General features: G+C 43.2%; 1 protein-coding gene across 1 annotated transcript; it reads left to right on the forward strand.

The window, feature by feature from the left end:
* The first annotated feature begins 2,567 nt into the window (after positions 1-2,567).
* On the forward strand, positions 2,568-59,052 carry LOC125427808. Its single transcript, XM_048487362.1, has 16 exons — positions 2,568-2,667; positions 3,658-4,005; positions 5,021-5,053; positions 8,315-8,388; positions 8,854-8,989; positions 11,583-11,622; positions 15,266-15,349; positions 18,745-18,794; positions 44,831-45,169; positions 47,599-47,931; positions 49,256-49,324; positions 50,312-50,491; positions 52,675-52,706; positions 53,396-53,468; positions 55,540-55,579; positions 58,892-59,052. Exons 1-16 carry the CDS (start codon positions 2,619-2,621, stop codon positions 59,031-59,033), a joined length of 2,022 nt encoding a protein of 673 aa, XP_048343319.1. The 5' UTR covers positions 2,568-2,618; the 3' UTR covers positions 59,034-59,052.
* Positions 59,053-72,089: the final 13,037 nt, after the last annotated feature.

The raw sequence follows: 72,089 nt of genomic DNA on the forward strand, positions 1-72,089 counted from the left end.
GTGGTGGCAAACCTTTGGCACTTCAGATGTTATGGTCTACAATTCCCATCAGCTGATGGGAATTGTAGTCCTTAACATCTGGAGTGCCAAAGGTTCGCCACCACGGTCCTATATCCTGCTCACTGTGTTACTAAAGGATTGCTTATTTTTATAAAACCCTTTCCTTTAAAAAAATAAAATTCTTAAAATCCAGCTTTGTGCCTCAGTAATGGTTCAGTGAGCCTGGTGGCTTGGCATAGGTAAGGCAGGGGTCTGGGTCAGGTTCTCCATAGGGAGGGTCCACAAATTTTGGCTGAGCTTGAGGACCAGCAATTTTTTCTAAATGTTTAGTGAGATTTTGTTTTCTCATCATAGACATGGGAATCAGGGCTAATCTACAGGTCATGTGATTTTTATGCATGACACAGGGTGTGGATCCCAAACTCTATCAGTGATTCCGCACAGTACAAGGCTCAACTTGTGTTCGGCCTGGGTAGTCCGCACAGCCGCAGATTTCGACACAAGTCCAACTCTCCTTTGACCTGCCTGAGCCGGATCTTCTCGATCCCTGCTCGGAGGGAGTACTTTTTGGTGAACTCGTGTCGAGCTCATGCTTGTGCGGACAGTCTGTTGTACTCGACTCGCTCCTCCAGCCAATTGTGTCGTTCCTGTCTCTGCTCAATCAGGGCTTAGTTTCCCTTTAACCAATCACGGCGTGTTTTTGGCCAGCCAATCATAATTGACCATTCAGAGCATGCGTGGCAGCCAATAGAATGTGAAGCAGGAAGAGGCGTGCACAGCTCATCCCGCCCTCTGAGCTCGGCTAAGGAAGAACGAGCTCAGCTGCTGTGTGGAATGACAGTGAGTCGACTTCATGAAGAAAAATTCCGGTGGACGCAAGTCAAGCCCTACAGAATGCACTGTGGGGAATCACCCTATGTGTGGTATTCTTGCCAAACACTGAAGTGAATGCTAAGTTCTAGTTTACACATTTCATGTGGATAGGGAGTTCTCTTAAAGACTGCTAAAATCACATATAAGATACAATTACTCCACTTGAAGATGTGGTGTTCTCAGTTCTGATATAACCATTTAAGGCTATCACAGCTGTCATTCTCCACTTCAGCCTTGTCCAAGTATGCCAAAAATATCTGACACATTGTGTGAGAAATAGGTCAACCTTGCTTACTTAAATGCAATCTGGCTGGATGAATCCAATGTGGCTACTCTGAGACAGCTCACACTGGCTGAGTATAAAATCCTGCTCCAACCTCAAAATGGCATGGGGGTGACTTCATTCTGATGAACATTTATTCATCACTAGGTGATAGTGCATATAGAGGCCATATGTCCCTGTGAGCCAACTACACTCATCAGCAAAAGCGTATTGAGGGGAAATGTGGCCCAGGGGCAACACCTCCTCCAGGTGCCCCCATGCTCAGGGTGGGACTTGGAACTAAGACACCCCCCTGCCTCTCTGCAGGTCAGCTTCTGCCATCCCCAGGGCCTGGGGAAGGCAAAAGCCAGCCTGCACAAAAGCTGGTAGTAGGGCTTGGTGCCGGTGGGTGGTCCAGGCAGGTGCCATTGGCGCCCACTGCTGAGTCCCACCCCTGCCTCCCTTGAGGGGGGCGAGGCTCTGTGGCAGATGGCTGGGGCACACATCGTTTTGTAATGGGTGGGGGCGCCTAATGCCCCCACAGGATAAAGGTGTGCGCCCAGTGACATGGGTGACCCCATGTCCCTATAGGCCATACACCTCTGGTCATCAGGCAACCATCTGTTGAGTATATCACCATTTAGGGTGCCCTGTCTGGCACTGACTAGAATCCACACCTTTTCCATTGCATGCTGGCTGTGTGGAATGGGCTCCCTGAGGAGTCAGAAGATATATTCAGGAAGCAAAATAAAGATCTGCCTGTTAGCCAGGGGCTTTGAACAGCTGGTATCCTCTAAGGAGGGAGGAGAGAGGGCTTGTTATTTTATATTTGGTTTTAGCTGGGGATGTTTTAATTATTATTGAAAGTTCCCTTAAACCTAGATAAAAAGTGGGATATACATGTTTCACTAAACAAGCAAATGAATAAATGCCTTATAAAAACCAAGATGCTGGTATGCCTAGGCAGGCAAGGCAAGGAGGAGCTTGGTTGATTCTAAGTGGAACTGCTTCACTTTCATTGGCTAAAAATGTTCTGAAGGGGCATCTGTTTGGTTTGACTTGATGAGCTGTTTTACAGAGTATAATTGGCAAAAAACCTGTATTGATTTGATTACCTTCATCCTAATTCCTTTTCTATAAATCTTCAGAGATATAGATTAGGAGAATAGGACAGAAAACCCAATCTCTCAAGTGATGTAGAACCTTTTGTCTTTGCTCTGAAACTTTGCTAAACTTCAATATAGATACCAACACATTGCTCATCTGGCACAAATACTGGCTAGTTCAGAGAATGCTGAGTTAACCACAGGAAAGGCAAGCCTCAGTACAGTCTCGGCCACAGTGTGCTATGCATGACTCAATGTGTGATGCAGCACAGAAATTAGAGAAGTCACAAATCAGTTTTGGAAGTGGTCATTTTCCCTTTAAATACTCATTACTAGCAGTATCAAGGTACTTCTTTGCTGCCATCTCAGCCTTCGCCATGTTTCTTTGTTCGTTTCTGGAGGTGATCCTAGTTGTGCTGTTTGAAGGTAACTATATTAATTAAATTATCAGTGACTGTAGATGACACTTCTCTGAAGTCAATACTTCTGAGATATTTAGTGTAATTGTACAGTGTGTAAAGGGCTAGATGTTCGATGTTCAGGTTCAAACATTGGTAAGTGATTGTGATTTCGTAATAAACCCCAAATTTATAAGGAAGCAACTGTGCTCCTGAACTTAGAGTTACTAAAATAAACTTAGAGCTCTACTTAGCGTCTCATTGTAAATCACAGATTCCATTACCCTGTATCATAAGCTATTACTTCTTTCACCTTTTTATGTACCACACAGCTGTGACACAGCAAGAGTTGTGAAGATAAAGAGTAACACTCATTTGTAAATAAAACATATTTGCTAGTGATGATTAAGGATGACTGTGTAATCAGATCATAATTCTTAACAACTAAAGGTCCTTCTAAATGCTTTGGTTTTATGCTATTTTGTTTCTGATAGATAATTTAAAAAAACCTGAGAGAACAGGAAGATTTAGCACATTTGTTTTATCATGAAACGATGTAAATGTGCCAAGGGCATAATTACAAAAGAAAGCCATGTATCATAAAAGTGATACCACATGAAGCCACTTTTTAAATACTTTGCTCATTTCAGAACAGCTTTAGTCAAAGCATGTGGCATTAATAAAGGAAACTTAAGTTTCATGAAGATTAAGAAAAGGTTACACAGCCACAAATTACTAAGTGTTTTGTACGGACACTCACCTTTCTGTTCATTTTTGGATATTTTGCTTGTGGGCATTATACCTTCAGCTCCTAGGTTTGTCTAGGAGGAACACTGTGCTTCAGGAAGTAGGAATATATGCGCTGGCAAAATATTATCATAGGACAAATGGACCTTGCACCAGTGTTGACCGTAACTTATGAAATGGATTTTTTTGTATCGATAGAGATCTCTATTATTTGCTTTAATTCTACTCTTTTAAAAATTCTTTTTAATCACAATAGTATCTTCCCCTACAGGTTTCTTGGCATCAGGTGCTAAGACTCTAGTGGAAGGAACTGTGGGTCAGAACATCACTTTACCCTGTCATTACTCTACTGACAAATATGGGATTTTATCCACATGTTGGGGGCGAGGGACTTGTCCCACTTTTGCATGTACTGATACAGTTGTCAAGACTGATGGACAACAAGTAACATACAGACAATCCAATATGTACCAACTAATGGGAAATATTAGTCAAGGAGATGTGGAACTGACCATTGTGAATGTAACTGAAACAGCTACAGGGATGTATTGCTGCCGTGCGGAAATCAAAGGCTGGTTCAATGATCAGAAAGTAAATGTGGAAGTTGTCATTGAGAAAGGTGAGAGAACCCTTCCATGAGACCATAAAAAGACCCTTTCTGGATCAGATCAGTGGTCTATCTCATCCGGCATCCTATCTCACACAGTAGCCAACCACTTCCTCTGGAGGTTCAGCAACAGGGCATAAAGGCCAAAGCCTTTCCACATGTTGTCTTCTGGCACTGGGATTCAGAGGTTGACTGCTTCTGAATAGGGAGGTTCTCTTTTCAAACTTTTCCCAGAAAACAAATGTACAACTTGTAGTTCAACTTCCCAAGTGATCCCCTCTAATCCAATTTAAAATTAAGTGGTTTTTTAAAAAATGATTCATACACACTTGAAAAGAATGGGTTTATTGCTAGCTATTAAATGTTAGCTAAATGGAACCCTGGTGTTATAGTTAGCTGGGGATAAATGCCTCTGGATGCAAAATGGTAGGCTTCATGGAACTTTTGGATGATTTGAGCAAGACAGATCTTGTATCTTTAGGTCTTTGATTCCTTTATAAAAAGACAGATAACCACCTTTCCTTAACCTCTCTATCTATTCTTGCATATTCTCATAACCAAATAGCCCAAATAACAAAAATGGGAAGAGAAGAGTGGAGTGAAGCACCTCTTGTTTTATTGTTATATTCTCTCCTTCAAATAATGGCAGTCTTCCATAAGTACCTTTGAGTACTTATTTTTGAGTACGTGTCTTGCTATGGAAAACAGAGTCATATAACTAATAGTTCATTAAGTTGTTAGAAAGCAGTTTATTTTCAGGGCAGTGAGCAGAAACTCTATTTAAAACATATATACTTGCTCAGCTCCTGGCAAAAATAGGACCCTACTTTGCAAATCCAAAGCATATGAATTAATGTAGTGTCTTGACATGAAGCCACTAAGTTTGATCAGTCTGGCAAAAAATTTTCATGTCCAGTGGTTCTTCACTACGATTTTTTTTGCTATTTGTGTTTAAAAAGCACAAATGCACTTTAATACATGTTGCCAGCATAATTTAACTGGTTTCTATGTTATATTTCTTTCTCAGGGAACTCAGATCCCATTTCAGATGGAGTGCCAGGTATGTGCACAAAGGAGCTCCAGATTTGGTGATCTCTATTATCTCATACACAATGCTTATATGATAACATCCTGGGATTTGCAATCCTCCCTCTCTGCCATTTCCAATCCCGGGAAAGTTTACTGCATGACTAATTGCTGCACCAAATGGTCTCAGTGGGAAGAAAGAAGGGGTTAAATTGCTCCTTTGTTTCTCTTCCATGAGCACTCTATTTCCCTTCCATGCCATTTACACTAGAGCAGTGTTTTCCAACCTTTTCGATGTCATGGTACCCTTGACCTCACTTTTCATATCTCACAGTACCCCTGCCATCCTCCCCCCACCTTCCCCTCCCAGTTCCCCTGCTTGCCACCCCCCCACCTTCCACTCCCAGGGTGAAGGGAAGCACGGGGGATGGGGGGTGAGGGGGAAGTGACTGCTGACCTTGCAGCAGACCCTGCCCCCTGGGCCAGCTCCATATGCTTGCTGGTGCTGGTGGGAGACACCACAAAAATAAGGGGGGCCGGTAGCATTGCCGCGGTACCCCTGGGACATGCTCATGGCACCCCAGGGTACCACAGAACCCTGGTTGGGAATCGCTGCACTAGAGGCATAAAGGGTGATCTCATCACCTTTTCCCTCCCCATTACAGCCAGATTGACTAGGTCTGGGTCAGCTATTATTTCATGTGAGTTTCTTGACATCAGGAATAAACTTTCCCAAAATTGGAAATAGCTTTGTGGGGAGGGGAGAATGGGGAAGAACCCAAAATATCAATTCTTTCTTTTGGAGGCTTGTGGGATCCAAGCTAAAGTATGCTAAGGAGATGCTTGAGCTGGCCTGTCTCTATTGGTGGACTTCCTTTAAACATGTGGATTTCTGATACATGAGCTTTTGATGAGGCTTTTACTTAACAATTCCTACCTGAACGTCTAAAGTTTCCTGCCCTACTGTTTGGACACCACAAATGGTATGTACCCTACTGTTTTCAAGGTAATGTCTCCTCTGCCAAAAGATTTCTGAGTGGAGGAGGTATAGTTGTCTGTATAGTGACGTCAATCAATGTGAAAGCTTAGTTCAATTACCAACTGTTACTTGAAACAACCACATTTTTGGCATCAGCTATGCAGCTTTGGTTATTTTTGAATTCCCAGTCCCTGTTATTCACATGTTCTCGGGTTTGCACCACTTTTTATTCATCTAAGTAATATCAAAATATTCTTGGAATCAAGTTAGAACTTCACAGTTTTACAAGTTCATTTCTCTTTGGAGAGTGTGATTTATCAATAGCAAAGCATTAACAAAATCTAATGGGGGGTATTTGGTATAGGGGGATAATCTGAAGAATATTTGATCTGCTGATCTTAACAAAATATACTAACGTAATAACTATTATCAGTTCAACTGTCTGATTAAATTTATCCGCCTGGTCACAGAAGTGTTTTTACTCTACTGTGGTTACAGTTCCTCTCCAATAAAGAAGCAAAACCTCTTGCAAGTTTCTGTTATAAGTAACAGATTACCCATTGGATGTATCAGTAATAGAGGAAGTCAAGCATAATTTCCTGTTCCTCTACAGCTCACAAGCTGCAACACAGAAGGGAATTTTATGTGCCCCAATTTTAGCATTAGTGTAACTGGATTTTAAATTACACTTAAAACAAAAAGGGTTTTGATGGCAGAAAACTTTAGACAAACAACAATCCCTCAAAATTTCTTATTTGACTCATGTTGGTTTTAGTGGCTATAGTAGAATGCTACGTATTTTTATTTGCAAGAACACTTAGGATGGAATTTACTACCCATAAATGTGCATAGTTTACAGCCTAAATTGAGAGCCAGGGTGGCATAATGTTTAACAGCAGCGAACTCTAATCTGGAGAGCTGGGTTTGTTAACCCACTCCTCCACATGCAGCCTGCTGAGTGACCTTGAGCCCATCACAGTTCTCTCAGAACTCTTTCAGCCCCACCTACCTGACAAGGTGTTGGTTATGGGAAAGGGAAGGTAATTGTAAGCTGCTTTGAGACTCAAAGGTAGAGAAAAGCAAGGTGCAAACACCAACTCTTCTCTTCCTCCTTTTTTCTCCTACTTCCTCCTTTTTTCTTTTTTCTTCTTGCCATCGTTACTCAAATTAGCAGTTCGCAACCAATTAAATTATTGTGGGGCTGTTTAATTTTTGCAAGATGTGAAATCTCTCCACCACTGTATACTAGAACTCTTCCATAGGAGTTTAGCCTTTGAATAATGAGAACTATTTTCACAATAGAGATGTTTTTATTGAGTCTCTGAAAAATAATAAATATCATTACAATCATCTTAGAGTGATACATTTGTACAGAATCTAAGAAAATAAAGTGTAGAATGAGGTCTGTAAAAGATGCAGGGCAGTTCAGAAGCAAAAGTGTTATGCATGACAAGCAGTGGTATAGCACTAATGGGGCGGGGGGAGTGATGCTGTGGGCGGAGCCATGGCAGAGGCATGGCCCGGCCACACAGGGGCATTCCAGGGCAGGGGGCAGTGCTGCAGCAGGGGGCAGGGGGCATGTGTGGCTTTGGCACAGTTTCCCCTCCGCCCCTGATGACCAGTGCTCATAAGCTTGAAGGGGAGAGGCAAAGATGGGGTGAGAGCAGCAGTAGAACCAGTAGGAGCCAGCTCCCATACAGATATTGGATTCCTACTTTATAGAAAAAATGTATCTAATTGATGCTGTATGATGCTTAGTTTTCATAACAATCATAGCTGAGTGGAAACAATGTGTTCTGTCTCAGAAAATGCTGGCCAGTGTCCTTAGCTTTGATAAAATACACATTTAGGCAGCTGAGTGAGATTCTTTCTTGGGAAATATTTTTTAAGTGTGAAAAGAAAAGCTGCTGCTCATCTTATATTAAACAGCAGGTATTTATTAGGTGGTGTTCATTCTATTTATGGGAAAATATCTCATGGGAAAGACCTGTCATCAATATTGTTGAGACTGTTATAGTGTAATAGGAGACTCATATAAGATATAGCAATGTACAGCATTAATATGGCGAGTGGGGGTGATAGAGTTCTGTCATGAGCTTCTACCATGAGCTCAGGTCGTGAACGGAGCTTTGATTGCAGTACTGCAGCTGACCACTATGCGCCACAGCGCTCTTATAAGATTTATATTTCTTCAAATGACCTGATACTCTGGCATCCTGAGGCATCCATTTGAATGCATAAGACAAAAGATACAAACATTAAAAACCACTCTGGATTGTATTAATAAATATGTTGTTGCATGTCTGCTTTGCCAAGCTGCCACATGTTTCACTGAATTGTTCATTCCTGAAGAATCATCAAGGCCATCCAGTACAGATCCACCACCTGATGTAAGTATCTTTGCTACCTCTTCACAGATTGATATGGGGTGTTTAGAACTGTAGGTACAGAAGAGGCCTGAAGGTCATTTCACTATAACTCCATGTAAGTCTTGGGCATTTATACTACTAGCTATCTGGCAGTTTTAGGGTATAACTCCTGGATTGCTCCTTCCTCCATCTCCCTCTATGACTTCAATGGACTTAGAAAGGCAACACTGCTTAAGCCAGTGCTGCTAAACTCCTACCAGGTGATCAGGAAATGGTAAAAACAGTCAATTGGGTAAATGGTGGTAGGGAAACTAAACTGTTATCAGCGAACTGCTCTGTGGTGCTCCATGTGAGGCAGGTAGTGACTTGCTTTTTAGAATTCCTGTCTTTGGCCCCTAGTAAATCTAGTACTGAACCCACTGCTACAACAGCTATACTTCTGCTCCTACTGACTACTGTCATTTCTGCATTCTTTTGCTTTTACAGAATATTTCTATATATTTTCCCACACTGTTAAAAGAGCAAAGGAAGCTAGAAACCTGGTCAGGCCTATGGATTGGCATTGGAACAGCTGCCATATTCCTATTCATCATTCCAGGTGTGATTCTGTTGCTACTAAAGTGTAAGTAATTTCCAGTGAAACTATTCCTCCAGCTGTTTGTAGAGTAGGGGGCAGTGTAACAAGCACTTTTAAGGGGAGGTGCACCCAACCGACATATTCCTTTGGTTTACATGAGGCCTCGAGCAGGCCACTTCTCCTGCGCTTCTCCTTTCCAACCCCTTCTCTTGTATCTTCCCTTTTACAAAGATGGAACTTAAACAAACAGTAGATTAGCTTCAATTCTTCTTCATGTACTTGGACCTAAGAGCAAAGTTTCTCAGGATAACTGTTATACATTTTCTATCTTATATGTATGCAGCACTGGTTAATTGAAACCCTTTTTGTATATATAACTCTAGCCTGGAAACCTCTTCAACCATAAACCTTGTTTGGCTGGCAGCAGGCAATGCATGATTTCAACTTTTTAAAACTAGAAATACATTCCACATGCATTGTTGCCACCTGTGATTCATTATACTAATATAGTAGAGAACAAAACATTAGTCTCCTGTTGACACTTGAACTTTGTGTTAGTGTTTTCTAAATACATTTTTGAACAAAGTTCCTGCCTTGACTTGAAAAAATAGGAAAATAACTCATTTTTCTAGGTCTGATACTGAATGTTCAACCCTGACACACTCTTGACGATTAGTCTGAAGAGGCCAACCTCCAGGAGGGGCCTGGAGATCTCCTGGAATTACAGCTAATCTCCAGACAACAGAGATCAGTTCCCCTGGAGCAAATGGTGAATGGTGGAGGCTGTGGCATTACACCCTTCTCTACCCCTCTCCCCTCGCCCTCAGTGTTACTGCTGTTGCTCGGGTAACATTAAGCAATTCTAGTTCAGGCAATGTAGTGAGGTGCAGGAAGCCGGTGTTCTTGAAAAACAGAATATCTTTATTCGAAAGTGATTGCTACAGCTCAAGCAGGGGACTGCATGGCCGTAGCCAAGCGCAGGACATTTTATACACGAAGATCAAAAGAGGGCAAAAGGCAGGGAAGAGGGCAGGCCTCTTACCTCGTAACAATAAAGAAACATCAACACATAAAAGAAAGGTACAGTTAGACCTTTGTGAATGGAACTCCGGGATCTCGTTGTCAGGCGTCTTCCCACGAGACTTTACGATAGTGCAGAAACAGGGAATGAAGAGTGTCCATTCATAAAACTGGGTGAGGCTGTTAACGCACCCAGGTATTGTTACCACTGCTGCTCGGGTAACATTAAGTGATTTCAGCTCAGGCAACATAGTGAGGCGCAGGAAGCCGGTGTTCTTCAAAGCAAAGTATTTTATTTGGAAGTAGTTGCTAGAGCTCGGGCAGGGGAATCGCGCTCCATGTAGCCAAGTGCTAGAACTTTTATACACATACATCAAAAGGGGCAAGGGGGCCGGTAAGGGGGCAGGTCCCTTACTGTACAACAATACAGAAACATCAACACATAAAAGAAAAGATACAATTACAACTTTGTGAATGGGACCATGAAATCTCGCTGTCAGGTGTCTTCCCGCGAGACTTTACGCTAGTGCTGAAATGGATAGCGGAGAGAGTCCATTCATAAAACTGGGTGAGCCTGTTTAACGCACCCAGGAATCTGGTTATTAGATGGGCTGCTTCCTTGAGTTATGACCTGAGGCTCCCGTGCCTCAGTCCCACAACAAAAGAAAATTCAAATGGTCCAATGGTGATCTTTGTGCGTTCTTCAACGGTTGGGGTATCTAGGGTGCCGTTATCAGATTCAATTTGTAAATCTAAAGGGGTTTTTGTTTCCGCAAAAGAGATCTACCGGGTGTTGGCCCAAACTGAATTCCAAGGCTAGCTTCCTTGACTCTTAATATCAGCTGTTACAAGCTATTGCTTTTACCCATAGATACAAATATTTAAAATAACATTTCTAAACTTAAACATTAGAGAAAACCTTAAATACCCTACGATACAGTACAAGCACATATACCTGTAAGCAAGGCTCTCCTAAATTAATAGTAACAAAACCTTAAATTAACTAAAATATAATCCTAAACGTTGGGCAGCTAATAAATTCAACATTGAGGGGGCTTACATTAAACCTTAAAGAGGACAAAGGCAAGAAGGAAACCATGTGAAATATCATCTTCAGGAATTTGCCAACCTGGAGCTGGCAAGTCTATGTGGGTCTGAATCTCTCCTCATACCCCATTATGACCTCTGACCCTGACTTATCATTATCATTATCTCTTCCCAGTCACTTGAAGACACTGAGGGCAGCACAGAAATCTCTCTGAGGACTTCCCTCTCTCACACTTCTACGCTACAGCAGCATCCTAGGTGACATGGATCCTGGGGAAGCTTGAGCACATATTAAATGCACTAATGAAGTTACGTTTACCTAAAGTCCTTAACATCTGTGACATCATAATCGCAATATGTAATGCATCAGAGAGGAAGGCTCAGTGACCAACTAGACAGGACAGCTTCCTTGCGTCTACCCCCATGATTTGAATGAGACTTAAAAATGCTGCAAGGGCTTGATTCTGATCAGGCCTGCTGCACAGCAAGTTGTAGCACACATCCCTTGCTGTGCCTTCTAAAATGCCAAAATCACAGAACCAACTAGTTTTTATTTTCTTCAATTTTACAGGGTATCTACCCAAGAATCAGAAGATTTTTATTTTTACAAGGTAATTACTTTTTATTGTCTTTCAACCTTACTGGTAGGCAGACTAGATGCAATAGCCATTCAACAACATTCAATAGCTCCAGTATAATGAATTATTATACTTGACTGGTTGTGGTGGGTTTTCTGGGCTGTGTGGCTGTGGTCTGGTGGATCTTGTTCCTAATGTTTTGCCTGCATCTGTGGCTGGCATCTTCAGAGATGTGTCACAGAGGGAAGTCTGTTGCCAGAGAGAAGGGAATGTTGGGGTATATATTGTCCATGTCCCAGGGTGGGGAACCAATCAGTAAGTGTTTGTGTGGAACTTGTTATACAAAGATGTGGTTGATAGTATTTTATTGCGGGTGGGGCTTATCAATCCAGGGAGTGATTCACATTTTCATGTCCTGAAATAGCAGCAGCAACAGCAGTATTGGTGAATGCAAATCCTGTGTTTGGGTGGAGTCCATTGTTCATGAATTTAGCATGCCCTTGGGGTTTGCTTTTGGTGTTTTTAAGTGCTGGTAGCCAAGTTTTGTTAATTCTCAGAGTCTCGTCTTTCCTGTTGAAGTTGTCTTGGTGTTTGTGAATTTCAATGGCCTCCCTGTGCAGTCTGACAGAGTAACCTTCTGAATTGTCCAGAATTTTCAAATAAAATGTTATGTCCAGTTTTGTTTAAGACATGTTCTGCAACTGCAGATTTTTTAGATGGTTAAGCCGACAGGGTCTTTCGTGCTCCTTAATACGAGTCCCTTTTCTCTTCTCTCTGGACACAGTGTGTAACAGACTTCCTTCTGTGATACACCTCTGAAGATGCCAGCCACAGATGCAGGTGAAACATTAGGAACAAGATCCACCAGACCACGGCCACACAGCCCGGAAAAACCACCACAACCGGTTGAATCCGGCTGTGAAAGCCTTCAACAATATTATACTTGAGTTGGAAAGGGCCCCTCTTCAAGGCTGTTTTATATGGTAGCTGTGTTGGTGTGCAATAGAACAGTGTCCAGTAGCACCTTAGAGACCAACACATTTTTCAGGGTATGAGGTTTCATGATAAGGTTTGGAATTAAGATCTCTGAGTTATTATGATTCCATTCAGTTCTGATGATTCCATTCAGAAGGTGGGAGGGATGTTGCAAAGAAGGATCTCAGGATGCAGAGGGACAATGTGCTTGTAATCAGATTGATTAGAGCAGAGGGGGAAACCCTGGGGGCAGAAAATTAGCATCTGTAAGAATCTTACATCCTTATTCAGCTCAAGGGCTGTTCTGAACTTGTGAAGGAACTCAAGTTCAGCAGTCTCTTTAAGGGGGGCACATATTCATAAGGGGGTCTCAGATCCAAGGAACTATGCAACTAGTTCATATTGTCAGTGGTGCTTTGGGTTTTAATTAGCAGACATATTCCTGCCCATACTTTTGGCAATATCATTTTGACTCAGTGGATAGTGGACTCTGTGGGTTGATTCAATAGTGTTTTCATAAGTGGAAAGATTTCTGCTTGCAGAATGCAGATTTCTCACCTTTTTGCTTCTGTTACTGCAGCACTAACAGCCACTCCCCCAAATATGGTTGAAAGCTTTCACAGCCAGAATCAACTGACAGTTGTGGGTTTTCTGGGCTGTATGGCTGTGATTTGGTAATTTTTGCTCCTAGTGTTTCACCTGTATCTGTATCTGTACCTGTATCTGTATCTGTACAGCAATAGATACAGATGAAACATTAGTAGCACAGACAATTCAAAATAATACTGCCCAAAGCTCCCCAAGTGCTTTTCCAGCCCCAGAAGCAGAAGGTGAACTGTAGGCTTCAGTGGGAGGGAGGAAATAAGAAGTCTGTACTCTGCAGGCAAAAATCTTTCTGCTCATGGAAACACTCCTTGGATACACATCTGTAACTTGCAAAGTAAAAAGGATGGCAACCTGCCAGGTCTGCAAAACTCCGGATCTTACGAAACCAAATGCAGAGTATTAGGCATGCGTTATTATCTGGTATGTGTTTGATAACTTTCCTCCCCCCCGCCCAGGTTTTCTAGTCCCCAGTGTGCAGAAAAATGTGTTTGTATATGTCTGTGTATTTCTAATTAGTGTTGTGTACACACACACACACACACACACACACACACACACACACACACACACACACACACACACACACACACACACACACACACACACACTAGCAGGGCCATGCGTTGCTGTGGCAAATTTCCTCCTCATCACAGTCTGCAACCCACACAGATGTCCATGCAGGTCCAATGATCCCCAGCATATCCTTTTGGGCTGGTCAAATAGAACCCCTCTTTCCCTTTTCAACAACAGATTGGATTCACAATGTTGTATTATGGTTTGTAGTTTGTTTAGTAGAATTCAGGGATGGCCCAACACAGACTGGCACTGACAGTTCAGACCTAATTTGCCTTGGAGTACACAATGGCAGAACCTGGTGGCAGCAGCTGTTATTTAACTACTCCTCAAAGGTCAGGGCAAACCCAACGTTACTTCAGAGATCTCAGGTTAGAAATACCTGCCCAGCTATATTTCGGAGTTGGCACTCCAGCAGAGGGTCAACCATACCCCTACCTTACTCCAGAGTAAGCCTCGCTATGAGTGGATGGTGTTGCAGGCTAGAGGCAGCCATGCTTCCAAAACGTGCCGAGCTTCTTGGCAGAAGAGCTCCCAGCTTGCAACGGGCCCCAAGGCTGAGTTAAGGCTTGCCCTACCCCACCTAGCCTTGGGCCGAGGGAAGGGGGGCTCACCTAATATAGGGGCTGGTGTTGGCATGCACAGGGATCTTGGCCTTCCTCGCAGAAGGAGGTGAGCACCCGCAGGAGCTGAGCCGGATGCTGCAGGTCCGACACGGCGCTGCCTGGCGCGTCTGCAGCAGAGGTGGCATCCAACCAGTTCTCACCACTTCTCTAGAAGTGGTTACTAATTTGTTCTGAGTGCCGAGAAGGGGTTACTAAAGCAACCTCCCTGCCCAATAGGGACTGGAGGTGCGTGTGTGCGGCGCCGCCACTGTTTGAATCCCACCACCATCCCATGGAACCTGTTATTAAAATTTTTGGATCCCACCACTGGTCTGCAGACATCCCTCCCGCTCGCTGGGCTCTCTCTCTCTCAGCCGCCTTCCCTCCTTTTCCCTCAGAAGGCCTCAGGCGGCCTTTCCTGCTGTCTCCCCGGGCTCCTGATGCGTGCAGGCCAGAGTGCTTCAGCCGGTAGCATATGGTACTGTTGCTACCAGATTAATCTGGCACTGCTTGGAAGCAATTCCAGTGTGCAGCCCACCAAAGGACCATCCCTAGTTTAAGCATACAGCTCTTTTGACAATGTTATTTTTGAAGTGGCAACTTCATCTGTGGGGGTTCGAAGACCAAATGGTCCAAGACGCATCACAGCGTGGGTCGCGTTGCGGTAGCATCAGCAGCGTGCATTGCGTTAATGACCACAGTGCGCATTGCGTCACCGTCCAGCAGGTGGCGCTGGTGTTTTTGGAAAAAACTTGTGTGAAATTTCAGGTATGTGAACATCTAAAAACACGCTCGGATGCGAGTCCTACGTTGTCTGAAAATTTCAAAGCATTCTGTCCAGTAGTTTAACGTTCCATTAAATTAGCGTATTTCAATTCATACAAGTTTCCTTTTGTTTTATTTGTGCTTCTTTATAGGCAGGCAGGATTCCCAGAGACTGGAGGGATTCAACAGATTCTGGAATCTGGGATCCATGGGCAGGAAAATATATATGAGTTGATGTGAAGAATAATATGTAGCCATCAGTTTATCTTGGATGACAACTAAAAAAGAACTCCTACTCTCAGGGCATAGGATAATTCTCACAAAGAGAACTGAAAAAACAACAAACTGCAGCAGAATCTGGTCCTGTAGTGGCCAACCTCATTGACAAGCATATATATGCATCTTGTTATACCTTGACATGTTTTATTCGCTAAGATATGATATAAGGCCCTTCTGTTTCTGAACAGAAATGCCAAAATCTCCATTTCATGCACTGTAGAATATGGGCTGCAAAATTTCCTTGGATACTTTTTGGTCTACAGCAATGCATATGTAAATTAAATTGTATGTGCAACTTAAAGAAAAATTAGGGCACAACATAAAATAGAAGAGAGCTATTTTCTCCAGATATCTTCAGATTTCACATACAGTTGATGAACCAAAGAGAGCTCCTATTGCTAGCCATCACCAAGTCAATAGTTTGGCTAGCATCCTCCTTTTCTAGCATTCTGATTTGACTAGGAAATGATTTTCCCCACACCTCACGCACACCGTCAAGGCCTTCATAAAACTGCTACTATTGCTTGAGATGCTTGTAGAATATTGCTTGTAGAATATTATTTGGTCTGCTTTATGCAGAAGGGTGTTAAATGTATAAATATTTGAGATTCCCTAGAAGTAATTCCATTTCCTTTTGCTTTGCAAAATAAGAACTATCAACATAAAAGAGTAACAACCTAATTCAGAAGGCTCTGGCAGCCGGGTATGGCACCAGTCCTGCACTGCTCCAGATGGCACAGGGAGGCTACAAAAAATGGGAAAGCCACAGCCACCTGAAAGCCCTCCTTTGGGCAAAATGGATTTATACCACTCTTTCAGGTAGTGTGAGTCCATAGCTTGCGCCAGGGGTGTTCCTGGCTTGAAAGCCCTATAGAAGCTGACTAAAGTTGGCTCCACCCCATGAACACCTCAGGCCTGCCCCCACTTGTGCCAGGTTTAGTGTCACACTGGCAGGGTGCGCAAACATGCCAGCATGACCCCACGCTGGTTCCAACAGCTGATTTGTCCCCCATCAGGATTGGGCTGGCCATGTCATCCAGGGGCTGTTCATATGCTCAGAACTAGAGGTGTTCTGATTTCCACCTCCATAAGTCTCCCACCATCCTTTTCTTATCACTAGTCACCAGTGTTTGTCCCCTTCCTTTCACCCCTGCTCCATCTGCAATTATGTAATGTAAGAATATGTTGTAAATAAAGTCTAAGTACAAATTGTTTGTTAACTGTAAGCTGTTAATTTACTTTTTACATGTTGGTCTGGGGGTTAATTAATTATAGCTGTATACTGCTACTGAAATAGGCGAGAAAGGAGAAAAGCAGAAATGAGCTGAATCCCCTTTAATGATGTAAATAGGAAACTGTACCTGCTCAATTAGAAGCTTGGATTCTCCAGGCTCTCCCTGTTTGAAGGTTCCTACATCTATCATTGGGGCTACAAATAGTGTGCTACTTGAGCACCAGTAAAATAACAGGCACCTTCCTGGGCACATTACTTTCCTGTTGCTTTCTATAATTACCCAGTTTTAATGAGCTTGCACATCAGCGAAGTCTATTGAATACCAATCAGGTTACTGGATTACAAAAAGTCTAAAAAGTGGAAAATTATGCAAGGTGCAGAGAAAGTGGATAGAAAGAACATTTCAGCCCCCAATGTGCGTGGCTATTATCCATGTAGGTCCCCACTCCCAGAAATCAACTTTCCTAGAGTCAAAATGGCTGCTGGCAGGGACAATTAAGCACATATCTGAATCCAATTTAAAGACACACATTATTCATGTGGTATGAGAATGGGATGACAGTGTGCATGTTAATGAATGGAACAGAGTGAAGAGCTGGCACAAGTGCTTGGCTTCTGTTCTAACATAGCAGACAGCCATGCTTCCTCCCCTCACAATTTTATTGTATTTGTCATAAACTTTTAATATTGGAACTGAGCTATGGTGAAGGTTCTTGAGCTTTAACATTAGACGACACTCTGATGGTCATCATTGGTAAAGTGCTTGTGTTCCCTCCTAATGGAACAAAACCAATGGTCTGATCCCCTTTCCCTTAGGTTTTTCTTCACCGCCATGAGAGAAGGCATTTTGTTGACTGTTTCTCTCCACTCCATTGGTGGCAGTGGTTGGCAGAGCAGTCACTGAGAGTGAGGCAAAAATGACCCACATGGATGAACATGCCCTCTGTTTGCTGTTCCTTGGAAAAGGCTGGAATGTCTCAGCCTGTAAAATCTGAGAGAGGTTTACAGCTCAAGTGAGAGTGGGTTGGGCTTCTAAACTGAAAGTGGTCCTGTATGAGAAGTTGCTGTTGGTGGTATAAGAGACGAGAGTGTGAGCCAGAGCAGAAGCTGCTAAGTCCAACTCAGCAGAAAAGAAAGCACATTGGTTCCAACTGGGTCATGGTCAGATCTGGAGACTTCTCATTGGAGAAAGAGGAATGCTTCAGTTCCAAGGAGTAGCTCAGAACTACCTTCGAAGAACAAAGACTAAACATCTGGAAAAGGCTAAGGTGAGTCTGCTAAGGGAACTGGAGAGTTCCATGAGTGGGAAATAATGTATTCTGAGAAAGATTTTCTAATAGTGGGATCAACCTCAGGTAGACCTTTTTGCCTCCGAGGGCAAAGGCACCATACTTTTGTTTGATAGCAGGATAAGACCTCAATTCATTGGAGGATTCCAGATAACATGGACATGTGGTCTATATTATACATTCCCCCCCTCCCTTTAATGGGAAGGGTGTTAGCCAAGGCAGGTTAGGAAGAGACAGATTTAATTCTGATAGCTCCTTTTTGGCCAAGGCAGATATGGTTCCTTCAGTTACTGCAAATGGTGCAGCGAACATGGGTAAGGTTGCCTCGGACCCTCTGGAAATGTTACAGTGGCAGCGGTTACCACCCAACCTGCAACATTTGCCCTTAAAAGCTTGGAGGATTTATCCAATCAGCAACACTGGTCTAAGGCTATAGAAGACATTCTGGTTCAGTCTAGGAAGCCATTAGCCAACAAGTCATATGCTGGAAAATGGCTTTTGTGAATGGTTGAGAACACAGGGATTGCAGGTGAATGATCTGACTTTGTTCAAGGTGCTAGACTATTGGTTGAAATTAAGAAATAAAAGCTTATCTTATTCTTATGTGAAAGTTTACTTGGCCACAATTTTGGCATATCACAAAGGTTTTCATAGCAGGACTATATTTTCCTATGACATTACCAGATGATTCTTAAAGGGATTGTGCAATGCATACCCACCAGTGCCTATAGTGATCCCACAATGGTCCTTATTGCTGGTGTTGCCACTGCTAATGGGGAAACCATTTGAATCACTAACAACAACCTCATTGACTCTTTTGTCAATGAAGGTTTGTTTTCTGGGAGCTGTTACCCCTGCCTTTTCTGAAGGTGTTTGAAGGTAAGGTAGTATTATGGCCATCCTTGGAATTTCTACCAAAAGTAGCATTGAGGTTTCACATGATTCAAGAAATGTAGAGCCCCTGTAATTGCATCAGTTACAGGTAAGTGCAATCATATCTTCCTTTTTTATTATAGTGTGTTATGGTTTGTGAAATATTTTCACACCATTTTCACTTGGTATACTTCCATATGGAAATACTTTTTGGCAAGCACTTTGAGTGAGCTATAAAGTTTAAATCGATCCTAAGATACTCCATCAAAGCCACTGTAGTTTTTGGCTTTCCCTCTCTTTGGCTCTTACATACTAATATATCCAAAAGAACAGGTAACGTGTGAGAAGCACTTTGTAATGGTGTGGAGGTTGGAAGGACAATAAAAATTAGGTCAGTGTAAAATATTCTGTCTAAAAAAATGCAGCTCAATTATTTCTGAATATCAGAGATGAGAAGCAATGCTCACACTTGCTCACTAGAGGGTGCCAGACATCCATCTTTAATTTATCAGTTTGGTCAATTTATTAGTCTCTTCATTTCCTAAAGAGAAAAAGGTTTCAAACTTTGCTGTAACAAATATCCCTAATCCAGGGCACTCCTCCAAACCTCACTGAAGAGCCTTCTGGAATTTACCTAAATGCTAAACTACATATGACACTAGGATTCAGTGACTGGAACTTCAGGCGTGTACTTGGCCACAAAAAATAACCACTGGGACCACCATGTGGCAAGAGGTCAAAATGATATACATCCAGGGCTGATCTGGCCCACTTTTCCGCATCTTGCCTATCTAAGACTCGAAGGGCTTTTATAACAGAGGCAGCATGATCTTGCATGCCAGGCTGCTCAGCCCAACATCCTGTGTGTGTGTGTGTGCGGGGGCAGATCTTACAATCCAGGCTGTTCAGCTTGGCGTTCAAGATCTTTCACTCTCTCTCTCTTTCCCCCCCCCCCACCTCCCCCCCCCCCGTACCAGGCCAGAAGGGTTGTGACAGGAGGAGAGGACAATATTTCATGTAGGATTGCTCAGTCTGGGATTCAAGTAGTGCACATTCTCCTTTGCCTCTAAAGGGCGAGTCATATTGTAAAATAATTTACAGTAAAATATAATTTACTGAATCACCAAGCGTAAAGGCCACCAGTTGTACTCAGGATCATTGCCCATTCTGGCTGTTAGACTCATGTAAGGACCATATCAGCAAATCCTTAGTACCTATTATAAACCCATCACTAACTCAGGATACCTTCCATTGGTTACTCAAAGATGTGGATTTTCTGGACACTATTTTAAAAAAATCTCCATAGAAAAATGATGGGGTCAATTAATAGCCCAGTTTCTAATCTGCCCTTCCTTGAAAAAGTGACAAAGTGATTGAGAAAACAGCAATTGCCCAAACCATGTGACGTCTTCCTCTTCAAGACAGCAGTAGAAGGTTAGAGCAGGCAGGTAACCTTGGCAGTCATACCAAGAATGAAGAGGGGGGGAAATCACTCAATAGCCAAAGCCAGCCAAGCTTTGGTGTGCATATAAACATCTGTGGACCAGAATGGGGTGCCAGCCCAGCAATTGCCTTTGACCAAGCACAGAACATTTTTTAAAGTATTCCAGTGACTGGCCAAAAAGTGGTGTTGCCCCTGTTCTGAGACCCAATTGGTGTTGCCCCTGTTGCCCCTGTTCTGAGACCCAATTGGCCATTCTCTGTAATGGTAATTCTTGCTCTAGAGCAGGGGTCTGCAACCTGCGGCTCTCCAGATGTTCATGGACTACAATTCCCATCAGCCCCTGCCACCATGGTACCATGAGCAGTATCTGGGAGAGGCTGGTAGGTTGCAGACCCCTGCTCTAGAGCAAGAATTACCAAATCTGGGCTGCAGCAGTCTAAACCCAGGCTACCTGCAAAACACTTGGCAACCATTGGCCAAATTGAACAGCTCCACTGAGTTCTCTAATTTGTCATTCTAGAATGCCTCCCTATTGCCCTGAAAATCACAGGGCAGGGCATGAAGAGGGTAGCAGCTGCTGCCATCTTCTTCAGGCTTCAGCAATCCAGGATAGGGGGGGGAGGTTTTTGCTAACCATGCAGAGTATATCTCTGGAAGCACACCAGGGACCTAGCCAATGTAAGTTTGGAGCAGGGAGGTTAACATTTGAAGCTCAGCCTTGGAGTTGGGCTTCAACTTTTTAAAAACAAAATTTTTAAGAGTGTGGGAACTGGCTGGGTATGGGAATACCCAGTAAGCCAATAAAAGCTGAACAGAGAATCTGCTTCATTGGGTGTTGAGTACATGGCTTCTTTTATCACCTCTTTTTTTTTTTGCCTGAAGAAACTCCCTGATAAAAGCTGATACGTTTTATTGGGGTTTTTTTTTCTGATTTGGGTTTACCCGAATGTCCAACCCTACTCAACATTCACTTGGGCAATTATGAGAATATAGGCTCAGAGGAACCTCACAGTACACCTGATAAAAACAACTGAGAAACAGCTTTATTTCAGAGGTATGATTAGATTTGTTGTTTCTTTGTTTTCCTGTTCTCCAGCCCTCAGTATTACAGTTACAAAGTAACTGGAGAACTGAGTCCTGAGAAAGGAAGCAGGTTACAAAGCAGGTTTCTTGACTTATTTTTTCAGACCTTTATCATAAAAGAGAAAGGCTTTTTTTACTTTTAATTGTTTTTGACAGGAACATTAACCAAATCCAACCAATCTCCAAAATTCTTAAAGACCCTAATGGAATCTCTGCTTATCAGCAGACCTCCTAACCCTTCTCCCACCACAATCTGTCGATGCCAAACCTATCAGTTGGCTGGAAATTAGCTATTAAACCCTCCTTACCATCCAGGAATGTTTTGAATGGTTAGCAACTTCCCCTCCCCTCCATTCCACTGTTTGAAAATGATCGGCTGAAGCACCTGGAAGGTGGAACTTAAAACTGTTCACAATCTCCCAGTAATTTGTAGCAGCTCACCTATAAAATAAGGATGTATACATATTTGTATTGTTTTCATTGCTCAATTAATTTTCATAGAAATTTATTATTTCACACACCCATTTTTAATCAAACTTTTTCATTTCCATTGATTTTAATAAGAAACAAATTTCTCTTCTTTGATTTTGCCATCTTGACAATTTGCCCCTCACATATCTCAGCTTTTTGCTCTGAACTATGGGGTTTTTGCCATGTTTAATCAGTCTTCTGAAAGACAGGTCATGCATCCCCTGAATAAACTAATTCAATTGTCCAAATATACCTGCATTTTCACAAATGCTATGGACCTCAATACAAAAACTGATTTATTTGCACTTCTGTGGTTCCCTCACTATAAAACTATAGTTATATGCATTTGGTTGTAACACACAGCATAGTCTGGAATCTTTTATAAATAAAATATAACTGAATTTGCGCTGCTAAAAATACATAGCCATAGTCTGTGATGGAGATGTGTTTTGCCATGCTGGATTTAGTCTTTGAACTTTATATTGTTCCCCTCTGTCAGAATAGCCCACTCTGACCCACAGGCTCTATTGCAGCATGGCCTCCACAGTGTCTGGGCCTCAGTGACTGCCCAAGGACTCTACCTGTCATGTGCCACCCACCTGGTTTTCTTACCACCATTTCTTGATTCAATAGCTGCCACCACCTGATCTTTGTAGGAATTGCCCATTGAGAGGGCCAGGGCAATGAGCTTTCCTTCGCTATTTTGAGACGTTGCCTCTATGTCTCCAGGTGTCCAGCATCCGGTTATCACAGACACAGATTACCACCTTGTCTGACACTGAGGGAGTAGCCACTTGCCAACTGATAGCCCGCCCTTTCTGGCAACAGATACATAGAACCACTACCAGCATTAAAAGGTATAAAACATTTCTTCCCACTGACCAGGTCAGGTTTAGTCAAAGCAACTTTTCATGAAGTCACCAGGATTTTTTTTCCAAAAGTCTTTCTAGTCCCTTAAGTCCTCCAGATCTGTTGAATTAGAAGTGTGTGACTTGATCATCTCACTGCATCTGCTGGGCCTATTTGCATATCTAAAGGCTTGGTGAGTGAAGCTGGCAAACATTTGACTTCCCTCAGCTTGTACTCTGTCAAGATAAAGTATTTTTTAACTACTCAAAATGAAGGTTTTGTTAAGTTCAAACTTCCAATGAAAAGGCATTTCCCCACAACCCCGTCACGTGACGCAGAGCCGAGCATGCACATGTGCGCTGCTCACTGCTTGGGGCTTGCTGTCCCCGCTCTTGGATGCAACAGCGGCCCCAGCTGAATCCGGGCCACGTTTTATTAACTCCATGTCCAAAACATTGAGCATCATCTCAAAAAGAAGTCAATCCGAAGAAAAGTGTTGGGAAATTAGGTTACACACATTGACTGCATAAACACACTTTTTTATCTTGGTTGTAACAGAAGCACAAAAAATTTAATGACTATGCAGGAAAAAGTTGGTTATGGATTTTACTAGAGGGAAGGCAATCCTCAACCCTGAATTTGCTCAGGATTTGGTGCAAGATCATGAAAGTGTGCTGACTGGAAACAGAGCTCACTGATGAAGTATATGCATAAGTGAACAATTCTGCAGAAAATATGTGGTCATGCTTGATTTCAAAAGACAAACTTCTAAAAAATGAGGAGATAAATTGAAGAGGAAGTTGAAGAGGTTAAGACGGTCATACCTTTCCAGTATGCTTGAAGGTTATTTGAAGTCACAATAACAGAAACTAGCTAGAATGCATAAAACTGTAGGAAGATACCATCAAATCCTGCATGATCAACAAGCAGAGTTAAAGGAACTAGATAAGGCAAGAAACTCTAAAAAGCAGAAGACTGTCTCAAATAAGAAGAATAAAACCAAAGACAAAATCAGGTAAAACAAATGTAAGTTCACATGTAGACAACATAACAAAAGAATTTGAGGATCAAATTGATAAAACATTAAGATGACTAGTAAAATGATTATCTATATATATATATATATAAAGCTAACAGTGTTCTTGTTGATGATAGTATAACTCAGTAACTGCTGGGCCAATTCCTCTGAAAATTCCCAGCCACTATAGTCAGCCAGGCGAGAGTGTTCTTAAATGTTCACATACCTGAAATTTCACACCTGGCCCAGGTAAAACGCCTTTTTCCTGACGCTCCTTGGTGAAGGACATGCAGCTACCTGTGTGTAACTGTCACCCTTAGAATGTTCGTGCAGCTTAGAATGTTCACTCAGATGGCCAGATATGAGCAGTGAAAACAGTACATAGGCCAGTGGTGGCGAACCTTTGGCACTCCAGATGTTATGGACTACAATTCCCATCAGCCCCTGTCAATTGGCCATGCTGGCAGGGGCTGATGGGAATTGTAGTCCATAACATCTGGAGTGCCAAAGGTTCACCACCACGGACATAGGCAGTAACTCGAGTGGAAGTGAAACACATACACACACATACACACGAGGGAGAGGGAAGGGAGGGAGAGGGAGGGAGGGGTGGCATGCAAGGGAGGGGGAGGGAGGGGGCCCAGCCTCTTGATATGACCCACCCACCCTAGCAGAGGGAGAGGGGAGGGAGGGGGAGGGGTAGCATTCAAGGGAAGAGAAGTGAGGGAGGGGAGTACCTTATACTAAAAAAACAAGACAGCACCATATAATGATGTGCATTGAAAAGGGAAAGAGGGATTCCATTTGACCACCCCAAAAGACTATGCTGGGGATCATTGGACCTGCATAGACATCTGTGTGGGTTGTGGACTGTGATGAGAAGGACAATTGCCACAGCAACGCGTGGCCGGGCCCGCTAGTATATATAAAAATCTATCAGTTCGTTTTTCTGCTGATCTCCCAAACTACTGGACCGATTGCTTTGAAATTTTCACACAACATCGCATTCATGTGCGGCCAGGTTTTCATACTCTTTCCACATTTCCTGTTGTGTACATGTCACAACTGTGCCAGTTATTGTGTACATGCCACAATTGTGACAGTTGGAACCACAGTTCTGTTCCGCAACAGCGCCATCTGCTGGCCATCAAAGCAACACCCTCTGATACAAGGGAACCAACCATGCCTTCCTTGAAAACCACTGCCTTATGGAGTGAAAAGGATGGGGCGGGCTATCTGCACATGGCCCACCCACCCTAGCGGAGGAAGGGCAAGGTGAGGGAGGGTCCAGGGGTTTGCTAGACCAAACGCTCTGAAATTTGAACACAATGTAGCTTATGCCTCCCAGCGTGTTTTACCCTAGATAATTCGTCTGCAAGGGAAGGGAGTGAAAGTGACAGGACCAGCCCACCTGGACATGGCCCACCCACCCTAGCAAAGGAAGGGGAATGTTAGGGAGGGATTTGCAGGGTTGCCATGCAAGGGAACGGGAGAGAGGGAGGGGAGCGAGGGGCCCCTTGCCTCTCCCCTCCCTTACAATCATTGTGCAATGACACATGTTCGAACTGTTCGCTTCCCCTTTTCTTTCTTTTCCACTTCACCAGACTGAAGCCACAGCAACGTGTGGCCGGGCATGCTAGTTATGATTATATTTTATCTTGCCTTCTTTCCCCAAAAAACTAAATAAAGCATACCTAATTTTAGCAAATACATGTTCATGGATGATGTTGCATTTTGTTCCAAACATATGAGTTATGAATGTGAATGCTATCAAATGGAAAACTAAGTCATTATTAGGGAAGATTCTGGAAACTATAAAAACAAGTGTTCTAAATTGATCTGGAGCATCTTATAAGATAATCCTTGTGTTGTGACTCACTTTTATTTGTTAAGAAATATTCCATTGACTCAATAGACAGTATCAATAGCATATTAATCCATGGTAAAAATGAAAACAATTATATGGTAATAAAAGATAAAACGAAAGCAAAGCTATTCTAACAGCATGATCTGAGGAAAAGTAGAATGCTTAGGAAGTGACCAGCCATTACATTAATGCATCTCAGAGATACTCTGATGTCTCTCAGAGGCTGATTCCGCATGGGTCAAAAACAGCGGTGTGAAAACAGTGTGAAAACAGTATAAACCCTTTTACACTGTTTAAACCCTTTTACACCGTTTTCACACCACTGTTTTTGGCCCATGCAGAATCAGCCAGACATACACTGGTGAAGTTTTCCACTGCTGCTTTGATACCATGGACCTTTGCGAGAGCACCACCAGAACAACACTCTGTGCTGATGGATGAAGGGTTAGGCCCAGAAGTATGGCAAAGGTTAGGTGGTTCCCTAAGCTCCCCAACCTGGGGAAGTGCCCTAGAACTGGTGAAAAGTTATGCCAAAAAGGGCAGTAGAGCCCACAGGTGTTCATGTAATGGAAAAGGCAAAACACCTGCTCACAGGCATGTTCTCACCCACAATGTAGAACAAAGTGCCAACAACAGCGTCAGCCAATCACACTCCAGTGGCAGTGAAATCTTCACCGCACCTAATTGCAGTGCTCCCCTCCCAAGAACTGAGTCAGGATTTCCCATAGCTCAGAGGATAGGATGAGCAGAATAGGACTCTGTCTCTCAGGTCTGCAGCCTGCACACATAGAACATACAGTGTTTCACTCTCATGGTGGAAAATGTACAAAGAGGGCACTTATTAGCTACACCCACCGGGGAGAGCAAATCTCCTTGCTTAGTAATACATCTAATTGCAGAGCCCCTGCAGGTATCCAATCTCTGGAGGCATACACCAAAGGAGCAAGCACACATTGAGAAGCAGAGGCAGGGATGCAACTAGCTCATCCCAGGAGTCTACCCCTGCCACCCACACTTCCCTCGCATGGGTACTTTCTTGACAGTGCAGCCTCTTGTAGTCAAAGCTAGCAGTTTTTGTATATGGGAGCAATCTGAGGCAGCTGCAACCAGCAGTACACCACTTTAGGGTTATGCAAAAATTTTTTTTGGAAAAAATCAGATTTCAGTATATTGAAACCCAAATATTTGGAATTCCCAAATATTCTTTGAATCCCCATACTGGTATAAGGCCTTTTTTTTAAGGGGGGATGATTATCTGAAAAATATGGTTATATTATACTCTATAGATAGTTTTTCTGAAACTCTGGGGGGGCGGCTAATTTTTAAGGTAGAGGTATTAAATTTTTAGCATAGCTTCTGATGATTACAAGAATCCCTAAGTTTGGTAAAGATTTGGTAAGGCGGTCCCAATTTTATTGGCCCTCAAAGAGGATGTCTCATCCATCCTCCATTTGAAACAATAATCCAAAACCTGTTGTTCCCAAGCTCCACCTCCAAATCTCCAAGAATGTACAAATTTGGAACTGGCAACCTTATGCAATGCTGGACATTTGTGGGCAAATCTTGGTAAAAAGCAGTGTTTAGGGACACAATGAACCTCAGTAGGATATAATTCCATAGGCCATTTATGCATGCGCTACTTTGCAGTCGAATCTCTAATTTTGTTTCTCAGTGGGGATTCCCCACTTTTTTGTTTACATGTTATATATTTGCAGTGTGTATCTAGTTGATCTGGTCCACCCTTTTGCCTGCCCGCCTGCCTCCTTGTTGTTTCCATACAATCTCTACTTGGGAGGTTGCCTGCCACCTTGTTGTTGTTGTTTTTGCCATCTTTGGTCTAGTGTAACTTTGTTAGGCCAGCATGTCAATTTCACTGGGTTTGTTCACTGCTTCAGCAATAGACATTCAGCGTTACAATAATAATTAAAAGAAGCCCTTCTGATCATCCTGAAATGGTGGCTTGAAGACTGGGAAGAACTATGGTGGTCTAGGTGGGGAAAGGTGGGAAGGAGTGGGAAAAAACAAGGAAAGCTAAACAAACTGTGATCTTCACTTTCCCTGTGAATGGGAGAGAAAAAGCAACACTTTAAGAGCTTTCAGAAACTATGGGGATTCTCTGATCTGACAGTGGGGGAAGCACAAAAGAGGGGAAACCATGTGCATAACTGAATCAAAGCCAAATTGAATGTTCACTCAAAGTGAAGGAGACCACGCTTGCTTAAATGGCCATAGAATTCACCATTCAAAACAGCCATGTTTTCCTGGGGAACTGATCTCTGAAATGTGAAGACCAGTTGTAACTGAGAACTCTCCATAGCCCAGTGGTTCTCAACCTGCGGGTCGCGACCCCTTTGGGGGTCGAATGACCCTTTCACAGGGGTCGCCTAAGACTCTCTGCATCAGTGTTCTCTATCTGTAAAATGGATAAATGTTAGGGTTGGGGGTCACCACAACATGAGGAACTGTATTAAAGGGTCACGGCATTAGGAAGGTTGAGAACCACTGCCATAGCCTATCTGGAGGTTGGTAGCTCCACACCTTAATAATGCCAGCCTACATTAAACAGGCCTATTTAAATATTCCAGCCAGTACTCTAGTGCTGCCCTGGGAAGGTCAGATTAGTCTGATCTCATCAGATCTTGAAAGCTAAGCATGTTTGACTCTGATCAATATTTGCATGGGAGACCCTGAGAAATGACAGGGTTGCAACACAGATGCAGGTAATGGCAAACAACCTTGGAATATATCTTAAGCTTTGTGTGGTCACCATAACTCAGGTATGACTTGACGACAACAACACAAAAATCTAAAAAACCCTCACAGGATTTTATGGAACACCGAGGAATTGTCAGAAACATACTGACTTCCCACTTAGAACTTAAGAATGGTTATTATCTGCCCCAGTCTTTAATATCAACATTTATTTGTACAATCCTTGACCAGAACATAAAATATCAATAAAAGTGATACTTAAGAATGAAATAGTACAAAATAGATATAAAAATTTACACAGTAGGTTAAAATTTATATTAAAATATAAATTATTAATTATTAAATATAAATATAAATATAAATATAAAATATAAATTTTCTTTAATAATGATAAGCTGGAGTCCTTTGGTGATGCGGGTGGCTGGATCAGACTAACAGGTGTGAGAAACTCATTCTGGTAAAAAGCACAGGAACAGTGAATTTATAGTGCTTACATGCAAAATAGAGAAATTACACAAAGTAAAGCTAACTCAGCACTTCCAATCTGTGTATGACCAAACAAAGTTTTGGTTATCAGATAGCACTGAAGTTTGTGACCAGTGAACATGTTTCACTTACTGCTTCTTGTAATTCATCTTTGCATAGGTGAGTGTCATTTTTCAGTATCCTTGTGGGTTAATATCAAGATAAATAGGATTTCTCTTCCATCAGCAAAGCAGATGTTATGCTGCCCGTTCTTTATCTGGAAGCACAAGGGGCAGCTACTTTTAGTACCCATTATTTCTATGTTTACATTTTTTCGGTATTTCAGTTTTTGAACAGAATATTTAATAACTTTTAGGAGTTCAGGGAAAAAATGGTTTTGCAAATGACAGCTTTTATGTGGTAAAATCATTGTAACATGGTTACTGATGAAGTACTGAACAGGGATGTCTGCTTTTTCCTCTTGTATTTTCCTTATCAAGTAAGCTGCTTACTTCATGCTGTTAGATTTAATCAGAATATTAAGGGGATTATGATGAATTTCTACAAGCATGTTATTAGTTTGTATGCAGATAATAGCAAGTCACAAAGAAGCAACACCAGTTTTCTCTAGGACTTGAAGGAATTCAGTTTGGTTGCACATCTAAGCATTAACACAGGTTAGTTTGAGCTTTACTGTTTATTCCCCTCTAAGGAGGATCGAATCTAATTACAAAAAGTAGCAGGATTCACTTTACAGAATAAGGCAATCAAATATGTGGGGGTAAATATCTCAACATTTGTGTTGCAGAAACATACATTTAAGTCATTAGTTGATCAAATAGAGATGATTTTAAATCTCGGCAGTCTATGTCCATTCCGGCTAGGTTAAAATTGCAACAATATTGGCCAGAGTCAATGTTACTTCAAAAGTTTACCAATATTTATTTTGTCTGTGGTGATAAAAAAATCTAGATTGAGTAAAAATGTTATTTTGGGATTGGGTACTGGAGGATTGGGTGAAACTTATCTATTTTGAAGCTTATCAATTAAAACAAGTTTCGGCTAACATAAACATGTGGAAATAGGTTTCAACATATATATTTATGGAATGTATTAAGTTAAACATAGCATTGGGCAGTCCAATCCAGATTTTTTGGGGAGGGGGATTGACTCTTGGAACTAACATAGGGACACACCAACACTTTCAACCTGAGAACCGCCCCCCCCCCCCCCCCGCCTCCACCATGATAACACATGGTGTAAGTCATTATTTCCTATGGAGCATTCTGGATGGCAGTGGGGTTTTTTTTTTTTGCCCCACTGCTTGCTGTGCTGCCCAGAGTTCCATTGGAGGCAGTTCAGTGCCGCCTTTGCTGTGTCATCTCCGCTGCATGGTGCCCTCCCCCCGCCCTGCACAACCTAGATTGCTGTTAGTCAATGAATCTTTTTTTACCTAAAACATTCCATAACACAGATCTAATCCACAATCAAAGGCTACATTGTGTTTCTAGAAAATCTGGAACACCTGGAGCCCAATTATCAGGGAGGGTGCTGAGGCACCTTAGAAGGCAATGTGATCCCTGCGCTGGCATAAATCCAAGTTATGCTGACTAAGAGGCATTTATGCCAGCACAGAGGCCAACAACTGCATGCTGACATTGCTGCACTGGTCTAAGAAAAAATCCATAACCAGCTGCAGCCTTTACACCTCAGAAGTGGCTCAGGTATGCCAGTACTGCACTGTGGCCGGCCACTGTGCAGCTCCCAGTTCTGAGTACTGTGCTGTAAATTACTACCCTTAACATTACCTTGATTCTGTTCACAGAATACTCTTTCTTTATGGTAACAGCAATTACAAGACACTTTAAATAACACAGATGAAATCTATTGGAAGGTTTAATTAGCATCTCCAGAAAAAAAATTAATTGGATTAAAGTACCATATGAGCATTGAAAAACTGATTTTTATGTTGCGTAGAAAAAAGTTAAGAGTCGCTCTACATCAACAAATCATTTTATCAGAATCCAACAGGTTTAGAGCAAATCTCACATTGCATCAATCCCATTGAACATTTAATACTAGAGGCTGAAACAGCACTGAGAGTCTAACTGTAGAATTTATATCATTCGTCATATTTATGCTGGTTCAACTGTTTTAAAAGAATTGGGGGATTTAATATAAAAAGCTTCAACAAGACTTGGATTTGGATTAACTCACCATTTAAAACAATTGCTACTACATTTTAAAAAAAATCTTTTGACAGAGCTTTTTTTAAAATAACAGAATGGTTCAGGCAGAATGTTTTAATAAATGGATAAAGAATGTAGACTACACTACTGTGGATCATATGTATGATCTGTTGCTGTATGTATTACTGTGTAATGTAGTTTGTGCATAATTTAATATGCCATAGTAATACTTGTGCCTGCCTCAGCTTGTTTTTACTTAGTTTTAATTTCTGCAATCTCAGTCCTATTACATTGTTTATTGAATGTCCCATCCTATTGACCTTATTGACTTACACTGTAATCTTAAACAATCTATATGCCATTAAAGGTATTCGAAATCGAATCGACTTACACTGTACAATCCACCTTTCTCAGTGAGAAAGGCAGACTATAAATAGCACAAACAAACAAAATGAAAATAGTACACAGGTGGCAAATGACATCATTAAAACTGTTAGTAGCGTAGCCCAAAGCAGAATTGCATCAATGGATTTAGAAGGATGCAGTTGTGCTTAGGATTCAGCACACATTTTGGCAAGTTGTTCACCTTAACAGTTGGAGAGGCTATTAATTACAGACAATATATTATCATATGTCATTGTTATATAGGGTTTTTTCATGCAGATTGACAAGATTAGTAAGGTAATGAGACAGAATGTCATTTTGCATCAATTTCTATTGTTATGAGGGATTTTCCAAGGACAAAAAAATGTTGCATACTAATCATACCCCCACCCTTATCTCTGCCACATGGTTAGAAATTAGTAGTAAATGGAAAATAGCCACAGCCCTTTGTATTTAATCTTGTATGGGATGAAATGTTGATGGAAAATAACTCCTCGTTTCCAGTGCACAAAAGGTTACTTAGTTTGATAAATTCACTGAAAAATTAAAAATTCTTCTATTTTAATGGAAGTTATAATATTATTAGATCTACTTCACAGATGAATTATTTTGGGGCATATATTTGTCACCAATAAACTTGGGACATACATTGCTTAATTTAAATAGTCAGGTATTTTAGTGCTTGTTTAACATTTTAGTTATGGTTAAGGTTGAATACAGACTTACAGTGTGATCCGGGGGGGGGGGGCTGGGGGTGAAACCGTTTGGGACGTGGCCCAATTGATGGTATAAATACCATTTGTGGTGACATAAAGGGCATTTATTCTGTTGCAGAGGCACTTCTGCTGGCACTGGGAGGCCACAGGACAGCTAATTCCTGGGAGCCAGTGCTACCATAGCACTAGCATTTGTCCAGTGCAAGAGCCGGCTCCAGCGCTGAAGGAAACATTCCTGGGGGTGGGACAGCTTTCATTGGTTTCTAGAGCCCTCTTGGTCTGGGAATGCCCCCATTTGGCAATGCAGACTTACACCAGTAAAATCAGTGGCACAGCCTATTAAGCTGCATAGACCACTTTCATGGGGGAAGGAGCAATGTCACTCTTGTCTTGCTGCCCATGGTGCAGTAAGCCTTTTTGGAGGTGGCACAGCTGCCCTGCAGCTGCCCTGTATCTGTGTTCTGCCTGACTGTGTTGCAACTACCATTCTCCCAGTCAGAACTGCACTGTATTGTGGCCAGATGTGCAGATGCTACCCCAGTGAATAAACACAGGACACTCTCTGGATTGAAACTGGCCATAACCCTTTTATTGAATGCTGAAGCTGAGAGAACAGGAGGAGCGCATCTTAACAGCCGGACAGCATCACAACTGTCCCGGCACCAACCTCAATCCTTATTAGGGTGATCCTACAGATCCCGGGCCGCCGGGTGCTCACCCACCCTTGTGACCCCTAACTGGTGGGCCATCGGGCTCCACTGCAGAGGCCTTCCTGACATGCTCCATGAGCCCAACCCATCCCAAACCCCATTCAGAGCCTTGAACCACAGGGAGGTCCATCATGTGATTTCAGCTTCCCCACAAGGATGTGCTCCTCTGCCCAAGCCACAAGAGCTGTGACAGGAGCAGCAGCACATCTAACGACCCTGTCCCATAAAGGGAAAGAGGGTGGGTCAGTTTGCCAAAGGCGCCAAAAGAGACTGAGGCCACCACGTGCTATCTATTATATAGGAAGCATGCGCCACCCATCGTCCTGTGTGTCACGCACAACACTGCCGGGTGGGAAGGCTCTGCCGCACAACCACCCAGAGCCACGCATGCTCCGTGCACAGAGCTCACCATGTGCCCTGCCCCCTGTCGCAATTATGGGCCTTGTTGACGCAAGTGCCATCATAACTGGCAATTTCCACACTTTCCTCTTTCTTGCTGCATACCCTTTTCTTCCTTGGAGTCCCGTGTCCACAAGAACAGCATTTAACAGAGTTCTACAGATTGCACTTGGAGAGGGGAGGAAGACAGAAAGTTCTGCTTCACTGATAAACAATTGAGTCTGAATCCCACCCAACTAATTTGAGCTTCTGGAATGAGATGACTGTGAGATTAGAGTATGCAAAACCCTTTTCTTGTTTTTCAAATGGGTCAGGTACTGGCGATGTAGAGTAGGGTTGCCTAAAGGTCTAGAGAAGAAATATGATTTCCTTTTAACAGAGGCTTAAAAGGATGTTATTTATTGAGTAATGTCTTTCACATGACATGAAAATGCTTCAGCATTTCCAAACATTTTAAGTTCCTGTTAAAGCGAAGGACATTTTTTACAAGCATATTGGCAACCTTCGCTGGGGGCAGAGCACTATCAGCAGGGTGGAGGGCGGGGGGGGGGGTCGTCACATTTTCCCAATTAAAAATACCTTTCAAATTTTTTGTTTGGTACTAGTAAAATAGTTTTTAAAAAGTTATAGTATTAGTAAAATGTGATCCCCCAGTAACATAAACACTACTTAGCAGGAATGTCTAGATAGTTTAACAAGCTACATTATGTTATGGGAAAACTCCATGAACACTTTATTTTTTATTTATTTTATTTATTTTATTTGGTATACCGCCCAATCCCCGGAGGGCTCTGGACCATAATGTAATTGGATATGGCCCACTTTCCAGATTTACCCACACTATACTAACCTGACAGTAAGGAAGCAGCCTCTCATTCTAAGGAGCTGCTGACTTTATTTCTATACCTGCCTTAAGGAAACTCCTAGCTCTAGGCAGTAAACCCCATAACTCCACTAGTAAGGTGCCAAAACAAGCTTAGATCTAGGTAGAATGAAACAGAAGTGCATTTATTAAGGGTAATAAAACAATTGCCACCGGAGGGAGAGAAAGACCGCTGTATAAAAGACTAAAGCTGTGAAATAAAAACAATACACTTTATTTATGGTATAAAATTTGGCCATAGCCAGGTTTTATTGGCTTGACAGAATAGAGCGCAGGCGCAGCATGGGGGATTGATCCAGTGTTGGGCAGGCCATGCAGGCTGTCATCCAACATCCACTTTCCTCAAACCCGCCTGTTTGAGGAAACAGAATGGCAAAATCGCTGTTCGGTAGAACGGCGGGGAGAGCGCATCAGATGGGCCAGTCACGCCTGAAGACCTCCCTGTTACTGTGGGGAGCAAGCCATTCAACCCATGCCTGGGCCAAACTGTCCAATGGCTTGCTCCATCCCAAACCTCGTTAGGAGGCTCCAAAATAGTTAGCAGGCAGCTAACCTTAACCAAGATCATTCCCCCATGCGCAAACCGCAGACAATAACAAATGAACAGACACAACTGAACTATTGACAGAAAAGGGAGGGTGGGCGGGACGATCTCAAGCCAGCCGAGCAAAGGGGCGTGGGGAAACTCGGCTCCGGCAACAACATGGTGGATACCAGTCAGCCCGCTGGCCACAACTGAGCCACGCTCCCCATGATCCAATCGGCTGCGCTGCTACACGCATGCGCAGCGCAGCCTTGCGTTCAGCCATTGGTGGGAGGTGCTACCGCCGCTGCGGAGACACAGCTCCCTTCCCCCGCACGGCAATTATGTCCCGTAAGTCGTCTCACTTTGCCACCGGAGGAGAAAGACCGCTGTATAAAAGACTGCTGTGAAATAAAACAATACACTTTATTTATGGTATAAGAATTTGGCCATAGCCAGGTTTTATTGGCTTGACAAGAATAGAGCGCTAGGCGCTAGCATGGGGATTGATCCAGTGTTGGGCGAGGCCATGGCGCATGGCTGTCATCATCAACATCCACTTTCCTCAAACCCGCCTGTTTGAGGAAACAGAATGGCAAAACCGTTGCCTGGCAGCGCAACGAAGGGGAGAGCATCAGATGGAGCTGGGCCGCTGCCTGAAGCACTCTCCCCTGTTACTGTGGGGGAGCAAGCCAATTCAACCCATGCCTGGGCCATAAACTGTCCACGGCTTGCTCCATCCCAAACCTCAAGTTAGGAGGCTTCCAAAAATAGTTAGCAGTGGGCAGCTAACCTTAACCAAGATCATTCCCCCCCATGCTGAAACCGGCCACAGAGCCAGGCTAAGCTCCTGCTCCGGCCAACGCCTCTATTCTCCCAGCCAATCACACAATTCGCCCCTCAGGCTGTGGAGCCAAAAGTCCATGTCCCAGGCCCACACGTGCACCCCCCCCCCCCGCTATAAAGCCTCCAGCTTGTGAGAAATGTCCGTGTGCCATATGCATCTGCCCCCGGATGAGGATACCCAACGGGACACCGTGCGGCAGATCTTTAATTTGGCTAAATCCACCTGCTTGGGATCAACCGCCCCACGCCATGACCGCCGCTCGAGCATCTTTGACCAGAAGAGGGGTGGTGTTGCTATCATATGGCCGAGATGGTACCCTAGGTCCTCCTTCCAGCATCGCTTGTTGCAAAACCACACTCCTGGTTGCCGGCAAGTCATTCTCTCCAAGATGTATTACAAGCGCCTGTGGGTGTCCTCTGCGCTGAACCATGTCCTTTACAAGTGGCAGTAACGAACTCCAACGCATCCCTCTGATGCCAGTCCACGAAATGATGACTCCCGAAGGAAGGCCCAGGTGTCTTCCCCATCCCGAAGAGGTTGCAAAACGCGATGCCCAATAGACAATGCTGTGCCCGATCACCCAAACGTGGCACACAGAGCCTAAAGGAAAAACTGAAAACAATGCAAGTCAGTGACATAAGTGAGGCCGCACATAAGCCTTGTATGCTCCCGAGCGCCACCTTCCCAAGGATTGAATCCTCCCTGGAGGGAGGCCCAGGGAGGCAGCAGCGGTGGCTGCGCCTATGCGGAAGGAATGCAGACCGTATTCCCAGTATGGGAGGTGCAAAGCCTTTAAGCATAAACGAAAAACACTGGCCCATTGGTAACGGGAAAGACAGGTCCCATCCTTGTGAATCAGGAATGGGCCCTGCTGGCGAGGGCGGGTGGCAAGAAAAGCGGCTGCGTCAGCGACCGGGCAGGGGCCACCAGCCGGCATGGTCCCCATGAAAAAATGGGGTACCCCCCGGGCTCCCCTGATCAGTTTCCGGGGAGCAACGCAATAGGATGGTGAATCGAACCCATTGACGATGCTGACATCGCGGAAGGCTTATGGCCTTGCCTCTTTGTGATCACGCGTGAGGCAGACACGAGCTCACTGCTGCGAAAAGCCCAAAAAAATGCTAACGAAAACGTGGCCTTAAACAATAGGGCTTCATAAGTACTAGTGCAGATCCTAGGGATAACTTCAGCTAGGCGCTGCAGGAGCTCCCAGGTGATGGGTCGGCGGCCATCCCTGCGTCGCTGCTGCGGAGCCTCCTGGCCCACCCTTTACAGCCTGCCGTAAGCGATGAAGGAGCGGGAGGAGGTCAGGGATGCCTGATGCCTTGCAAAAGAAGGGACAAGGCTGCTAGTTAAAACAAGCGGCAGTCTTAGCTGAGCCGCCCGAACACTGCAAGTGGTCCGCTATCAGCAGCACAGCAGCTCTCCTCCTGGAAGGTTGCAGCAGGAAGTTCTGGAAGACCCCTTGGTAGAGCAGGAAGCCCGGCGAGCCCCTACGGGCGATAAGCCTGCCGGGTCGATGGAGCTGCAGGGGAATCCAGAACCTCTTCAGAGCGACATGCGCTTGCTGCCAAGGCTCCAAAGCTCGGAGGGAAACGGGTTCGAGGACCTCTGCCTCGGGGGCCATGAGATCTGAATCTCTCTATCTGAGTCTGACAGAAGGCCCGCCACCGCTAAGCTTAAGCCTGGGAATATGCTGAGCAGAAAAGGAGATGTTATTGATCAAGCAGGCACACATAACTAACTCCTCCGGACTAAGCGCATGACTCGCCGCCGAGCCGCAGATGACTGTTTATTAATAACCTCCACCACCGCCTGGTTGTCGCACCAGAATTTCACCCTCTTATTCGAAAAGGTGCTCTTCCAAAGGTAAACCGCTGTCAGTATTGGAAAAAATTCTAAGAAGGTTAAATCAGTTAAAAGACCCATGCGCGCCCAGTGGTCAGGCCAGGGCTGGGCGCACCACTTACCCCGGAAATAGACCCCAAAGCCCCAGCTCCCAGAGGCGTCTGAATGTACCTGTAGGCCATCCTGTAACTGTAGAGAGGTCTGCCAGAGCGATACACCGTTGTAATGTGAAAGAAACTCCTGCCAAACAGCTAGATCCGCTTTGATGCCAGCTGAGAGTCTAATGTGATGATGTGGGGCGGCCACACCCCTGGTAGCTTGCACCAGCCGTGCACAGAATGGGCGGCCGGGGGAGACAACCCTGCAGGCAAAAAAAAAAAATTCAAGTGGCCTAGTACCACCTGGATCTCCTTTAGGGTGCATTTCTGCCTTTTCAAAAGGTCTCCAAGCAAACCTGAGAGCTTGTCAAGTTTATCCTGGGGAAGGTGCGACGTGCCAGCCACGGTGTCAAGGGCGATGCCAAGAAAAACCAAAGCCGTAACCGGGCCTTCCGTCTTGGCGCTGGCCAGCGGCACCCCCAACTCCTTGCAGAGGAGCTGAAAACTGGCAAGCCACCAGTCGCACTCGTGGGTACCGGGCCTGCCTATGAATAGGAAGTCGTCTAAGTAGTGAGTGATAAAGGAGCGGGGTGCCCTGACCCTGGCGGCCCATTCGAGGAAGGTGCTGAATGTCTCAAAGGCGGAACAAGACACAGAGCAACCCATAGGCATGGCTTTGTCAAAGTACCAGCACTCCCTGAATTTAAAGCCCAGCAAATCGAAACCATCGGGTGTATCGGGAGCAGCCGGTAAAGCCGGACTGAATGTCGCAGATTTTGGCGAAGCTGCTTCCCAGGCCGCAGAAAGGTTGATCAGCCGATATGGCATGATCCAAGGTGGCATAACGCATTGCAGAGTATGCGAGGGCGGGATCGACATAAAAATCATCTTCACTGAGGACCCCCTCGGATGAGACAAATTGTGAATAAGCCTATACTCCCCAGCTGCCTTCTTAGGGACAACCCCTAGGGGGGAGACCCTGAGATTAGGAAGGGGAGGGGAAAGGAAAGGGCCGGCTACCCGGCCTGCCTCCAACTCCTTGGCGATTTTGGCTGCTGCCACCTGGGGCATTTCCCTGACAGATTTCAGATGATACGGCAATCTTGTAGAAACTCTTAGGGCCTGGAGTAAGGAATGGCGAAGCCGTGCGGGCAGAAGCCCTCCCTGAGGAACTTTGCAGCCACTCTGGCGCGGATAATGGCTGAGGAGCTGAAAAAGTGGGGCCTGAATTCGGATGGGGGGGTGGGAGCCAAGGATCTAAGGGGGTGAGTGCTGAGGACTAATTTTGCCCGGGCGGGCGGGCAAGTTGGTTCCCGACCCGGGCCATCCTTTCTAAAACAGACCCTCGGGCGCATGGCCGGTCAATTCCAGCGAAAGGGCTGGAAAGCCCTTGCCCCTCGAAAGCAAGAAATGCGGGCGCGGGGGCCAAAGCAGGCCTCGCAGGCATGCTCAAACTTGCACCGCATGCGCGCTGGCACTTCTGCCTGAATTCGAACTCCCAGCAAAATCCAGACGCCTATCGCCTCTCTTAAAGGCACTCCCCGCCTTCTTGGACCCAGTGGGTCTGCTGGCGGGCATAGGGCTGGACTGAATAGGTCCAGGCTGCTATAAACTGGCATCCAGACGGGCATGGGGTGTAATATATGAGGCACTCTTTCGAGCCTCTCCTCATCATAACTGATGGCAGCAGCATCAGCCGGGCGCATAGACCGGCCCCTGAGAACATGGCACTGGTGCGAAATAATGCTGCCAAGCTCGCGTGGCGGGAAGGCGGCCGCGATCAGCTTCCTGGCATACCGCTGTAACTTCTAGCTAGCCAGTTCTCGAATGACCGCTCAACCCGACCCTTTGTTATTGAAGGTCCACGGGACGCTCCGCCAGATAACCCAGGGGCCCTATAGGTCGCGAAGAATTCGCCAAAAAAAAACGCCCACATAGTAGCCATTAAGGGCCCTGTTCCTGAGTTTTTTTCGAAATGTGGGAAACCGGGGGGGTCAGGGAGCCGCGAGAGTGGTCAGCCAAAACCAGCGGGAAAGGCTGGAGGTCGTGATCTTTCGTGAATGCTTTGAGCTGCCGCATTTCTCCCCACGCTTCTAGAGCCGTGGAGGTAGAACAGTGGTGAGCCTCCGGGGTGGCTCCAATAATTCCCTTCCTCATGAGGGAAGGCATCCCCCCCCGAAGAATACTGCCACTCAGATCGCATCACGAAAGCTGGTAGAGGAATCCTGGCGCCGCCGCCGCCGCGACAACCTCTTACGCTTCTTCTTCTGGCGAGCTCTCCCAGCCCTGGCAGACGAATCGTCTTCCTCAGAAGATGTGGATCCCTGCCCAGGCTCCTCAGCTTCCTGTGGAGAAGAGGAAACCCCTTCCCCAGGACCCTCAAAGGGTTCACTCCCGTGACTGACCTCTCGGTCAGATGAATCACCGGGGGGCCCCCCCGGAGCAAACTGAGCCAGTGTCTTCGCCATGCCCTGAACAAGGAGGTTGCTCATCTCTGCCCACTTGGAGGAAGATGCCACAGGGGCAGGCGGAGGGCTGCCGCCATGGCCAAGAGCCCGCGCCAGCTGGGGGGGTGGCCCTCGTGCAGGAGCATCGCGCCCTCCCCGCCGTGGGGAAACTCGGCCTGGCAATTTAACATGGGTGGGAGGCGCCAGTCAGCCCGCGTCACAACTGAGCGCCTCGCCGCCCCATGATCCAATCGGCTGCGCTGCTACACGCATGCGCAGCGCAGCCTTGCGTTCAGCCATTGGTGGGAGGTGCTACCGCCGCTGCGGAGACACAGCTCCCTTCCCCCGCCGGCAATTGGCGGTCCCGGTAAGTCGGCCCCGCCTCTATATATGTGCTCAGGATCTAGCAAACTGCAAGCTGTCAAAACAACAGCAAATACTCTATGTCAATATCAAATACTAGAAAGTCTACTTAATAGCCTATCATCCCAGTCATCTAAGCAAGTTATGCCACTGAAGAAGTGGCTCAACAGACCAAGGAAATTTGGCAAGCAAAGGTGGCTACAGATACAGAAATCCAAATGGATCCAAATACCAAGAGAGATGTCCAAATATATAGACAGTAAATAATAAAATACATGGATGATCTGAGGCATATTGAAAGTGTACTTTGTCTTTGTGGGAAGAGTCTTTCCTCAGTTATACAGCAAGCTGTGGAGCCCCTGAACAAGAATCTTTTTTGGGAGGCGGGACTTGGAAAGATAGAAGGGATTTTGTTTGTGGGAATAAGGGGATAATAAATAAGGTAAAAGAAGAGAGGTTTGTGAACAAGGACATGATCTGTTTGGTGTCCCGATCAAAAATGTTGAGGCTTTGATGGGTAATTCAAACATGCCAAGTTAAATTACTGGGGCAAACAGTCCAAGGTAGGAAATGAACCACATAGGCATGGATTCTATTTTGGGGAAATGCTAATGAGGTTCTGATTATAGATAAAAAACACACATATTAAGCAATTGGGCCATCTGATGGTCAGACATTGGGGTCAGTGAGGCTGCTCCTTGGGATACCTATTCTGCAGTTGGGTTAGGTACAGAAGATTAGCCTTTTCTGCTATTTCTTCTGTCTCTGTGACTGGAAATATATTCACTGGACTGATGGAAAAACACAGAGGAAGGAAACTTGCCCAATACCAAGATGGGTGGATGAAATGGGGTTGAAGCTCTATATTTAGCAGACTTCTATAATCAGAATTGACTGCAATGCAAGCAGGATCAGTTTGTTATTAAATTAATTTGCAATATCCATTATAATTATGAAGAGAGCAAAATATTTAAGATTATACTAGGGCTGCATTCCTCAGGACATTTCCTGGGAGAAAGCCCCATTGAATAGCAAGGAAATTTCTGAGCAAACATGATTAGAATTGCTCCCTAGATGTTTTTGTGCAAAGACACACATTAGTCATCAGTACTTTATATTATGTTCTATGAAGATACTTTTGTTGGTAAGGTTTTAGGCTTGACAATGAAGGGCAAATGATTTTACTTTCCAGGCCACTTCTGTTTGCTTTGCACCCTTCATCATATTATTATTTTGCCTATGTAGTAATTACAGTATTACTGGAATTTATGAATCCAAAAGTCAAGAGCACCACTAATAAAAGAGCTGGAATATCTGAATAACATAACCTAAAGCAAAACAACAGTATCTTAATGTCACCTGGGGAATGTTGCGTGAAAATTATGAGGGCCCATTTGGAGGTCTTTCTGCATTGTCCCTGGGAACCTTGCCAGGAGGAAATAACATTCATGAAGGTAGCAAAGAAGACCTGCTCAGCAAAATTAAGGCCAAAGCAATTAATGCCTGTGGCCCTCTCTGGGATAACTGAACTGGATAGGGATTAGACTCACAGGGTCGTTTAGCTGCTTCAACAATCAGGTGACAGAACTGAGGTGCATTGTGAAGCTTGATCAGCTGCAGGCACTGCATTGACCTTCCTTCCTTCTACTCAGCAAAATATTAGAAGTCATCTCATACAGAAGACAAGAAAGAGACAGATTTTGAAAAGTCCAGGTCAAAAGGAAATGATGTGTTAAATAACAGATCAGGTGGAATGTAATAGATTCTTTTGCTTCCTTGACTACACTATAGGACAGTGATGGCGAACCTTTTCGAGACCGAGTGCCCAAATTGCAACCCAAAGCCCACTTATTTATCGCAAAGTGCCAACACGGCAATTTAACCTGAATACTGAGGTTTTAGTTTAGAAAAAACGGTTGGCTCCGAGGCATGCGTTACTCGGGAGTAAGCTTGGTGGTAGTCGGTGGCTTTGCTTTGAAGCAACCATGGAACTCTTCGAATCACAACCCTAGGAGGGTTTACTCAGAAGCAAGCCCCGTTGCCAGCAACCAAGCTTACTCCCAGGTAAAGGATCACGCTTTAGTTCTTCACATGAAAATCAGCGGGGTTTAACAGCACTTAACAGGGTTACCTACACTACCCAAAACTAGGTCTTAGGTTTAATGCTAATAATTGAACCCAGCAGCCCAAGCCAGCCTAGATGGGGGGGGGCATTCCCTCCCCCCATGACGAACTCTGCGCGTGCCCACAGATAGGGCTCCGAGTGCCACCTCTGGCACCCGTGCCATAGGTTCGCCACCACTGCTATAGGAAATATGTTAAGCACATAATGTTTTCTTTTATTGGAGTGCCTGAAGCAAAAAGGCAAGTATGAAAGAATCTACTCTCTCAAGGATTCAATAATTATTCAAAGAGGGCTGTGACCTCAACCTTGAACATACTATTTTGGCAGCAGCAGCAAAAGTCACTATTTACTCAAGTCCATTTGGACAAGGTGCTTTAGGCAAGCCGAGGAAAGCTATGGGCAAACAGGCAGGGAATAGATAAGGAGACCAGACATGGTGGGGATTGACTGTTGCTAGGTTTGGAATATTGCATGTAGGACATGGTGAATGGAATTCATTGCCAGATATTCTCAAATAATCTACCTACCCACACACATGCTTCTCCCCAATCCCACATGTTACAAAAAGGCAAATTCTATGTTTATATTTTATTTTTAACTGTACCTTTAACTAGAACATAACAACATAAGAACTAGCCTGCTGGATCAGACCAGAGTCCATCTAGTCCAGCACTCTGCTACTCGCAGTGGCCCACCAGGTGCCTTTGGGAGCTCACATGCAGGAGGTGAAAGCAATGGCCTTCTGCTGCTGCTGTTCCCGAGCACCTGGTCTGCTAAGGCATTTGCAACCTCAGACAAAAAGGATCAAGATTGGTAGCCAGAGATCGACTTCTCCTCCATAAATCTGTCCAAGCCCCTTTTAAAGCTATCCAGGTTAGTGGCCTGGTTAGTGGCCATCACCACCTCCTGTGGCAGCATATTCCAAACACCAATCACACGTTGCGTGAAGAAGTGTTTCCTTTTATTAGTCCTAATTCTTCCCCCCAGCATTTTCAATGAATGCCCCCTGATTCTAGTATTGTGAGAAAGAGAGAAAAATTTATCTCTGTCGACATTTTCTACCCCATGCATAATTTTATAGACTTCAATCATATCCCCCCTCATACGTCTCCTCTCCAAACTAAAGAGTCCCAAACGCTGCAGCCTCTTCTCATAAGGAAGGTGCTCCAATCCTTCAATCATCCTCGTTGCCCTTCTCTGCACTTTTTCTATCTCTTCGATATCCTTTATCTGCAGCTTTTTAGCTTTTTCTGCGTTTTTAACTTTAGTTTGGCCATTTCTGCATGGCACAATTATACTGGGTGACAATCGGTGTCTTACAGTTCAGGTCTCTTTTATCCCAGTTTCTCCTTTTGCACGATTGCCTGTTTCTGTGAACAAACTGAGGGCGTTTCCCCACTCAGCATGATCCCCCCTATGCCATGCGCTGCTCTCAGCGCGTGGGGTCATCAAAAGGCGCCCTTTGCAAGAGCGCCAGGGATGCCGCGCGCTGATGGGGCGCGACAGCGGCAGCGTCGGGGCGGCTGCACTGTCACCGCCCCTCTCGTGGGGACTTGTGCGGGGCTTAAGGTAAGTGAGGAAAGGCCCTGAGTGAAGATCAGAAGGAAATACTCCAGTTTGTTTCACATGAGCCCAGGTCTTTTGCATTACACTGCAAGCGTATCTGTACATGCGCAAACATCCCTGTTGTCCCACGTTCTGCTTGGCTGTTGTTTTTTGGGCAGCAGCTTGAATGAACGTTTTGGTTAGGGCCCAGTGCAGGACTCAACTTGGCAAGCAGCAGCAAAAAACAATGGGGCACAGCATCACATCACTTTCATACTCATGTTCTCATATTTTTGTGGAAAACGGGAGACTCTCCCCCACCTGTGATATGCCCACTAACATCTGGTCCAAAGTGCACATCTCCCTAGCTATGCACTCTGAGCAACCAGTACATGTACAGAAAAGAAAACGGGGACATATTGGGACTCCACTCCTGATTAAGCCAGGCGAAATGGCACCCGGTTGACACAGAAAACGTACTTGGGGGAACGTTTCAGGCGGGGTGGGCTGCAACGGTCGGCAGCTCAGCAGAGTTGAAAACTGACATGACATCAGGTAGAGAGATCAGGGAGGTGGGCGGCGGGGTAGGGAGATCAGGCAGCAGTGCAGGAAAAACCAACTTGTTCTACTCCTGTAGAACAGTAGCGGGTTCACCGTGGGATATTTGAAAAGAATCGCCAAATTGACAATTTTTGAAAATCCCGGGATGATGGAAATATTGTGGGACAAACCTGCTGTAGGACCTGGAACTGTGTGAATTTCTTGACCAAACTGGGATATTTCCCTTCCTCAACCTGGAATATTTGGACCATGCAGAAACGACCTTTATCAAACTGACCTTTATCCCCTTCAAAGAGTCTGCCCTGCAAATCTATGTTCCTGAGCAGTTTGAAAGTGAATGTTCTGTGCCGTTACAAGTAGCATGGTAAATCAGTGCAACAGCTTTTACAGCTATGACATACCATTTTTTCTTTAAAATTCATGTACTCTTCATTTCAGAGAAGCCAGGACTTCATATTGTAAAGTAAATTATTTTTGATCTTTTCCTCTTCTTAGTGGGCAACGTATCTCAAACAGTAGTAAGAGGTGTGGTGGGCCAGGAAGTCACATTGCCATGCACCTATAATGTCCGAGATGGGACAACCCACATGTGCTGGGGCCGAGGCAGCTGTCCAAATTCTAAATGCAGCAATGAAATTCTCCGTACAAATGGGAGGAGGGTGACATCAAGAACTTCAGGGAGATACCAGCTAAAAGGATGGATTGCCATAGGAGATGTATCTCTCTCCATTGTAAATCTGAAAGAAGAAGATAAAGGAATGTACTGCTGTCGTATTGAAGTCTCTGGGTGGTTTAATGACTTGAAAAAGACCTTGAATCTACAGATTGACAGAGGTGAGTAGGAGTATTATTCTCTTCTACACTTAGCAAGCAATCTGAAACATTAATTTAGAACTTGACGGTCTCACCAGTTGACTGTGGATAATTTCTTAGATGAAGCCAATTAAACTGGCAGGAGACCTGCAATATCCATAATAAACATATTGAAATCAGAACAGGCTGCAGTGTTCACAGTTGAAATTTTGTTGAACAGCTTTGAAGAGAGACACGTGTTTCTTTTACAATATCTGATGTGAAAATGTATGAGTGCAGAAATGCCTTGTCGATATGATGCTTGTCTGGAGAGGGCCAGGCATGTTTTTATATCTTGTTAAAGTTTTTAATTGAATCAGGGTTATTTAATTTGTTTAATTGAAATTTTATTGTATTATGTTATATTAAAACTATTGCTGTTCACCACACTGAGCCCAGCTTGGCTGGGTTAGGGTTGGATATAAACTTAAATAAATAAATAAAATAAACAGAAGTAGGAAATTAAATTCTTATCAGAAGAAAAGTGTTTGTTTAGAGACTATCTGCAAACCCTAGGATGGATCAATTATGTGTGATGACAATATTTTATAGTATGTATATGTGCCAATCTTTCAGGATGTGTGCAGTTGTAAAAATATGTGTGTTCGATCACCATGTGCAACAATCATGCTTTTTTCTTGCAAGCAAGTTTGCTTGTATAGAACAAGCAGAACATGAAATGGCCCTAATGCAAACAAAGTCAGTTCTGTTATTTTGATAGGTATTTGACTATGTATCTAAGGCTCATTCCGCACATGCAGAATAATGCACTTTCAAACTGCTTTCAGTGCTCTTTAAAGCTGTGCGGAATAGCAAAATCCACTTGCAAACAGTTGTGAAAGTGGTTTGAAAACGCATTATTTTGCGTGTGCGGAAGGGGCCTGAGTTAGATATGCTTTTTTACACAAGGGATGGTACTTTTTTAAGCTAACTGAAATCCTTGTTTTGTTTTGGTAGGAAAGGTCTACATTTTAACTTTTGGTAGGAAAGGTCTACATTTTAACTTGCTTTGGTAGGAAAGGTCTACATTTTAACTTTTCAGCAAACCCAGAAGTAATATGGCACTTGGGTGCTGAAAGCCTTCGACAATACATTAATATGGCACTGTAGACAAGGGTAGTGGTAGAGTTGCTCTCTCTACTGAAAAAGACACCAAACATTAACTCACTTGAGAAACTAAGGAGTACCTGGATGCTATGGAAAGACATACATGCATGTATATTATTCCTATTCAATCACTGACCAGACATTTCTCACTATCATCCACATTAATACCTAATAAACAAAACAGCAGTGTATAAGCACTTACTGTGGGGTTAGCTATGGTTCAGACGACAAACTTATATGCATGGGGCATGAAAGAGGATTCTTTATTTCTAGTGTCTGGGTTCAAGACAGCCTACAAGCAAAACCACTTGCCTTGAAACCATCCTTCCTTAAATCTGGATAGAGAAAGCCCCTAAGTAGCAGGTTTCCCCATAGTTTCCTTGCCTCAATCACCCTGCAGCACTCATCAACCTACCTGTACCCCCAGGACTAATAGTTTTTTTCTAAACCAGCAACTGAATATTATGAATCCACGTTAACACTATAACAATCTGTGCATCAGGTTCTCTGAATTCCCAGCTTGCATTCTGAAAAGTAAGCCTCTAGCCCTTTTATTGTGAAGAAGAAAAGGAACTGGAGACTTTAAACAAATGCAGAGAACCTCATACACAGCTTATTATACCATTGTTATGATACAATGATATTCAATTGTTGATTTTAAAACACCCTAACAGTCCCCAGGATGGGGCAAGGAAATGGCTGCAGGGCAGAGACAATGGTGGCTATATAGTCAAGACCTGAAAAATCTAAATTTTCCTGCCCACACGGCAGGCACCCAGGCTTTGCTGCGAGGTTTCCCAAACCTTCACTGCCAAGCAGGTCTGAGAAATAATGCAGAAAAGCAAAGTAAAATCCTGGAGGTGCATGAATGCATCACAATGTTGTGGGAAAGCAAGAAAAAACTCTTCCCAACAGCATCAAACCTAGGGCAAATCACTCATGTGGAAACAGCCAGAATGAGCTGTGATCCAGGAGGTGTCTGTTTCAAATCATAAACACATTAAGTGGCTTTAGACAAACCACACTCCCAGCTCAATCTCCCATTGCAATATGGTTCTACTGGTCTACCTTGCAGGGCTGCCTTTGGGATTAGAAACAGATAACAGCATAAAATGCTTTGAAAACCAACAGTAACAGAATATTGCTATGCATTAATATTGTATAGGTTTGCCTCTCATTCCAGAAACGGTAGTTCTTCTATTTCCATTCTCTCTGGTTAATTGATTTTTCCCCAAGTTTTGATATTTTGTTTAGTTCAGATCCCCAGATATGGCTCTGATTTATATTTTGTTGTTTTTTAACAGCTACAACCACAACCTCCCGAACAACTACAATGACCAAATCTCATACAGTTCCTGTTGCGACCACCTCTGTTCCCCTACCAACCATGATGACTTCTCCAACAACTGCTTTTTTCTTAACAGCCAGTCCTCCTCCTTTAGCAGCTCCTACTGTTGCCCCATTAACGACTAATGTTCCACTAAAGGCTACATCTTCTATGACTGAAGCCACTGAGTTTTTGACCAGTGACCCTCCATTTGTGAACATCAACCCTTCAACAGCTACTCTTCAAATAATGTATGATTACAACTATTATTTTCCTACCACAGAATCAGAGATTGCAACTTCTACTGCAGGTATAAAGACTAACCCATTGCTCCCAAACAGTTGTCAGGGTTTGCTACAATCTGTCCCAAAAATTCACAGCAAAGCGGGTTTGGGGAAATATCAAATAGCATTAAACAGCATCAAACCTGGAGCAAATCACACATGAGGAAACAGCCAGAGTGAGCTGTGATCCAGGAGGTCTCTAGTTCAAATCTTGCCCCTGTCTTAAACTCTTTAGGTGGCCTAATCCCAGCCTGAGATTTATGAGCCGATTTATAATTTCTACTGCTAAAATAAAACCAGATAATTAAATGGCTCTAAGGCAGTAACAACTAATCTTTATTATCTTTTAGATAGCATCCTTTATTTGTTTTGAAAAGAAAATAATTCGTGAATCTCTGTTCATACCATTCACAGAGAAGAAAAGATATAGTCTGCTTGCAAATGGATTCCCACTACTATTCTTTCCTTTCTTTTTGTGACTGATTTATAATATTTTTTCCACAGAAACACATTGTCCTCATTTCCGAAAGTATTTACATGCTTAACTGCCTGATATCATGGATGGTGTGGTGCCACAATAAAATAATAAAACTGTGATCTATAATTCTTCAACTTACGCTTATATGACAGCAAAGAACTTAGCAGTACTAATGATTGTGGCTGTTTTCCCACATGGATGATTCTTTGCTGTGGACTCATTGCCAGTGCAATTGCAGAGACATTTGCAATGGTGACAGAGCATCTACAATGGTGTGAATGGTTTCCCGTTCTATTCACTTGCACTCACCAATTCCCCCGTGCTATCTCAGGGCTTTTGGAAAAACTCAGTAGAAAGAAAATTGTTCTGATATTATAGAGATGTAGCTATTATTAAAAGGGAAGACAGAATGGTATAGCCCAATCTTGGAGGGAGACCTCCAAGGAAAACTCTACAGAGGTAGGCAATGGTTTCCATTGTTTAATTTGCCTTGAAAGTCCCTTGCTGAGGTCTCCATAAGTCAGGTATGACTTGACAGCACATCACACACGTACAAAATTATTACTTTAAAAAAAAAGGTGCCCAAAGTCCTCTGGAAGTGGGGTGGGAAATGACATTGAATATGGCTGGGGAGGTTCAGAAATCATCAGTCTCCCATCGATACTGTGCTTTGATTCCATGTTTCTAGAAATATCAGATCAAAGTATGTTAGGAAACATGAGTGCAAAGGAAGGGAAACCATGGAAAGCAACAGTAGAGGAATGGGAGGAGGATGTTATGTGAAGGCTCTCAAAATCTCTACTGCATTTTAAGAGCTGGGGTAGAACAAATAATCCACATAACAAGTGGGGTTTTTTTGTCTTTTAAAAAAGTGACATCTCCAACAAGTACTCTGCTGACTCCCAAGAACCTTAAAACTATTGACAACCTGCCCACATCAGGTAAGAGTGACTGCAAATGATGAAGATAACGTCTTTATTTACACTTTTAACCATCATATTTTTAAAGTATTGTACATTTGAGGAACTTATTTTAAAATGTAATCTAGATGCTTAAATGGACCAGTATAATTTTGCATTACTCCCGACAATCTAACATTTCATATTTAAAAAGTACCATTAGTCCTTTCTGTTGCAAGACTTCAAAAAGTCTTCAGAGGTTTTAAAACAGAAGGGAATTTTAAGCCACAAATTATTTAAAAGTATTAGTTTAGTTTTGAACTCTGACTAAGCAATTTTTAGATTGGAGATAGAGGTTTTTTTCAGAGAGTTGTGGTGTCAAACAAGCTTTTTTGAGAATAGATTCACTACTGAAGAGGTTTTGCAAAGTGTTAGCATTTTAAAGAGCAGCAGAATCTTTTCATTTGAGTTGAAAGTGGGTCCAAAGATATACCTTGGAAGCATTACTTTTCTTAAAACAATATAAATTCTCTTAAAAACTACTTTGTTTGCTGTTGGTACTCCAGCTGACTGGAAGATTCAGGACAGACTCACATTGTCATTTTATTTATTCATTAAAATATGTGGTGAAATAATTCTTCAATCAATTGTTTTGATTGTCAGGTAAAGGCCAAGAAAGCTTGTCCCTAAATCCCCTATTTTTGCCCATTTCACTGGACAGAATACTGAGTTTATTTTCACTTGGTTCACAGAGGGTTACGCAAATGCCTGTTTCATTGGCATTTTGGGGTTATTGCATGACTTTGTTCAAAATCACAAACTCGAGTCCTGTATTTTAGTTTCAGTGACAATCATCAACACATACAGCTGCCATACTGTCCACTAAAGCTCCCTTAACAACCACAGTTACCATGAATGTAATTGGATGTTTGTGAAAAACTCAAAAAATACTCAAAAAAATTTATTAAAAAACAACCACCACCACTGTTACCATCCCAACAACTTCACCAGCTACTCTTTTCCCAACAGTCTCTGCTGCTGCACTGCCAATCACTAATGTTTCATCAATCACCACATCTTCTACATCAACAGCTGATGCTCTTCTGACAGCTTCTCCTCCATTAGACAACATCAAATCTCCATCAACTAGTTTTCATCAACAGTTCACTGTAAATGGCAGTTCCTGTGCTACAGAGGCTTTTCATGCAGGTACAAAAACTAACTGGACACAATGTTGTGTGCAAGTCAGTGTTTCTTCATCTTTTTTTGGTAAGCGATAATTACAATATTTGAGTGACTCACATGATTATCCATTCTATATGATAACAATGCCACCTGGAGCTCAAGCAGAAGGAAGCATTTGAAGTGAAAGCTACCAAATTGAACCAATAAGATGTGGTTCAGGCTGGAGTTACTGTCTCTTTCCACACAAATTGCCTAAAATATTTGTAAAATGTTTTAAATTCCCCCATTTTGTTTGCACTCACCCCCTTGAAACAATTCCTGGCCGCCATTACATGGTTTTCCCCTTTTTTGTTTGAGTTCTGTGTTGAATCGATGCTTCATTGTTTCACAGCCTTGTGCTGCATTCTCTACTCCTTGAATACTCAATGATTTGAAGATTATCCCCCCCCCCCCAATAAAAGAACAAGCAGTTAAATGCTGCAAATAAACAGGCAAGGAGGAACTGAGGAGGGAGTTCAGGGAAATAGAGAAGCATGGGAAACATTGTCAATAGATTGCACAGCAACTGAAGACATTTCCAAAAAGTTTCAGCCAGAGAATCATTTTAAAAGGGGATTCATTTAAAAGGTTTGAGGCTTGAAATAAAACGTTTTGGGGTAAAAACAATGTGGAATTGGAGTAGGAAGGCAAGCGCCAGTACTCTACTCTAGCTCCCTTCACGCCTCGGGATCCCAAACCAACAAGCGCTGGTTCAGTTTTCTCCAGACATCAAAGAAGGCCGGAGCAACCGCGTGCTGCCTCCCCTTGCACTCGTGCGTCACGCGCGAACAGGGCAGGTAAGGCTCAGCCGCTTGGCTGGCCCCAGGGCATGCATGCTCATTGCTCCGAAGCTCACCATGTGCCCTGCCTCCTGATGCAATTATGGTCTAGTTGACTCTAGTGCCATTATTTGCTGTAGGCAGAGTTCCATGTGACCAAACTGAATACAGAACTTGCTAACAAAGCATTTGTCCAGAAGTGTAATAAAACAGTAGCTTGACTACTTCCTTTCACATTTCACATCTCAAACTGGTGGTGTCAAAACTGAAGAAATCAGATAGTTTCCTTTCCTTCTTATTTTGTCCTTCTTTTCCCAAAGGGATCACTAACTCGTTTACTTTCTAATCCATTTTTGCCATCTCCTTAGAAATGGTAAATGGAGACAGTGTATTTTGAAGTCTTATTTTTATGAGGATTTCCCATTCTTCCTTTGATCATTTTCATGATCATCCCACCCCCACTCCCCACCATATGCCAGCATATAATACCTGTCAGTGTCAGGTAGTACATATGCTGGTTTGAGCAGTGCAAACATTACAAAAGTCATAACTTTGCAGTAACTTGAACTATTTATCAGGTAGACTCGCCATCAACTTAGCTAAGATAATCAAGACACCCAGACTCCTGCATTTGATGCCCATCCTTGTTCCAAAAATGAATCCTATCCACACATCATAATTTTTTTATTCCCACAGTGCCATCCTAAGAAGAGTTATACCCTTCTAAGTCAGTGAGGTTAGAAGAGGCATAGCTTTACTTAGGACTTCACTGTTAAAATGTCATTGAGACTCTAGCCATTCAAAATAAGAAATATTGAATCAGTGCAGGCTTTCAAAAGGTTGCATAACTTGGCTGGAAAGAAGCCAAGCTGTAACTTTAAACCCAGTGCACCGTACTTACATTTGCATTACTTATTTTATTTATTCATGCTGTTCCACATCAAGAATGTCTGAAAGGTTTACATCAAATTTCCAAGCAATTTTATCTTATTTTGTTATAAATCTTTCAGTCATCCTAGTAACATACATTTCCTAGTAATCCAGGCACTGATAGTGTCTTCTCTTGATAAATAAACTCTTCTTGGTCTGAAGGAAGGTAGTTGGGAGCCATCCTTGAGGTCTGATTGTGTGAAGTTACATTCATAACGCAGCTGTGTTCCTGACAACATGAAAAGGAACAGTGTGGTTCTATATGAAACTGCCCAATCTTCAAAATCATATTCTTTAATCATCTCCCGCCCCCCGCCCCACACACCAGTTAGCTGGATAAGTTACCAGAAAATTTGGTGACTGCACTGTGTGTAAAAGAAAGCATAAACTTCTTTCTGTGAAATTACATCCGTCTGTGTTTGTTTCTTCATATTTTATTTCTTATTTTGCTTCTGTCAGGGATAGTGCATCACAGGAAGACACCTGCAGATGTAAGTACAAAAAGTTTACCCTGATTCTCTGCTTGTGACTGCATAGAAATTGGTCCCGATAATCACCATCAAATATACATGGTGTTTACCATTTCAAGAAGGCATCTTCAAAAGATGGTCACCTACCAACAGCGGATGTCTTCAGGAGGCTGATAGATAATTTGTACTCAGACTAACCGCTGGGGAGAGGCAGAGTGTCTTAATGTGGGGAGTGAGGGGGAGAGGGAGGGAGGGAATACTGGAGTGAGATTTAGTGTTAGAAAACTAGCCAGAAGTAAAAGTCCTGACTTCTGACCTTGAAGCTGTTCTTTTGCTTCTGACTGCAGCCTCTCAAGTCTCTCTCTCTCTCTCTCTGGGTTTAATTTTACATTTTTGTATTCAATGTTTGTTTTGTCACAAAATTATGTGATTTCCCTCACCAAAGGAGAAGTAAATACTCCATGTAAAAATGAAAGCAGGAAATGGTCCTATAATGATCTCTTTAGCTCTAACCATTCATGTTTGAGAAAAGGGAACCCTGATGTAGTGCTGGATGCAGTGAGGTGAATCCATGCCACCAAGTTGAAGTGAAACAAACCTTTAGGTTTGACCCTCTGGGACAACTATACTGTATTAGAATGTACATACCTGAATGCAGATCAATTCACTATACAGGAGTTTTAAAAGCCCTTCCCATTTTTCTTTGTTAGAATTATGTTGCAGTTTCTTGTGCTGTTGTGGTTCTTGTCCTACTCCTGGTGCTACTGGTATTGATAATGAAAAGTAAGTATGGAACATGGAAAGGATTGTGCTCAGTATTAAATGCAGGAAGAGTCTTCATAGAATCATAGAATCAGAGACCCTTTCCACACGGGCTGTTTACAGCGCCCTAGGGATGGTAAAAACGCCATTCCTAGGGAGCTGTTCGCATGGGAGGCACAGCTGCTTCGCAGCCGCGCCACCCTTGCTCCCCCCCAGCGGCACAAAGCCGCCATTTTTCCACCTCGCTCCCCGAACGAGGTTTTTGGAAAACGGCGGCTTCCAGCCACTACCGTGCGAGCTGCAGTGGCTGGAAGGCGCCATCCCCCTTTCCCGATCGACTTACCTTCCCTGCGACCTTCCGGTGCGTCGCCGAGGCCTGGAGACATGCCCCCCCTGCCCTGCGACTCTGGAGCAGTCGCGCAGGGCAGGGGGCATGTCCCCTGGCCTTGGCGACGTGCCGGAAGGTCGCAGGGAAGGTAAGTCGATCAGGCGATGGCGCAACATGGCGCCGTCTTCCCTGTCGTTACCGGGACCATTTATGTGAACGGTCCCCAGCATGGCCGTGCGGAAGCAGCCATAGAGTTGGAAGAGACCACAAGAGCCATCAAGTCCAACCCCCTGCAAAGCAGAAACACACAATCAAAGCATTCCCGACATATGTTCATCCAGCCTTTGTTTAAAAACCTCCAAAGGAGACTCCACCCCTCTCCCAGGCAGTGAATTCCACTGTCGAACAGCCCTGACGATCAGGAAGTTCTTCCTAATGTTTAGGTGGAATCTCTTTTCTTTCACCTTGAATCCATTACTCCATGTCCTAGTCTCTGAGGCAGCAGAAAACCAGCTTGCTCCCTCTTCGACATGACATCCCTTCAAATATTTAAACATGGCTATCATATCCCCCCTGAACCTACGATTCTCCAGACTAAACATCCCCAGCTCCCTAAGCCTGAATGCCAGCCACAGATACAGGTGAAAAGTCAGGAGAGAATGCTGCTAGAACACGGCCATACAGCCCGGAAACCACACAGCACCCCAGCGATTCCAGCCGTGGAAGCCTTCGACAATACGTTCCTTCATATTATTCCTCCAGGCACACTATCTCTCCAGAGTAGTGTTTCATGGAGATCGTTGGACTGCAGTGGATGTGGGAAGCAGGAAAGTGCCACCCTACTATCAGAAACTTGATTCTGGGTCCAAGCCACCCCCCCAATAGATCTTTTACATCTTTGTAAAAACTGCTCATTCCCCCCATCCCCACACATAGCACGTACTTTCTCCCATTGATGAAGCAAGAAAAAAGGTTTGTCAATTTCATTTTCCTACTAAGATACTGTTTACACATAGTACTATATGAGACTTGCAGAAGATTGTGTACAATACAATTACTTATGAAAGATCAGCCCTGGTGTAATAAACCTACCCCAATCACATGTGTAATAAACATAAAACAGGACTGCCATCTTGTTGGCTTGGCTAGTTTTCCTTCTTTCATGGAGTTATGGGATGTGTGAGTCATAGGCCCAGTGCAGCCCCGGGACCATTCGCACGCTCCCATGCAAGTGACCCCACAGCTGCCATGGCTTGCGGACTTACCTTCTTCCCTGAGCAGCCCTGCAGGGATGAGGGGGTAGGGCCTTGTAGCCATGGTTGACGCCTTGGGGGCTGGAGGGCCGTCACCCTCTCCTGCAGAGCTGTGCAGGAGAGAAGGTAAGTTTTTTAAAAAAAAAACAGTGGGCAAAAGTGGCGGTTGCTGCATAGGGCCCTTTGCTCAGCCCTGGTACCAAGGTGGGATATTTGAAAAGAATCGTGCATAGTGAGAATTGCACATAGTGCGATTCTCAAATATCCCACCTTGGGGGGTTTAAAGTGGATTGACCCTATTAAACCAAGTTTAATCTCGCCCCTACCCCCGGATAATTGGCCCGTGTGGAAAGGGCCATATAGAAAATAGTCAAAATACATACCTTTGAGTTTAAAGACAATGTAGCGAAAATCTTAACTAAAGAAACATGGTTTGCTTTGTCCTGTGAAACACATTTAGTGAATTAATTTCCCATTCCTAACACTTTAATGGACTTTGTTTCTACTCTAGGAAAAAATATAAGAGAATATCGGCTCAACAAAACAAAAAGGTATGAATTGAAATGTACAGCCTTTTTTGCTATGTCCCATTGGGAGGCAAGCAGATTCCTTATTTATACAGGCCTAGGTTAAACATTTCTAGTTGAATTCATTCCCTTCCCTTTTCCAAATTATCTTGACTATTTGGATTCTAGGTTTCTGGGCTGAGTTTGTTATATTTACATTGTTGGTGGTATTTTCAAATCTTATGTTCTTGATGGCTTCTGAAAATTTTGCTAAAACGGCCATAGTAATTTTGACTTCTGTGGGTTTGAATGCTAATTGTGGCCTAAAAGGAATCTGGCATTACTAAAAAACCGTGCTATTCCACTGCAAAGTTGCAAAGTTTTGCAGCGATGCACAATGTGGCATTCATTATCCCCCAAAGCCATATGCTTGCACAGTTACTGTTTCTACGTAGTACTTCCCAGCTCCACTGACTTAAGTGGAGCCAAGCCAAAGTAAATCCATGTGGTATGCCTTCACCTGTTCACCTAGTGAGCTTATAATCCCCACTAGGCACCAGAACTGTGCTGAAGTAAGTTGAGGTGTGCTAAATTAGCTTAGCTGAAGCTGGCAGATTTTCTTAGCCTATCTTTTGAGGAAGCAGCCTAAATCTCATCCTTAATTCTCCTCAGAATGAGTGCCTATCTTCATGACTGTACAAAAGGACTTGTTCTTATCATTGCAGCATAAACAAACAAGAAGAATCTGAAAATATGTCTATTGGACCGGAAGGAGAGAATGGACTTTTTGCTCTGTAAAACATCTCCATGCTTGCTTTCAGCCTTGCAACAATATCTATGGAAAGGAACACTACAAAGAAACATTTTTGAATCAAAAATTTGGAAATGATAATAGGCAGAACTATTCTTGCTGTGCTTCTACTGGCCAGTTAACCTTCCTTTTCTCAGCAACACTGCTCTTTTATTGGTCTGTCTTGTCTGCTTCCACCTTAAAATAGCAAGTTCTCAAGCAAAGACTGGATGGTATCCAGTGACAACCATGCCAGGTAGCAGGGCTTGAACAATAGGACTTTTCCGGCTGCCTATCCCATTGTAGCCCATCATGTCTGATGAAACATTGGCCTTAGAATTCAGTCAGTCCCACAATGTGTTGGGTACTGCAGTATGATGGGGAGCTGGCAAGAACTGTGTTCCTTTCTCTGTCAGTGGAAATGTCCTGCTGCCTGAAAATGAACATAGGATGAGAAAGAGAGATTGTTTGTGTGGCTATTTTTTCTATTTCAGCAGTTTCTAATGTTACAAGCTGAAGTCATCATGGTTCATTCATCACATTTTTCCTTAGTGCATTCTTTTGATCTAGATCATACAAATCCTGGTCAAAGAACACCAGTAATATAGAATATCTTGATCACTACATATGTTTAAAGTATGTCAAATTAAATACACTTTCCACGCAACCTGATGATGGAAACATTTTAGGTGACAGACAATATTTGCTTATTAAATATTTTTATTCTTTATTCCAAATTGTGTTGAGCATATGTCTATAAACCAGTTAGATTCTGTATTCTAGGTGTTCTGGCAAGCACCTTGTCATTCCATCTAGCATATTCAGGTTTTATTTGGTTCATATCTTAGAGATCATTGCTTGAAAATATTACGGGAAATCCAAGAAGGCTTTTGCTTCAGGATTTTGACCATGCAAATCAGCTATGTTAAATGATACTTAACTTCTCTGGGAATATTCACCTTAGTTTTTATTTGTAACTCACACTTGTTTATGAAAGCCTTCCAATCATACCATTCACTGACATTCCTGAACTATTCTTTTGCCTTTTCATATTGAGCTCCTGTCTTGCTGTAAGATTAAAAGCAATGCTTATGTTTAATGATGTCAATTGAACAAAAAATATATCAATATATTTATTTTATATGTTAGGAAAGAAAAACAGCATTTTTATTTAATTGGGGTGAGTCCAAAGGGACCCTATAAGTAAAACCTCAGCCATATAGCATTTTGTATTTGGCTGGATTCCTAAGCAGAGTTGCACCATTCTATGGAAGTGAGGGTGTAACTCTGCTTATGATACCACTGTAAGGGACTTCATCTGAAAATGTTTCTTCTTTCATACCCTAAAGTTACCCCAAATACTAAAGTGGTGTGCATAGTTTCCCTGTGTTGCAACCCATGGTTTTTCTGATTCTTGCTCAGCTGTCTCCATGTCTTCATCTGTCTTGCTAAAATTATCTCCAAACTGCTGAACAGGCATTTTGCTGAGATTTGCAGAAAGGGAAATGGATATGTAGTAATGATACTGTAACTACAGATCTTTCTCCTGGATGTGATGTGTTGGAAAGGCTGAAACTGGAACGTAACTGCTGCAGGGGTAACAAGAAGTTGAAGCCCACATTCTAGCAAGGTGCTTGAGAACCCATGTAAAGCTAAGCCTAGGGCAAAATGTATAGTTTGCCAATTAATGAACCAGGCTGGCATTAATGTATAGGATCAAATCAATGAGGTATAGGGACTGAGTGTTGGAACTGAGGGAGATAGGTTCAAATCTCCACTCTTTCAGAAAGATCACATAAGGAAGATAAGAGGGAAGGGGAGAGCCATGTATACACTGTTTGGGATGCAAATGTAAGAAAGAATAATAGCATATACAAAAAGTCTATAATATGTTGTATTCAGATATGGTTAGCAACAAAGTCAAGCTTGAGCCTAGTGGGGACTTGCTGGGGGAAAGCAAATGAGAATCAACACAGACACCTGTGCATTCCTCCCTCCCCCTTCTCTATATCCCCAATCCCAATTATTTACGCAGTCTTCATGTTTGAATTTACAAGGAATATCAGAGGACAGGAACCTGCACAGAACTCTAATGAATCCTGTTGGAACATATTTAAATGGAAATGCGCTGAGCTAGTTCATGGGGAACTGATACCAGCTCTCACTCCATTTAATGAAAGGTTAAAGAGATCTTTTTGAGAGACAACCAAGAGGGTAGTTCATTCCTCAAAAAAACATGAAGGAATAAGAAATGCTATCCCTGGTTGGCAAGAAAATTTGGCAAAGATGGCAGTGTTTATAACAGAGTGATTATGCCAGAAGCCAGGGATTAAAGTATGCTAACATTCTCCATCACTTACAAAAAGCCCTTTGCACTGCAGCAAATGGTAAAAAGACCAAAGGAGCAGAGATGGAGAAAATGGCTGACAAAAATTTCATTAGACAAAAACATAATTTGATTTTCTTTTATTTTAAAAAATCAAAATATAAATTCAGTGGGTTACATCCAATTGTAATGCTGCTAATAATTGAGTTTTCCTCTGATGTAACGTGTCTTCCTTTGTTAGAAGAAAGCCCAACTTCAAGGAAGGACCTCAGTCTCAGTGGAAGGCTCCACCACTAAAGATAAGGAACCTTTGGATCCAACCCATTGCACTGTTAGTAAATAGACAAATAGTGTTGCATTTACCTGTAAGAGTTGTTCATTGAGTTCCAGTTTCAGCAGGTGTAACCTACTTATCCTTGGCCACATCAATCTCCATTGGAGACCTAGGAAAATTTAAAAGTTAATATAATGACAGCACCCTGTGGCTTGACAAACAAATATGACATTGCTTGAACAAATTAACAAACCTTTAATTTAAACACAATAACTTTCTACCATTTATAGATAGATAATAGTGAACATATATATGTACATGTACAGCACAACTCAATTATACAAAATCTTCAGCACCTTTTAAGAAAAGCACTCAAAACAGTAACAACTACTAACAGCACCCAATAAATAAAGAACAGCAAGAAAGTCCAAACTATTAATAAAGCAGGGCTTCTTTATCATATCTGTTCTTCTCCATAGGATGTAGCTGCTGCAGGTCTTTCTTCAACTTGGGCCTATAAAAAAGAAGCAATTCCTCAGCTGAACTGTAGGCCTTCCTTCTCCTGTTGAAAGCCAGATCAACTCAGGAGTATAATATAATTAAAAAATAATATACCCTTCCATTACATTGGGGACATTCTAATATACTTTTCTCTCTTATTGGGCCCAACTCATACTTGTAAAAAAATAAGCAATTCCCTCAGCTGAACTGTAGGCCATCCTTCTCCTGTTGCAGGCCAGATCAGCTGAGGAGGGTAGGGCTCTTGCAGTTGGTAATATGTAAGCAAGCTTACCAACTGCACATGCTCATTGAGCTCTTATCCCATGGGCCCTAAGAGCCAAACAAAACACAAATACAAAAATTTGGGTTACACATGGGTTACACAACCACACATGGGACTACGTAGGTAGAGGCCTGACATAGAGAATTCTCTCTAGCTTTTCTAGGAGTGACAGCTGACCAACAAATGCTCTCCTCCTTTTCATCACACACCTGAACTAATGGTCGTTCCTGTCCAAAGGGCACATGATGAAGTGGTGTGTCACACTCTCTCTCCAGTCCTCCCTTTGGGGAGCTACCAACTATTAAAGGTGACAGCCCACTGATAAACCAATTTTGTACTGGTCTTATTCTCAAATAGGCATACTGTATTATACAGATGGTGGAGGCCATAAGACTGTCCAGCTTTTGTATAGGTTTTGTATAGATTTTGTATAGATTATGCAGCTTTTGTATAGATTTTGTATCTTGATGGTGAAACCTAGCTACCAGCCTCTGAATGTCTCAAAGTCTTGAGCAGCAGGATAGCAAAGCTTTTCTTTGAATCCAGTACTGCACCCATGAACTCTAGGCATTGAGTTGGGCCAAGACAAGATTTGAACAAATTAATAATGACGCTCAGGGTCTGAAACACATATAAGGCCATGTGCAGTTGCAGAGTTCATCAGCCAACTTGGCCACAAAAAGCCAATTGTCCAAATAGGGGGATATAGTGCAGTCCATTAAAGATAAGTACTCTACTACTACTGCATCATGTTGGTGAATCCCCTGGATGAATGACTGAATGGCAGGACCATGAACTCACATACCAGCTTGCCATACCTCAAGAACTTACAACATACTTCATGTACGGAAATGGGAAAGTATGCACCCTTTGGGTCCAATACAGTGAACCAATCTCCTCTAGAGAAAACAGGAATGACATCTGGCATAGATAGCATCCAAAATTTCTTCAACAAGATAAACTTGTTCAAAGCCCTGAGGTCCAAGATAGGTCGATGGCCACCTTCCTTTTTTTCTATCAGAAAGTAATGCAAGTAAAATTCTTTCCCAGGGAAGGAGTGGTCTACTAAATGAACTGCACTTTTACCCAAGAAGGAACTGACTTCCTCCAATAGTGATGAAGAAAAGGAAATTGGGTGTGTCCTTTATGACAATAGAGGGGTAGAAATAAACTCCAAGAAGTCTTTGTTTATTTGCAACTAAACACAAGAATTAGTACAAATTAAACACCAGTTATGAAAAAACTGAATCAAACAGTTGCCAGAGGAGGAGGAGGAGGAGGAGGAGGAGGAGGAGGAGGAGGAGGTGGTGGAAGAGGAGTTTGACTTTATACCCCACCTTTCTCTCCTGTAAGGAGACTCAAGGTGGCTTACAAGCTTTTTTCTCTTCCTTTCCCCACAACAGACACCTTGTGAGGTAGGTGGGACTGAGAGAGTTCCAAAGAACTGTGAATAGCCCAACATCATCCAGCAGGAATGTAGGAGTACGGAACCACATGTGGTTCACCAGATAAGTCTCTGCCACTCAGGTGGAGGAGTGGGGAATCAAACCCAGTTCTCCAGATTAGAATCCACCTGCTCTTAACCACCACACCACACTGGCTCTTTGTCAGTGTTATCAGACTGACCTATGATGTGCATGGGTGTGCTCTGTTTTAAGACAATAATGTTTCTAACCATCTTGCCAACCCTTGGGGTTCTTAGCAGTGCCTTTCCAAAATGGGGAGCCCATTCTCTGCATTGGCTGGTGTACCCACAAAGACACTGTAAGAGCTTGTCTGAACTTGCCCTCACCCAATATCTGCCTTGCAAAATTCCTGTCATGCCCCCACAGAGGCTTTTGTTATTTCCCCATTAAGCTTCAGTTTCCCCATAGTTAGCAGGGGTGTAGTTCATTGTAAAGTCTTTTAAGGGAGGGGATTTTAGTTAGCCCCTGTCCCTTTAAGACATTTCCCAAGAGGCAGTCTTCCTTTTTTACCCAGCAATCGCCTGTTTTAGCCTGAGCCAGTCAGTCAGAGCAAGGTGCCAAGGGTAGCTGGAGACTGTAATATTCATGATGTGTATGGTGGTCCACAGTAGTCTATGGTGATATACAGAGCACAAGTTAAGGTTAACAGCAATTAGAATCAGACAAAGACCGAAGGAACTGAAAGGAAGCAAGGCACAGTGGACTTTCTTAAGAACATAAGAACAAGCCAGCTGGATCAGACCAGAGTCCATCTAGTCCAGCTCTCTGCTACTCGCAGTGGCCCACCAGGTGCCATTGGGAGCTCACATGCAGGATGTGAAAGCAATGGCCTTCTGCGGCTGTTGCTCCCGAGCACCTGGACTGTTAAGGCATTTGCAATCTCAGATCAAAGAGGATTAAGATTGGTAGCCATAAATCGACTTCTCCTCCATAAATCTGTCCAAGCCCCTTTTAAAGCTATCCAGGTTAGTGGCCATCACCACCTCCTGTGGCAGCATATTCCAAACACCAATCACATGTTGAGTGAAGAAGTGTTTCCTTTTATTAGTCCTAATTCTTCCCCCCAGCATTTTCAATGTATGCCCCCTGGTTCTAGTATTGTGAGAAAGAGAGAAAAATTTCTCTCTGTCAACATTTTCTAACCCATGCATAATTGTATAGACTTCAATCATATTCTTGAAAGAAACCAAGAGAAGACACAGTCTACAGCTTCAAATCTGCTCAAGACAAGCAATTACTTTGATTTAGACAGACTCAAGGGAGGAGTTAGGGTCTTAATTCTCCTAAGTAATAAACCTATTGTTGAATTGTTGAACCTGACTTGTGTCTCCCCCACTCTGTTCTAGCCAAGTACAGGGCACCAAAAGCAGATTCACTGGGGGGGCGGGGGGGGGAACACTTCCTGAAGGAATTAAGATAAAACAATGCATCTGCATTTCCAGCTCCAGCCCTGGATTATCCTCCCTGTGAAGACAAAGAATTTGTTAATTATTTACCCCAAGTGTTTCCGCCAGTATTCCTCTGACAAATCTCTCTCTAACCACCAGCTTATTTACACTGCCATTGTTCTAGAAGAAGAAGAAGAAGAAGAAGAAGAAGAAGAAGAAGAGTTTGGATTTATATCCCCCCTTTCTCTCCTGTAGGAGACTCAAAGGGGCTTACAATCTCCTTGCCCTTCCCCCCTCACAACAAACACCCTGTGAGTGTGGGGTTGGGGGGCCTGAGAGAAGGCTCCAAAAGGAAGCTGTGTGATGAGCCCAAGGTCACCCAGCTGGCGTGTGTGGGAGTGTACAGGCTAATCTGAATTCCCCAGATAAGCCTCCACAGCTCAAGCGGCAGAGCTGGGAATCAAACTCGGTTCCTCCAGATTAGATACACGAGCTCTTAACCTCTTACGCCACTGCTGCTCCTTTTACAGCTATGATTGATTCAGTCCTCTGCCTACCATCAGGCACTCTCATCTTAGCCCATCAGGCTAAGTACTCAAACCATTAGATTAATGACTCAGCATTTAAAGTTGATGTCTGCCTCTTGTCTTTCCCCAGAAAGGCAAGGCCTTAAGAGATTAAAGGTGTCTTGGTATAACCCTGGGGGTCCCTTTCCCCCCCAGGGACCTGCGGGAATTAGCCTCCTTTCCTAATAGCCAGTGTTCAAATATCTTTGGAAACCTCTTTCTGTTGATATTGTTCTCAATGCATTGTTCTTTCTTTTGTCAGAGCTAGCGCTGGACCTTTCTGATCCAAGATCAGATGACTATAACCCTTACTTCCCAATTCCCTTAATCTATTCCAAACTTTCCCCCTCAACACTACTTATATCCTAGGACTGTGTCTGTGTTCCGCTGCTTTGATTATTGTGTGCTTATTATTATTTTTCCTTTAATAAATTTGTTAAACGTATTTCACTCTAGTTTGGATTTCTTGCAAAAGCTCACTTTTGTATACATAGGCAACAAATACTTGCCTGACCTTTTGCTAAGCTTGCCTGACCTTTTGCTAAGACGAGTCTACTTTTGCTAATTCCCCACTCTAAAAGGGACCACACAGAGACCCCAACAGTGTTAGTAAATAGAATCAATACTTTGAGAACAATTCTGTAGGTGTGGTTCAGTACTTTTAATTCTCTCTTTTTTTAATGAAAGGTGTAATCTTGAAAGCAAAAACCCCCAAAACTTTAAAAATACTAAATTTTGTGCATTGTATGTGCCACATTTTAAAATTTGGAATACTTTATAGAACCTGATTAAATATTGAAAGCCTGTTCTGAACATATAATGCTACCCTGATTAGTAGGACATTTTAATTTTATTTTTAAAGTTTTATTTTCCTGTGAGCAGAAAGTTTTATTTTCCTGTGAACACACAACATTGGGCACTTATAGTATTCTTGTAATATTTGTGTATTAACAAATATATAAGTTGAGCAGCTGCACTGAAGCATGTATGCAGGCAGGTGGGCTGCTAATCTGTAAAACAGTACCAGTTCTCAAAAACCAGACTGCATCCACTTAATAACCTGCCATGTCCAATCAATGCACTTTCTTTGAGTTGCTGTTAACCCTCAGACTCTGCCTACTGGCCTCATTACAACTCATCAAAAAGTGTCTCTGCATCACCTGTTCAAGCATCTGATGCATATGTTGGGCTGATGAATACAGTACCTTGCTACTTGAAGCAAATTAAAGGAATTCTGAGGTCGGCTTCAAATCTAAATGGCAATTTCATCAGTTCTCTTCCCATCACAGACTCTGCTCATGTCATTCCTAAGGGTTGCATTTTGCAGAGTTGTATATCCTTCAGGAGCAGCATTTTGTAGAGATCAGTGGACTGTGGAATGGGTGGGGGGAGAGGCAGGAAAGTTCATTTCCACTGATGGAAATGTTTATGTGTCCAGTTCCTGGTTTAAGGTAACTCCAGTTACCCGCAACGTATGAATATAGGCAAATAGCTTAACTAAAATTAGAAACTATCTTCTGACTGGTCACTGAAGTGCTGGCAGTAGAAATAATTTCAGCTGGCAGTAGAAACATCACCTTGCCATTAGCAATTGAACTCATTTATATAATATGGACATATCTTTGCTTGACAACAAAATAGCCTTCCTGTTTATAATGTGGACACCATAGTGGCTGAAAGTTGGCAGACCTAGGTTTAAATTTGTGTTCAGCCATAAAGCTCATGAACATCATCACTTGCAGCTGTCCCTCAACCTAATCTACAAGGCTGATATGAAGATAAAATTGGAATAGGAAGCCTGTGTACCCTGAGCTTGTGCCAAGAATGTTAAGGGCATGATCCTCAAGCCAATCAGTAGACAGTTTGGGATAACAACAAGCGCCATGCTGGCATAATTTGGAGATATGCCAATGATGTACTGGTGTTCTGGCATGACTACACTGGCACAGGAATTGCATATAATTACCTCAATGATTTGCTAACAATTCAAAACAAACTATGTTTTCAGTAATTTTGTATCTGCACAGTGGTGACATTCTGTATCTGCACAGTGGTGACACTGTGGCTGGATATGGGGTTGCTATTGATCTATCTAACCCACCATGTAGTGTCTTGTTTAGATTCTATATGTCCAGGGGCATTACTGAGCAGGTCCTGCATCATTTAAAATTATCAATGAATGTGCTGTATTTTGGGCCAGTGCTTGTGGTGGCATTTAGCTTTTTTACTGTGTGTGTTCAGGAGTTTCTGTACCAAACCCAGGTAAGCTTGGTTGAGTTACCACACTATGTTGGGGCCTGCCATTGCACCTCTGTAACTGAGAAGTTGCCACATATTTTAGCGCCTTGCCCAAAATTGAGAATGTTCAAATTGGTTGGAAGTTCTCTAACATGATAGAACATAGGTAGGATTTTTTTTCAGAACAGGTCTAATCACTGTTTCCTTGAGCATAACGCCAGCTCTTAAAGAAGCATTTATCACTCCCCTTATTCACTTGGCCAGCCTCCCTCTCACAACTTTTATCAGTCAGATAGGGCTGTCAGTGGTCAAGGACACAGGTGGTAGGCCTCACGTCTCCCAAGATCCTGCCCACATCCTCAGGTGCCCCAAGCTGAAAGGTATCCATATAACTCTGACAAACAGTTGTCAAAGGCACATCATCTGTATATGCATTCATGCCAGCATCTAACTCAGAGTGGATCTGGACAACTTTGTCTGCCAAGTAATTAGCAAACTGATCACAGCAGGTTGTTATGTGGTCAGAGTCAAATTACTGGAGGCAGAAGTGTGTTGAGGGAAAATGGCACCCAGGGGCAACACCTCCTCTGGGCACTCTTCCACCCCAACCCACCCCACCCCTGCACTCGGTGGCAAGGCTCAGAGGTGGGGCTCAGGGGCAGGGCTCAGACCTGGGGAGGGCAAAAGCCAGCCTGCACAGAGACCAGGGGTGGGACTTGGGGTGGGGGCAGGGGTGGGGCTCAGGTTGAGCCCTGACCCCACCTCTCTGCAGATCAGCTCCTGCTGTCCCCAGGACCTGGGGAGGGCAAAAGCTGGTCTATGCACTTGGTGGCATGCGGCTGTGCTGCACACCATTGTGTCATGGTGCCCCCCCATGACCAAAAGGCATGCACCCAGGGACGTAGGGAACCCCATGTCCCTATAGGCTGTATGCCTCTGAGTGGAGGTATGAGCCCCAGAACCACATGGAACAGATCCACTACACAATTACATACAATGGTCGTGTAGAAATATTAGCTTTTCACCACCATTGCCATAACAGAATAGGTATAATGTGGACTATGTGCCATATTTGACCAACCTTTCTTTGAGTTTTCCGCTCTAACTGTCATCCCTCCCATTTCATTACCATCGATTACTCCATGAACCAGAGAGACTACCTGGCTCTGTCTGGGAGGGGAGAGGGCACTTAGGGATGATTGTATCAACAGCTCAGGTCATTTCCCTATTCCAGTCAGAATGTTGAAAGAATTTTCAGTAGCTGAGGTAGGAACATTCACAAGTGCAGTCAAGAAGGAATCAGGATCAATGAAGGACCTGGGGCAGACCATATTAATGGATCCATAATCCCTGAAGAGAAAAGAGAAAGCACTGAGTCTAAACTTTATCAGGTAATGAACTGTTCCTGACAAGCTTTACCTCCCTCACCTAAAGATCACAGTGCAGTAGACCAAACCCATTATGTGCCCTGTTAAACATGTGTGGCCAGTAATTACTTGGGACAGGCCCATGGTCATTATTAAGGCCATGAAATCCTGAGCTCTTCATGACAGCTTGGTCTTGGCCAACTCAGGAAGAAATGTATGTTCCATATTTGCAGTTGATTCCTACTACTTCAAATATGCAAATCTTTGGCTATTTTCTGGCTATTTTGTTTTCTGCATTTTAGAAACTAAGAAGATGTAAAATTAGAAATGACAGCACTCCAGTTAATGTTAACTCCAAAACCTCAGGAAAGATGTTGTTCTTTAAGAGTCTGTATAATTGAAAGTTGTTCCTATAGACATTCTCAACTGCAGTCTCACTCTTCATGCTTGGTTGCCCCAAATCTTCAACAATATTTCACAACAATGGATGCCTGTATCACCTCTACATCTTTTGATACACACTTATCCGTCCTACCACTTCCCTGTACAGCCTTTGTCTGCAGAAAGTCTGGAATGATTGAAAGCTTCTCTGTATTATCACTGAATTATAGTTTGGGAAGCCCCTGAGCTGATTTGTAGCTCCTGGTTATAAATCTTTTCATTGCCCTTGGTGAACAAGGCATATACCCTGGAGCAGCCTTTACTTAATTCAGTCTCTGATATTCTGCACTGCATTTGCAATAGCAAAACAGCTGGACCATCTAACTTCCTAGATCCCTTTCCTTTTACTGTTTCGTTTTAACATGTAGGTTTCCTGAACTGAGGATATGTCTGAGTAATTCAATGCTGTGAGCGTACACAACTCTGTACAGCATTCCCACAGCGGCAAGGTCCTCCATATTTCTGCTTTATGTCTGTTCTCTATTTTTCTTCTATCACATTGTTTTGGATTCTGGCCAGAATGTCTCAAATTTTTCATTAGAAGGTCTCAGAACACTTTATAAAAATTCCAATCCAACTGCATAGCATCCCTGGGAAAAAATGTAATGGAGATTGTTCATGAGACATCGCCACTGATAGGCATTAAGCTCCCAAGAAGGAATAGCTCAGCCAAGGAGCTGAAGAGAGGAAATGAAGAACATTTTCTTAAATTGAAAGTGTAGTGAACAATTAAAGTGACACAGATGCAATTATTGCATGAGCTAAAATCTGACAAGTACTTGAAGTTAGCCCTTGAAATTAAATGAAAATAAAAACGTACATCAAATAATGAGTGGTTCTCCCCATGTTATTGACTCCTTTCTTTGCTATATTTTATGGTCATGGTTCTCTATATTGCTGCTATTGCAAATATAGCAAAATATTATCTATTCATTTATTTAATTCATTTTTATCCCATCTTTCTCCCCATTGCCAACTCAACAGGGCTTATATCATTCTCCTCCTCCATGTTATCCTGACAATTGGCTTTCCTAAAATGGTACAAGGGGTATGATTGTGCTTCAAAAGCCATTTCCTGTGTACTTGGTCCCAGAGGCATAGCTGGGCCAAACTGCGCCTAGTGTGCAATCTGTTTTTTCCATCCCCATGTGCCCCCCCACACCCCTGCAGCGCCCCCTTGCTGCTCTCCACTTTTACTTTCATTCACCCTGACAAAGTTCAGGCTGGAAAAGCAGCCTGTTCACTTCAAGTGGAAAAACGGCCTGGTGGGAACTACACTTCCCAGGAGACATTGGGCCTCGGAAGGTCTCCTGGGAAGTGTAGTTTCCACCAGGCTGTTTTTCAGCCTGAAGTGAATAGGCCACTTTTCCAGCCTGAACTTTTCAGGCTAAACTAAGTTAAAGGAGGGGGTGGGGCGGGGGGGGGGAGAGATTTGGGTGGCATGGGGGGAAGGGAAGGGGCAATTTTCACCCCCCAGGTGTGCACCTGGTGCACAGCGCACCCCCTTCCCCTTGCAGCTCTGCCACTGCTTGGTCCCTTTTATGGAGAACAAAGAAAAGATGGCATATTATATGTAAGCTTCTTTCTCCATAGATGGATACAGATTACAGGTGATGAAATGTGAAGATGAAATCATATTAGATCAGCTACCATGTGAAGGGTGCGAATACCTTGCAAACAATGTTGTTTAAGTGCTCCCTTAGTATCTGTTAGCTAATTTGAACATTGTTTTAGTAGTACTGATTCAATTGGTCCAATTCATTGGTTCAATTTATGATTGATCTTAGATGTCCTCTGCATTGGATGCATTGACATTGCAAGAAATTTGCATTTTCACAGCCTTCAAAGCATTGTAGACACATTCTAGGAACATATAGCTTCTCCATCCATCATATCCTTCTATCTAATAGAATGATTATTAGTAGAATAGATATTTGGCATGGAATGTGGGTTATGCACTGATTTTCTTTACAGAATTCCTAAAATCCTGGTAAAAGGCTTCCACTATAATTTATTAGAATGCTGGAGACTTTTCACACAAACTGTGATAAGAACTACAGTAGAACTCCCTCTAAATAGATTCAGGACATGTGACAGTATTTAATTTACCTGTAGCTTCCAGCCCTATATATTGGAAATCTGTTAGCATGCCATATCAGAGTTTCCATTCACAGAAATGAAAATGAGCCCACAAATTAAGGTTCAGGTCTGCATGGAGTCAGCATGCATGCATCTCTTATTAACTTCAAGCCACAACTTTAGTAAGAATAAAGTAAGCACTTTTATTTAAGACATGAAGCAAGGAAAAACAGTTTAATGGTGGCTATAATTCATATTTCAGACCAATTATTCATATTAGTTCCATTTTATATGATGCAAAAGATGATGATATTCTGTCCTAGAAGCAATACTCAAGGGACTCCCTCCAAATGTTTAATTAACTTTCCAAATGTTGTTTTGGACTGCAGCCCACAACTTAATTTTCCTTTCTCTTAGATCTCTTTCTGGGTTGTATTTGAATCATTTCAAAGGTGAAAAATAATATCTCATAGAAATCATGCATTACTATATGATTTTCTTATATGATCATGCCTGCTGTTTCAAAAACCAAGAGGAGGTGAGGAATATACCAAGACAAAATTAGAACCCACTGTGTAATATTGATTCCTGCATCTTACTGTCCACAGTATGGGGGTGTAACTGCCACTGTATAATTTTCATTGGTTGTCCATATCTTCCTTGCTTCCTAGAAGAATCATGGTTGGAGTTACTATTAAAAACAACTAGATTCAAGTTCCGTATTACCTTAGAGACCAACTCAGAGACCAGCCATCTGAAACTATTGATATTCATTACAAAGCAACCTCCTCTGTCTCTGGGATATTTTTGCAGAACACATCAAGGCTGTTTCCGCATGGCCCAAATATCCTGGGTGGAGCAAGGGAAATATCTTGGTATGGCCAAGAAGTTTGCATGGTTCCCAATCCTAAAGTGGGTTTGTCCCGTGAACTGCTTCTGTGTGAGCAAAACTATGGGAGCAAAACTGATTTTCCCCACCCCACCACCTGATCTCTCTGCCTTACATCATGTCAATTTCATTTCTGCTGAGTTGCAGCCTACCCTTTCCAAAACATTCCCCAAGCAAGTTTTCTGGCCTTTGACAGTTCTTCCAGGAGCCAGGCAAGCAAGCCCATGCGGGAAAGCATGACCGCTCATTCTGTTCCAGCTCGCTCTTGCCAAGCACCACTCACTAGTTGAGCTGCAGCCAGCCCAGTCCTGCAGATCCCGGTTCACATTCCCAATGGGATCCGGGGAGGGTGAGGAAGTGCCTTCCTGGCAGGATGCTCTCATTCCATGACAGCCCCAAAGACCAGCCAAATGTTATTTGGTATATCAGGTGTGTGCATGTGTGTGAGTAAGTGTCTTGTGCTGTGGTTTCTTGCATATCTTTAAATGTGGATGTAACATAGTGCTCTGCCCAGTATTGATCAAAAGTTTTTACTTTATACAGCCCAACATGCTTGCAATATTGCTTACTGCACTAGCTCCTTTCCAAAACCAGAGAAAGGGTGTGTGTGTGTGTGTTTGGATTGTTTTTCCATGTGGTTGCTGTGGATCCATCAATCAGAAGTATCGCCTTTGGGAGGGGAGAAGTGTTACCTAGCTTAACAGGGGTTATTAATTTATTAAAGGGAATCTCCACCAGCTGCTGAGAGTGCAACAGCACACATATGGATTTTAAAGTAGCAAAGGGGAATGGAACTCACTTGGCAATGCGAGAGGAGCTAGGGTGAGATCTTGGAGACTATATATACGGGGAAGAAATTTGGCAAAGAGCGATCTGCAGAGTAATTCAGGAGTCCAAATGAAGTTTTTAAATGTTTATATAAATTTGGTTCAAAATACATACACACAGTAAGATGTAAAGAGAGCATACATTCAAGTTCCTAGTATATAAAAAGAGTTGAAAAGTAGATGGGACGATAGAGAGGGAATTGGGAATTTGCAGGGTGATACGTTACCTAACGTTCTTGAAGTAGAAGCAGTAGAAGGCAGGGAGTCCACACCAGCACGGAAACCCAGTAGAAGATGATATCGTGTCTCAAACTGACCACACCAAGGGAGGTACAGGCTAGTAATAAGCAACGTGCTCTAGGTGAACTGAACTTTTATAAGGTAGCTCGTTCTCTTGGCGGGAAAAGGAGCTAATTGCACTCAGTTTCACAGCTGTGCTGGGTTTGGGGTACAGAGCTAGTTAATCAGCTCAACTATGACTAAGCCCGGGACAAAGGGGCCAAATTACATTGTTAAGTTAAACGAGAAGCTGCTGTAAGGCTTCCATGCAGATTAACCTTTTAGGGTTACTGCCCAAGATATTCAGATTTTGGCTGAGACATTAGACCAGGGAAAGGTGGGTGACTTTAGGAGAGTAATAACAATGGGAAGAGGAGATGCAGAGGAGCAACTATTGTTGCTGACTTGGTTTCCAGAGGAGATGGGGAAAAGGCAGTATCTGATATTACAGTGGCTTTCCATATTCTTTGTCTTTAACAGTATCTTTGCAAGGTGTGGTAATCAAGCATGCCCTTACACAGGATGAGACCTCCAGGTTATTCAGGAGTTACTCATTCTCTTAATTAGATCATGCTAAAGCAGACTTGTGACCTTTGGACATGCCGCTACCTACACTGAGAGGTGCTGTGAAAACTTAGAGAGAGAGAGAGAGACAGAGAGAGAGAGAGAGAGAGATCACATATATATACATATATATACATATATACATACACACACACACACACACACACACACATACATATACATATAGGATTAATCAGGGTCCTAACAGATCCTTAGGATTGGTCAGAGGGCTAACAGAAGAGTCAATCAGAATGCAACACACCAGGGATGTTCAAGT

Source organism: Sphaerodactylus townsendi, linkage group LG03, assembly GCF_021028975.2.
Source record: "Sphaerodactylus townsendi isolate TG3544 linkage group LG03, MPM_Stown_v2.3, whole genome shotgun sequence".
NCBI classification, from domain to species: domain Eukaryota; kingdom Metazoa; phylum Chordata; class Lepidosauria; order Squamata; family Sphaerodactylidae; genus Sphaerodactylus; species Sphaerodactylus townsendi.

Coding starts and splice junctions, on each gene's coding strand:
- LOC125427808 (XM_048487362.1), top strand. CDS start 2,619: ATGTTTCTTTGTTCGTTTCTGGAGGTGATCCTAGTTGTGCTGTTTGAA. Junction 5,054..8,314: donor CATTTCAGATGGAGTGCCAG/GTATGTGCACAA, acceptor TGCTTTGCCAAG/CTGCCACATGTTTCACTGAA. Junction 8,389..8,853: donor GTACAGATCCACCACCTGAT/GTAAGTATCTTT, acceptor TTGCTTTTACAG/AATATTTCTATATATTTTCC.